At 40.7% G+C, this 59,599-nt stretch overlaps 1 protein-coding gene across 1 annotated transcript; it reads left to right on the top strand.

Moving 5' to 3' along the window:
• The first annotated feature begins 7,862 nt into the window (after window positions 1-7,862).
• Window positions 7,863-53,638, top strand: LOC116314230. The gene is made up of 12 exons (XM_039607039.1): window positions 7,863-7,883; window positions 8,763-9,212; window positions 9,766-10,170; window positions 16,742-16,987; window positions 17,085-17,267; window positions 20,334-20,466; window positions 26,122-26,259; window positions 26,393-28,190; window positions 28,541-28,714; window positions 49,714-49,869; window positions 52,028-52,074; window positions 52,246-53,638. The coding sequence occupies exons 1-12, from the start codon at window positions 7,863-7,865 to the stop codon at window positions 52,848-52,850; spliced, it is 4,356 nt and encodes a 1,451-aa protein (XP_039462973.1). The 3' UTR covers window positions 52,851-53,638.
• Window positions 53,639-59,599: the final 5,961 nt, after the last annotated feature.

Below are 59,599 nucleotides of genomic sequence, written 5' to 3'. Positions count from 1 at the left end.
GGTGTCTGTATTTGAGATAATAAGCTGTGAACAGAACAGAGGAAGGAAAACAAACAAACAAACAAACAAACAAACAAACAAACAAACAAACAAACAAACAAAACAAGAAAAACAGAAAAAAAAACCCCAAAACCCCCCACAAAGAGAAGAAAAAAACAAAACAAAACACAGAAACCCCCCCCCCAAAAAAAACAACAAAAAAAAACAAAAAAAACAAAATGCAGCTCAGACAACATAAACTGGACCTGAAAATCCCCCAAAACAAAACTTGCAAATGCAACATCTCTATCAAAGGGCTTTCCTGTAGTGGCAAGGTCTCACTAAGAAAATATACCTATTCAATATTCCGCTAGGAAAAAAAATTAAAAAAAATAAAAATAAAAATAAAAAAACTGAGGAACTAGGATGTATCTTACTATACAAAAACGGACAAAAGAAAAGCACAGAAAAAGGCAGGCTGAGGTATTGTTGTCCGCCATTTGTGCATGGCAGGAATCAGACTGTAGGAGAAGTAATAATGATGAAAGAATGTGTGTTTATATAAAGTAAAACAGTATACACATATATGAGCGTAGCAGACTAGCATACCAACAGCGGCATTAGAACAAGGTATAAACAGGGGTATTGTAAAGGCAAATATGGAAAAGAAAGAAAACAAACAAAAAAACCCCCAGAAAAACAATGAGGTTAGAATTACTTGTACCATACTGTCCTCTAGGTAGCAAACCTCAAACTAAAATGTCATGAGGCCTTCTATTGGAGTGGCAGGATCCAGCCATGACTCTCGAATCAGGTACCCGGAATGTTAGAACTCAGGGGACGGTGTGAGGCGATGTAGCTCCGAGCGTCGCCTGGCGACGCCAATCGTCTCCGGCTCCCCTCGTCAGACACAACAAACAGCCTGGCCGGGTAGCGGAGCTGAGGCTTGAATCCAAGATCATACAACTCCTTCATAACTTCGCGGTAAGCGGACCGTTGTTCCAGCACCTCAGGGCAATAGTCCTCGACAATATGGATGGGGGTGTCCCTATATTTCAGTTTACCCCGCATTTCCCGAGCTTTGCGCACAATGAGCTCGCGGGTCTGGTAGCTATGGAAACAGACAACAACCGCTCGGGGTTTCGCGTTGGGGCCTGGTCTTGCCACCAGCGCCCGGTGGGCTCGGTCCAACTCCGGGGCCGTTTTCAAAACGTCCACTCCAAATATGTCCACAAGCATCTGAGAGAAGAACACAGTTGGCCTAGGCCATTCAATATTTTCAGGGATCCCCAGTAGGCGAATATTGTTGCGGCGGCTTCTGCTTTCAACGTCGATTAGCCTAGCTCTCAGCCTATCGTTATCCTCCACCACTACCGCTAACTTGGCCACCACGTCCTGGAGCTCCGTATTTGTAGTTGTTGCCATAATTTCCAAAGCTGTAATCCGTTGGTCGTGACTGTTGAGAGTCATTTGGATGCTGTCCAACTTGTTTTCAAGTCGCTGAACGGATGTCTTAAATTCTGCCGAAAGCGAGGCTTTGTGCTCCTCCAGCGTGGTCTTTAGCATAGCCATGATAGCCTCATTAGCCGCACCGAGCTCATCTCTTTTTTGCTCCTGGTTCCTGGTGTTTCTACTGGTCATCTTGGCAGATTACACCAGACAACCAATACTGCCAATACAAGTCCCCAAAGTCAACACTTTATAGCGGGTAGTGAGAAATTATCATTTAGTTGTGATAAAAGTAGGAGCCCTGCGAAGAGCGACTATTCCGACATGCCGTCTCCAGCTGATTGCCCAGATATTTGAGCATCAACCGGACCTCGACACTGATATGTTGCATCTCCCCTTTAGAAATTCTTTTGCTCTTTTTTGCTATATAAAATAGTTGTTTTCTTTAAGAATCACTCATCTTAGCAGTAGGATTTACATTAAAAGAGAAACAAATTAAGTTTGAGTGAAAATGTACATTTTTTGCACTCTCTGGTCAACTGACTCAGTGACTCAAATGACTCAAAAAACCCAATTCACTTTGGTGAGTGACTCATTAAAACTCGATTCAGTAAAAAGAATCAAATTTACCATCACTATTAAATAACAATAAAATAAATACACAAATGGAAAAAAAAAGATAAAAATGAATCAGTAAATATTAAATATCAAAACATGAGTAAAATGGACAATAAATATACAATAAATAAAATTAACACAGTAAAAAAGATTAAGAGAGACCAAAAGCTGATTAAACTGACTACAAGTTGACTCTGGTACTACTCCTAAAAAACCTTGGAAAAAATTACGTGTTTTTAAAAGTGATTTGAAGATTTCAAGTGTTGGGGCCAGCCTAATATGGAGGGGCAGCTTATTCCATAATTTGGGGGCCACAACAGCGAAAACTCGGTCCCCCCGGTGTTTCAGTCTCAATATGGGGACAGCAAGGAGTGACTGGCAGTTGATCTGAGAGACCTTTGTGGAGTGCATAGGTTTAGATGGTCTGACAAGTAAATAGGAGCAAGGCTGTCAGTGGCAAGACATTTTTAAAACACATTGAAAGAATACAAAGACAGTCAGAGTTAGTTCGCAGAGCTACGTGCACGGGTGAGTGATCGGCTGATACTCACACCCTGCAGCAGTTGTCAGCCTTTATTATACTCAAGCATGTTTGCGTCACAAACACATGTAGGAAGAACATACAACTCCTTACAAGGTGATAAGCATAAACATATACGTTCAACTGTCACAACAGCAACTGGTCCAGCCTATCTTAAGGGAAACAGAAGCCAGTTGGTTCCTGTTTCCAACGGCAGAATAGGGTTACGTGTTTTTCTTAGAAGTCAGCATGTGTAGTGACAAGATACATGTAGTATAAAATATGTGAACATCATTGTACATTCGCAAACCTGTTTGGGGAAAGCATGTAACTTGACAAAACATTAAACGGTTGACTAAAATAAAATCTCTTAACATTCCCTGCTGTTGTTCAAATATTTTCTACCTACTTCAACTTCCAGTCACTTGTGTATACATTTTCAACCAGAGTATCATTTAGCAAAATTAATATGATCAACATTTAGGTTTGTTTTCACTTTGTTGACAATAATTAAAAATTGTCTTCTTCTTCAAAATCTGTGTTTCGGTCCTGATGTGTAAGCAACATCATCGTCTCTTGGTGAAACGTAACATGTGGTGTGATGGCAGTGGCTATGAGTCTGTTGATTAATGCTCTAATGCAGGGAATACAACAACATCCACATAGAGTGAGTATTGCTGCAAATACAGCCATGGACACTAGAATTGATGACACCAGAGTACGGTACTTCCCGAACATATCCATCCAGCTGTCCCACATCGAAGTGTCGACTCCCGAATGTTCTTTCATTTTTTCATTTAGGGTCTTTAAACCCTCCAGGGCTCTGGTGAGGCTTCCGTCCGCCGCTGTATTATTGGGTATGAATGTGCAGCATTGTTCTCCAAACATTGAACATACCCCATTCTTTTCACTCAGGAGCATGTCCAGTGCGACCCTATTCTGGAACGACATTAGGGATGTGGCTCTCAGTTGCTCAGCTACTGCGTGGAGTCCGGACATGGTCAGATTGCCTAATCGCTGCACGTTATAGTGAACATAGTTTATTCTGTCCACGTTTTTGTTGATAGTGCACCACCAGCATATTGATGACTCGAAACCAGCAGCCACCTGGTCCACTAGTTTGTATTCATCTGGTACTCCTCTGGGGACTCCTATGGCATCTATTTACGTTGGATCGGGCTCAGGTTGCGCTGGGGCTGGAGCCGATCTTTTCTTCCGGCTTGCAAACCATTGTCGTTCAGCATTCATGGTGATGTCAATCACTGAAAGCTTTATAACCTGAACTGGTAGTAGGAGAGATATCAGGCCACACATTCCGGTCTTATTCCTGGGCAGTCGATCGTAGATTTGTGGATCTCCACACCACCACCAGACGTCAGCTCTGCTGTTTAGACAAATTTCTAGCAGATCCTTGTGTTGGCGTTGGTGTCCAGTCATTTCCAGTATAGGTGAAGACTGTGTCCCAGCCTGGGTTGGTGGCATCTGAGCTTGACAGGTACCAGTCATATCCAGGCCACTGGCTCCCTAAGTATCCTCCGATATGGAATGAGTTCAGGGGAATCCATACTGGCTCTTGATGGCCACCAACCACAAGAGTGTACATAGTACTGTGATGACAGGTGTCATTGCAGCACTTTTGGTGTCTTTAGATCTTCTTTGTTTTGTGAGTGAGTTTCTTCTCGACCCCTTGTCACTCCCAGGGCCCCTGGTGAGTAGACCTCAGCCAGAGGAGTGGGATCCCAAGTGTTGCCACTGATCACCCTACTCCCCACCGAGCGAACACCAGAGGTTAGGGAGGACTGGAATCTAGGCTGTTGCTCACTTTAGGCTGACGTCGATGAATCCTGGAGTAGTTCGACCTTCTTCGTGTGGCTTTGGTGGATCCAGGAGGGGCGTTCAGCAATTTTGCAGGCTGTTGGTGTGGCCAGGAGGACTTGGTAGGGTCCTTCCCACCTCGGGGAGGACCAGTTTTTCCTCTGGAGCACTTTTATCAGGATCCAATCCCCTGGTTTCAACCTGGAAGAGACTGAAAAAGAATCACTCGGCAGTTGATTGTTCAAAACTATTTCCTTGTTTTCCAACAGTTTTGTCATCCATTCTGCCAGCGTTGTTTCTCTTATGGATTTGTCTATCGGTTCACTTGTAATGGGTAGAGGAAAGGGTTGCCCATGTACTATTTCGAAGGGTGTTAATTTCTGTGATCCTTGTGTTAGTCTCATCCACATTTTGACCAGCCCTACGCATTCGGGCCATGGGCGACCAGTTTCTTCCATACATTTCCTTAGCCTTTGTTTTATAGTGCCATTGGTTCTTTCTACCAGCCCTGCACTCTGTGGGTGGTATGAGCAGTGATGTTTTATGCTGAAACCTAGCACTTTGGAGACTTTTGATATTACTTCATTTACAAAGTGTGTGCCATTGTCAGATCTTATTAGATTTGGTATTCCATATGTTGGGATAAAATGATTACACAAACATTTTGCCACCGAGATTGCATCATTTTTCTTCACTGGGTAGATTTCTGGCCACTTTGAGAATACGTCTATGATTACTAGTGCATATTCTACTTGTTGGTGTTTATGTAATTGGATCAAATCCATGTGTATCGTGTGAAAAGGATGTGGCGGTGTTGGGAAATGGCCTCTCTTTGGCCTTAAATTTCCCTGTGCATTATGTTTTTGGCATATCATGCATGTTCTTATATATGCTTTAGCTGAGTTTTCAAAATTTTTGAGTAGAATTGTTTAGAAAGAATATCTACCATCCCTGCTGTTGACACGTGGGTATTCCCATGTGTCACTAATGCTGCTGTTTTATGTAGGGATTTAGGTAGAATAGGTTTCCCATTACATGTCATGATATCATCTTTCAAAATTGCGCCATCTTTTAACCACGAGGATTTTTCATTTTGCGGTGCCGCCTTTTGTTTGTCTTTGAGGACTTCTATCGGTATCAGGGAGCACGAGGTTAATGTGAGAACATTTGTTTTTTGCTGTGCAGCTTCTTTTGCTGCTTTATCTGCAAAGTTATTTCCTTTAGTGATGTAAGAGTCATCTTTTTGATGTGCAGCACATTTGCATAGTGCTAATTTTCTGGGTAATGTGATTACTTCTAGTAATTTTTTCAGATGACTGCCATGTTGTACTGGTGCCCCTGTGGAGGTGATCATACCCCTATTTTGCCATATTTTTGCGAAATGGTGTACTGCTGAAAAAACATACTAACTGTCCGTGTGTCTCTCTGTCTGTCTGCGTCCTTGACACAGTCAGCTCCTTTTATGGGCATGTAGTTCCTGTTTCTCCAGACTAACCAAACTCTTTGTTGAACTTTCCATATAGCGACAATAAGTGTCCAACATTTGAGAGTTGTCTCACATGTGTCAGGTAAGACAAATTGGCTTAGATTTAAAATTGAAGTCACTGCATGGGGGCACTTTGATGATTAAAGTGTGTCCTAAAACAATGTCAGCTGACCTTTTACTGCCTCTGCTGCAGCTACACCGGCCTGCACACAACAGAGTCTAATTTGCAGAAGTAAAATGCAAGCAGACGTTGTTTTTCTCCAAATGCCTGTGTTAAAACAGCTTTCATGTAACCTGCACTTCCATCTACATGCAAGTAGAAAGGCTATTTCCAAGTTACTGAATGCTTCTTCTTCCTTTTTTTTCTCTGTAGATACAGCACTACATATTTTCTTAAGGCATTTTGGACAATTTCTATTTCGTTTTAAAATAATTCATATATCTCATACATGTTACATATGTCAAACTTCTAAGTTGGGAAAAACTTTGCATTGCTTACAGCTCGTAGCTCACAGCTCTAAAACTAGGCATCAGTAAATCATGTGCCTAATCATTTCGTGTCACTGTGATCCTCAAGTATGATCACAGATTTGTTTTTCAAACCAACAAAACAAACAAACAAAAACAAGTTGCTGATGGCATGAAGGCCTTACACACGAGTTGGGACACAAAAAGAAAAAGAACTGCTGTCAGAAACAAAGCAGAAGTGTGAGAGAAAAAACTGAGATCACAGACTGCTGCATGTGTGAGCTTTTAATATCATGCAGCTTCTGCTCTGAAAAACAAAAAAATTAATACAAAATAAAAAGTGTGTATCTTGCTCATTAGCTTGGTAGTATAGGTTTGCTCTTCATCTTAACAAAATCTCATCTAGGATGACAGGTTTACAAGCGGGTCAAGTGTCTCTATGCACTTAATTAGTTTACATATTTTCTTTATTTTCTTCATCTTGTCACGGTTCTGGGTCCGTTGGACCCAGTATTTTGAGTTTATTATGTTTTGGTTTATTTTTGAGTAATGGATTGTTTTTTATCTTGTTGTGCTGATTATTGTGGTGGTGGTGATTACTAGCTTCATGTATCTGTTTATTGGTGATTAGGATTTGTGTTCTCATGTGTGGGTTTAGGTGTCATTTTCTGTCTGTCTCTCAGTGTCGAGTTTGCGTCTTTGTGTAGTGTTCTTGTTTCCTGTTTTATTGTGAAGGTCTGCGTCTCATGTGAGTGTGTTCAGTTTTACCTCTGTCTCGTCTTGTTAATGACTCCCAGCTGTGTCCACCACCTGTGTGTAATCTCCTTGTGTTTCTCTGTGTGTATTTAAGTCACGTCTTTAGTCATTGTTGTTGCTGGTCCGTCTGCGTATCCTCCATGTCCCATTCGTGTGTTCTCCCTGCTGTCACCATCTTGTACCGTCGTCCACCTTGCTTTATGTTCAGGTTCGTGTTCTTGTTCATGCTCTGTAGTTTAGCTGTCCCAGTATAGTTTAGTGTGATCTCTGTTTGCCGTTTTTCCTCTTGTGCTTTGCGTTCAATAAATCACCTTCACACCTTCACGACTGCCTGCGCTTGGATCCTCTTTTCCCTTTTTTCACACGGCTCTCCTCACTCGCCGTGACAGTACGGACCAGCCAGATATGGATCCAGCGGCATTCACCCCACCCACGGAGCTTTGAGAGCTTATAACGGACTCCGCTACCAAAATAATCAACCTGTGGCTTGAGCATGAGGGTGAAGCGTTTCTTTACGTTCTGGAAGTCAGGCTACGACAGCTTTTGTCCGATTATCCCTGGCTATTGGACTCACTCCATCCGCTCATACAAAACTTCATTCTCCATGAACTACACCTTCACCCCCCCGCCGCCACTGCTCACCCGCTCGCTTCAACGGAGGACGTGCCGTCCGTACCGCCGGATGAGGAGTTACCCGGCCTGTCGGAGCCATCTCCACGGAGGAAGCGACGTTCACGCCGCCGGCGCGGCACCCCACAGCCGGAGTTTAGAATGACAGAGCAGCCGGCTGTGGTGAGTGAAAGGGACACCTTTTCTGCTGCGTCAGATTCAGAGACTGTGTTTTCTGGAGCTATTTTTTGTGTGCCTTCTGAAGTTAACAGTGATTTTTCTGTCTCACCCATGGCCAGTGCGCCACAGACTGCTTTTGTTGAGCCCACATTCAGGGTTAATGACTGTGTTCACACTGTTTCTGAGCCTGGAGTTACTCAGTTTAGCATTATGAGTTTAGAGAATGAAAATGTTTGGGACTCTTTTTCATCTGCACTGGTCAATTCAGGGGAAGCTGTAGACCTCACTGAAACAGTGCTTCCTGACCATATTCCCCCATCCACACCTTCACCACAATTCAATGTGGGGTCTGTAACACAGTTAGCAGTACAGTTAGCAGTTCAGTCAGCAGGCCAGCTGCCCTCAGTTCAGTCAGCAGGCCAGCTGCCCTCAGTTCAGTCAGCAGGCCAGCTGCCCTCAGTTCAATCAGCAGGCCAGCTGCCCTCAGTTCAGTCAGCCACTCCACCACCTGTTACAACTTCGCTACTTGTAGCCCAGTTACCACCAGTTCAGCAGCCTACCCACCCGCTCATTCAGTCACCATCCTCACCGTCCGATTCTAAGCAGTGTAAAGTGTAAAGTGTAAAGTGTGTTGTGTTAGTCCCCGAAGGGAAATTACTCCTCTGCATTTAACCCATTCACCCAGTGAAGCAGTGGGCAGCCACCAGTGCAGCGCCCGGGGAGCAGTGTGTAGGGGCGGTACCTTGCTCAGGGGTACCTCAGGGTAGCCGTTCAGTGGGGTCGAACCCCCGACCTTCCGATCATGGGGCAGACACTCTACCTACTGAGCTATCCCTGCCCTATAGAACACACTTCACCATTACATCTGCTGGTTCTCTTAAGCTGGCCACCTCAGAGACGGTTACTCCCTCTAGGGCCTCCCCAGAGGCTGGGTGTCGCTCACCAGCTGACTCTGGACCCCTAGAGGTCAAGACGCCAGCTCCAGCAGTTTCACTGGGGAACTCACCAGAGCAGTCTCGGCTCTCAGCGCCCCCTGAGAGCTCAAGTGAGTTCACCCGTCCGCCTCCGTCCTCTGCTGAGTGTGTTGGGGAACACATTCAGCCCTCTGAGGTCTGCATCCCACTGTTGCTGCCTGAGTCTAGCCATGGTGCTGCTCAGTTCCAACCAGTGTCCACACCGGCAGAGGTCTGCGTGCCTGCTGCCTCAGTGTCTGTTTCCACTGGAGGCCCGAGGCCCGTCCAGTCTCAAGCCACGTTAGCTGGGGGTTTGGAGGAGCCCAACCAGCTTCAAGTGTCGTCAGCTGGGGGTTCGGAGGAGCCCAGCCAGCTTCAAGTGTCGTCAGCTGGGGGTTCGGAGGAGCCCGTCCAGCCTCAGGTTTCGTCTGCTGGAGGGCCCGAGGAGCCCGTCCAGCCTCAGGTTTCGTCTGCTGGAGGGCCCGAGGAGCCCGTCCAGCCTCAGGTTTCGTCTGCTGGAGGGCCCGAGGAGCCCGTCCAGCCTCATGTCTTGTCAGCTGGGGGTTCGGGAGAACCCAGCCAGCCTCTAGTGTCGTCAGCTGGAGGGCCGGAGTCGCCCATCCAGCCTTATGCCACGTCTGCTGGTGGGTCCGAGGAGCCCACCCAGCACCACACCTCTTTAGCTGAGGGTCCTGGAAGACCCAGACAGCACATCCTTCCGTCGGCTGGCGGTCCGGGGAGGGCTGTTCAGCCGTCACCCACATCGTCATCATCGCCGCCTGCCGCATCATCATCCACGCCTGCAGCCGCATCATCATCCACGCCTGCAGCCGCAGCTTCATCCACGCCTGCAGCCGCATCATCATCCACGCCTGCAGCCGTCCCGCTGCCGTCAGGTTCCGCAGCCGTCCCGCTGCCGTCAGGTTCCGCAGCCGTCCCGCTGCCGTCAGGTCCAGCTTCTGCTGCTCCGCCGCCGCCTGGTCCTGCCTCGTCGGACTCGTCCCACGCCTGGTCCTGCCTCGTCCGGACTCGCCCACGCCTGGTCCTGCCTCGTCGGACTCGTCCACGCCTGGTCCTGCCTCGGCCTCTGTGTCTTCGTCAACGCCTGGCCCGGCTTTTGCTCCGCCATCGGCTGGCCCAGCTCGTCCTGTTCCGCCTCGCCTCTGCCGGCCGCTTTCCAGGCTTCTAAGTTTGCATCATGGCGTCGAGGAGGCGACCTCCGGACAGGGTTCGTCGCCGCCGCTGGCATCGCGGCCGACCTCCGGATCTGCTCAGTGGCCGCCACTGCCTTCCACGTGGCCGGCCCCCAGAACTGTTTGCCCGTCGCCGCCGTTGCCGTGTGCACGGTCGGCCACCAGAACTGTTTGCCCGTCGCCGCCGTTGCTGTGTGCACGGTCGGCCCCCTGAACTGTTTGCCCGTTGCCGTGTGCATGGCCGGCCCCCTGACCTGTTTTGGCTCCTGTATGGCCGACCTCCGGGTCGACCCCCTGAACTGTTTGTGGACTCTTGTTGAGCTCTTGTTTGGTTTTTGGTTTTGATGTGTTTTCCTGTGTTGTTTGGACGGTTTGGACGCTTGTGCTCCTTGTTTTTTGTTTGGTTTCTGTCCCTCCTTCCTGGACCCCCTCCGCCCGCCCTGGTTTGGTGCTCATGTTTCGTTCTGTTTTTTTGTTTGTGGCTGTCGGGAGCCAGCCCTTAGAGGGGGGGTACTGTCACGGTTCTGGGTCCGTTGGACCCAGTATTTTGAGTTTATTATGTTTTGGTTTATTTTTGAGTAATGGATTGTTTTTTATCTTGTTGTGCTGATTATTGTGGTGGTGGTGATTACTAGCTTCATGTATCTGTTTATTGGTGATTAGGATTTGTGTTCTCATGTGTGGGTTTAGGTGTCATTTTCTGTCTGTCTCTCAGTGTCGAGTCTGCGTCTTTGTGTAGTGTTCTTGTTTCCTGTTTTATTGTGAAGGTCTGCGTCTCATGTGAGTGTGTTCAGTTTTACCTCTGTCTCGTCTTGTTAATGACTCCCAGCTGTGTCCACCACCTGTGTGTAATCTCCTTGTGTTTCTCTGTGTGTATTTAAGTCACGTCTTTAGTCATTGTTGTTGCTGGTCCGTCTGCGTATCCTCCATGTCCCATTCGTGTGTTCTCCCTGCTGTCACCATCTTGTACCGTCGTCCACCTTGCTTTATGTTCAGGTTCGTGTTCTTGTTCATGCTCTGTAGTTTAGCTGTCCCAGTATAGTTTAGTGTGATCTCTGTTTGCCGTTTTTCCTCTTGTGCTTTGCGTTCAATAAATCACCTTCACACCTTCACGACTGCCTGCGCTTGGATCCTCTTTTCCCTTTTTTCACACGGCTCTCCTCACTCGCCGTGACACATCTCATATGTCATTATACTGAATTTGAGCAAACCTTAAGCTTGATACAGATTACTTTTAACAATTATCCACCTCACATCACAACTGACTGAGGTGCCTCTTCATATTTAATATTATTTCATTATTAATGTTATTATCTTTTTATATAACAGCAATAGTATATTACAATATTTTATTTGTGTCCACCAAGGGCTGAGGGTGAGCTGCAGTCTCACCCTTTCCCAAGCTGGAGACATTTTCCTTTTCACACACTTTCTTTGGCTGAACAATGACACAACCTTAATATACCTTATGCATCTCTCTATTTCATTTAATATGTGTTTGTGTGAGTTATCTGGTTTCATGCATTCTATCCATTCTAGGCACGGTCGTCCTGCCAACTATATTTCATTATTAATACCAGTTTACCGGTTGTTATCCTTCTATTATCAATTTGAATACATTAAATAAGCTCTAATTTAATTTAACCTTTTGTTTATTCCACTTCATTCCTCTTTCCATGCTTTAAAACATTACACCTTGTTTTGCTTTTATTTATTAATACTGCCAGCACACACTGTGAGACGTTCTGGTACTAGAGTCAGAGGAGGTTATTAAGTCAGCCTTCTACCCTGAACTAAATTCAGGGCGGACTTAATTTTATGCGTTGATGCGCAACCTTTCTCTTCCTCACCATTCAGTACTCACAGGAAAACAATAGGAGTAGTGCAGGAGCCTAGAGTTCCTATTCAATGAAGCACTTACTCCTCAGCAAACATTCAGCGCGCTTAAAAAAAAAACCTATTTTTATTTGACACTCTCGTTATTTTCACTCCCAGAGTGAAATAAACCACTAGCTACCAACCTTTACTTTTGTTGCGGAATGGGCCCACACAGGGCAAATTATCCCGTCTTACACAGGCGAGCGTTTACGTGCGGGTCCACACAGGACGTTTTTTATTGAGACCTTTTGCCCACACAGGACACGTCTATTCTGAGCAGTGTCAAACTAAAATCGATTATTCAATCGCGAAGTATTTCTGGCTGTTTTATATTCACCTTCAATGTTGCGCTGTGTTCTTTTTTCCGGCGTCACCGAGTCCTGTCGTCGTGGACCTGTACACTGTAAAATCTAATTAGTTCCCAGAACTCAAAAAAATTATGGAAACTCGTTGCCTCAAAAAAATTGAGTAAAGCTTAGCTAAAAATGACTAAGTTAGGACAACTTGTTTATTTTGAGTACTCTGTACAAGCTCATTTGTTCCCAGAACTCAAAAAAATTGGATCAAGTTTACGTAAGATGACCAAGTTAGGGCAACTTACTCATTTTGAGTACACTGTACAGCCTTGTTAGTTCCCAGAACTCAAAAAAATTATGGAAACTCGTTGCCTCAAAAAAACTAAGTAAAGCTTACTTGAGATGACTGTTAGGACAACTTATACATTGCAAGTCTGCAGTATTAACAATAACTTGATATTTCTGACTGTACAATACTAATTGTTTACCTACTGACAAACATGTTAAGTTCAACTAAATGAAAAAACAATTTGTGGTAACCTGAATATGATTAAAAATAATTAACAACACTTTTTGTAATGATGTTAAAATCAGCCCAACTTTTATTTTCAAACACAACAAAGTATAACAGCCAACCTACTGGACACTGTTCTGCTGAACAACAAACAATTATATTGCCATCACTGTTATAATCTTACAATGAAACAAAGTCTCAGATGTAATTATTCTGAAAATAAGTTTAGGCCTACCACAAGTTTGTTTTGTACTTACATCACTTATATAATCAAAATAAAATATTTGTTGTTCTGTCACAAGTGCAGTCTCTGATTTAAACAACACATTTGTTTTCCATTCCAACACATGAACTGGAATGTTGTAATATTTTAAGGATGCTTGTTTCCAGTCCAGGCATTACTGCCTGAATGACTGTCATGGATCGAGGTGATCCAAATGTAGGTGCAGAAGAAAGTCTTTAACTTCCCTTAAGTACAGTGGCAGTGGATGTGGGTTGGAGATGCAATGAGCTTGAACCTGCAGGCGAGCGACCATCTTCACTGACCACACCATCTGTGACGGAGGACTCGTCTCTCCTGGTGTCCTGCAAGCAAACAATCATATTTTTGGAACATGAACTTAATTGCTTTCTTAAAACATTTTTTTCTGCATTTGGTATAGAACAGACTCCAATTTAGACAATCTCAGGCCCCCCCCCCCCCCCCCACCGGAGAGGTGACATTCAATGTCCCAATTGTCAGTCTGGATAGCCCTGACCACCACCCAACACACAATAATGTCATGAAAGCATCATTTTAAAAAGGGCTATGCAAACATGGCAAATAACTTTCATTCTAATGATGTGCAAAATGATTTTGGGCACAAAACAGATTTTGCTGTTAGAAAACTTGCAGACTTCACTATATACAGTGTAGACCCTCTAAACTAAGTTTGGGGATGTGATCTTTCAAGAAATGCAGACCAAACTGTTGTTGTTTGTTTACTTACACAGCATGTCTTGTAGAATTAACTGTGGTCACCAGCAACAGCATAGTGCAGTCATATCTCAAGTCTAATAACAGAAGACAGGAAAAGATCAGTAAAGAAACAACTTCCCCAAAGCAAAGCACAAATAAAACAATAAGCAAAACAGGCTGATCTAAAGTATGATTAAAGTTCAGCCTGATTAATATAAATGTCACTGACAGTTGCTAATATATTGGAAAACCAAAATACTTACTGATGTCTTTCTGTCCAACAGCAGGAGTGCTGGTCCCGAGCCTCAAAGACAGTAAGAAGCAAGCAGAGGGAGAAAAAACAGAACATCTTTCAGAAACTGATTTGATCCTTAATGGCTGTGCAATCATTGTAACATAGCGTTTGCTTATGTTGTTAAATAAAGGCTAGATTTGACATAAATAGATGCCACAGATGTTCTAAAGCTGCCACAAAGCATGAAAAAAATGGACGTCTCAGAAAACGTCGGCGCATTTTTGCAAATATGTGATGTCTTGATAAATCGAGCAGATATTTGAAATTTACACAGCTACATTCTCGCCTGAAAATATCTTAAAAGTTTATTTTGTGACCCAGAAAAAGTAAGAAGTTTTTTCAGCGGCTCCTCCGCCATTGCCGCTTACAAGTAAGCACAGGCTCCGACAACCGTGTGGCCGACAAATGCGATCCTCCTTTTCCCCAGTTTACCCTTTCTGGGTCACAAAATAACCTTTTAAGATATTTTCAGGCGACAATGTAGCTATGTAATGCTCAAATATCTACTTAATTTATCAAAATATCACATATTTGCAAAAGTGCTTCCACGTTTTCGGAGAGCTCTGTTATCCACCCCCCACATCCCACACCTACCCCATCCCTAACGGCTGCACCTCCCGAAGAATTTTGTCTGGGCTCTTATCTCACTTATTTATTTCAAACAATCAACAGAAAATTTCACCACATAGTTTTATGTAAGGTTTTTAAGGCTGTGGTGTTAATTTTTAAGTAACATGAACCCAGCGGCAGCAGCAACGCTAGGCTAACACTAACTAGCTAGCAAGATTTTAAACCTGGTGCTAAACTAAGAGAAGCCACAAATCAGTTTGAATAAGAGTAAACATTTACTCACCAAGTCAGTGTATCAGGTAAAGATCCACGCTTCTCCAGGTTTGCTCAACATATTCCATAAAAAATGCACCGTGAACATGCGGACTGATCAGAGAGGGAGGAGGACGGTAGTCACGTGGCATTTTCATCCTTCCGCACAGAGAAGCAAAACTTCCAGCTTACTTAGTTTTTCTAAGTTAAGACAACTCAAATAAATGGAGTTTATCAGCGTTTTTGCATAAAAAGTACTGGTAACTTATTTAAATTGAGTTCTAATAACAAATTGATAAAAATTGAGTTCAGCCTATTTAATATTTTTAATTAAACACAATATTACATTTTACAGTGTATAAGACACTGGCCAATAGGCGAATTTACGACTCTGGGCTTTTCCTCGCTTCGCTAGAAGCGGTGGTTGCAGTGCAGGTAGTCACGACGTCAGGATCCGGTGGCTCCGTCTGTGAATAGTTAGATGATATAATAATATCAATCAATAATCCAGCTCGAAGGACCAATTAAGTGTCAGTGGCAAGACATTTTTAAAACACACTGAAAGAATACAAAGACAGTCAGAGTTAGTTCGCAGAGCTACGTGCACGGGTGAGTGATCGGCTGATACTCACACCCTGCAGCAGTTGTCAGCCTTTATTATACTCAAGCATGTTTGCGTCACAAACACATGTAGGAAGAACATACAACTCCTTACAAGGTGATAAGCATAAACATATACGTTCAACTGTCACAACAGTAACTGGTCCAGCCTATCTTAAGGGAAACAGAAGCCAGTTGGTTCCTGTTTCCAATGGCAGAATAGGGTTATGTGTTTTTCTTAGAAGTCAGCAAGAGCTCATGTGCATGTGTAGTGACAAGATACATGTAGTATAAAATATGTGAACATCATTGTACATTCGCAAACCTGTTTGGGGAAAGCATGTAACTTGACAAAACATTAAACGGTTGACTAAAATAAAATCTCTTAACAAAGGCCATTTAAAACTTTAAAAGCAAACAATAAAATTTTAAAATGAATTCTATAATGGACAGGCAGTGTAAAGAGGCAAGAACAGGGGTAATGTGCTCATTTTTGCGCATCCCTGTCAGCAGGCGAGCTACACCATTCTGGACCATTTGCAAGCGTGACAGTGAGGTCTGATCAATACCAATATAAAGTGCATTACAATAATCAGGGCGAGTGGTCACAAATGCATGTAAAACTTTCTCTAAGTCACAAAAAGAAATAAAAGGTTTGTCTTAAGAGAGCTGCCTCAGCTGAAAAAAGCTATTTCTCACCACTGTATTTATTTGTCTATTTTAAAAGCTGTGTAAATTTTTACTCCAATTTTGGTGACAATTGGTTTGACACAGCATGTGAGAGGACCCAAGTCAGATGGTGGAACTCCAGGGCCACTTGGCCCAAATACAATGACCTTAGTCTCCAGTCTCCAAAGCGTTTGATCATGTAAATCATGAAAAGCTATTTTATAAGTTGTACAACAGAGGGTTCCTAAATCTTTGGTAAGAATTCTGTCATTCTGGTATGCCCACCAGTCCATGCACATAAAATGAGGTAACTGTGTGTCTGCCCCCTTTTATGTGGGGAATGGGGTTAGTATGGGAGTATTTTGGGGAGTATTTTGTGTGATGTCCATCTGAAGGTTATGGAAGCATAACCTTTTTTTAAGTTAACATCAGCTGTGTGAGGCTTACTTCCAGTACAAACAGCCCAAACCTGCTGCTGCATAGTTCACGGTAACAGACAAACGAGGCGACTGGTAACCATGCCATATGCCATTTTCTGTTAGTCTATGTGATCAGAGTCCGGGACTGAGAGCAGCAGCTGAGTTAGTTGATGGTCAGCAGCTGAACTCAGAATCATCACAGATATCCTCACTGACATGTTCAACCTGTCCCTGAGCACTGCTGTATTCCCAACGTGCCTCAAGGCCACCACCATCGTTCCCATCCCAAAGAAGTCCCCAGCATCCTGCCTCAATGACTACCACACCGTCGCACTCACACCCATCATGATGAAGTGCTTCGAGAGGCTTGTCATGAGGCACATTAAGACCCTGCCGCCATCCACACTGGACCCACTTCAGTTCGCCTATCGCCCCAACCGGTCAGCAGATGACGCCACAGATACCACCCTACATCTCGCCCTCACCCACCTGGACAATAAGGACACATATGTACAAATGCTGTTCATAGACTTCAGTTCAGCATTCAACACAAGCATTCCTCAGCACCTGGAAAACTGAGCCTACTGGGTCAGAACAGAGACCTTAGAAAGTCCAGATTGGTAGCAGCATCGCCAACACCACCAACAACACCAACACCACCCCACTGAGCACCGGAGCCCCTCAGTTCACTGCTGTTCACTCTACTGACTCTCAACTGTGCAGCAACCACATCATCAAGTTCTCCGATGACACGACTGTGGTGGGTCTCATCAGCAAGAACGACGAGGAGGTGCAACAGCTAACGCACTGGTGTAGAGTCAACCAGTCTCTGAATGTGGATAAAACAAAAGAGATGATTGTTGACTTCAGGAGAGCATAGAGAGATCACTGCCCACTTAACATCAATAAATCCTCGGTGGAGGAGCACCAAATTCCTCTCCTCTCCTGATCCCTCAACACCAGGTCCATAACTAAGAAGGCCCAACAGTGTCTGTACTTCCTGCGGAAGCTGAGAAAAGCCCATCTTCCTCTATCCATTCTCACCACGTTCTACAGAGGGACTATGGAGAGTGTCCTGAGCAGCTGCATCACTGTCTGGTATCGTAACTCCACTATATCGGATTGCATACCCTCCAACGGATAGTGAGAGCAGCTGAAAAGATCATTGGAGCTTCTCACACACACTCTTCACCCTGCTGCCTTCTGGAAAGAGGTACCGGAGCATCCGGGCCCTCACTACCAGACTATGGAAGAATTTCTTCCCCCAAACCGTGAGACTCCTGAACACTCAGTGACTGGAATGACACACACATCACTATGTCTGTGAAGGTTCTCAGTCATCCAGGTCATCGTAGTCAAAGGAATTTGCAAAGAAAAGCGTCTGGACTTCTTTAAGTTGCTTGAAGACGTTTCACCTCTCATCCGAGAAGCTTCTTCAGTTCTAAGGTCAAATGGCCGAGAGTCCCAGATTTAAACCCAGTGGGAGTATCCCCCCAAAGAGGGACAAAGGACCCCCTGGTGATCCTGTAATCACATGAGCCAAGGTGTGAAAGCGGGTGTGGGACCTAATCAGCCAGGGTTTCGGGTGAGCTCATTGTGAAACCTGGCCCCACCTTGTCATGTGAATTCCTGAGGTCAGATGGCCCAGGATGTGAGTGGGCGTTAAGGCGTCTGGGGAGGGAACTCAAAACTGGATTATAGATGGCAGACAGTTGGTGTCGTAAACCACCGCCTCTGTTCAAAGATGGTCGCTCACAGTGGACATAGATGGCCTCTTTCACTCCTCTTTCAAACCATCTGTCCTCTCTGTCCAAAATGTGAACATTGGCATCCTCGAAAGAGTGACCTTTATCCTTAAGATGCAGATGAACTGCTGAGTCTTGTCCTGTGGAGGTGGCTCTTCTATGTTGTGCTATGCGCTTGTGAAGTGGCTGTTTGGTCTCGCCAATGTAGAGGTCTGGGCATTCCTCGCTGTACTGTACAGCATACACCATGTTGTTAAGTCTGTGTTTTGGAGTTTTGTCTTTCGGGTGAACCAGTTTCTGTCTGAGTGTGTTGCTGGGCCATTGACCTTAGAACTGAAGAAGCTTCTCGGATGAGAGGTGAAACGTCTTCAAGCAACTTAAAGAAGTCCAGACGCTTTTCTTTGCAAATTCCTTTGACACACATCACTACCAAACACTTATCTGCAGTATCTCTCTCTCTCTCTCTCTCTCTCTCACTCACACACACACACACACACACACACACACACCTTCAGACACCAAGTTACGTTTTGTACAGTAATCAGTATTTTGCATATATTCATTGCAATCTTGTCTAGTTCTTTTTTGCAATTTTTGCGCATTAAACTTTACGTAGTCCTGTGTTTGTCTGTTATATGTCATATGTAGCACCAGGGTCTCGGAGGAACGTTGTCTCATTTCACTCTGTACTGTACCACTGTACATGGTTGGAATGACTTGACTTGCTACCGTAGATCCACTTCCTGATGACCGAAGGCAGCTTTTCCTGTTTCCTTTAGTTTAAAGTGGAGAGGCTCTGATCTCTGGGTCTTTATAATCAGTCTGCCGAACTCACGGGGGGATTGTAGAGTGAGGACAGGAGGTCAGAGCAGACTGTGTGAATTATTTAATATAGATATAGCACAAATTCGACATAAACCTGCACTATAAAAATACTGCATCATGAACTTTTGTGTCTATTACAACAGAAAGCAGGCTATTGTTCACTCTTTACACCCACAGTGTAAAGAGTCAACTCAGACTGGCTGGATTAAACAGACAAGTTTGTATTAACTTTTATTATTAAACTTTATTAAATTTAAACATAATCATTTAAAGCCGATTACATATCAGTGACAATCGTTACTAACTTTCTCACTGACCACTTTAAAAAGTAATTCAGAGGCTTAGTAAATATCACTATAACTATAAGTTAGATGAGCCTGATAAAATCTATGAATATCCTTTCAGTAATTATTTGAGTTTGATAAATTGAAATAAATGTCTAAAATTTTAACTTATGTGTTTGTGTTAAATTAAGGTATTTATTTACATTCATAAAAATCAGTATGCGTTTCAAAGAATACCTTCTTTGCATGTACTTAATATTTTTGTTTAAAATTGAATCAAAAATTTGAGAAATCGGTATCTGTACTCATCAGAATCTTGTACAAAAATCATTAATTGTTCAAATCAATATTATTTAATGTCAGCAACTACAACTTAAATTTGTAAGTAAAGCACGATAACGTAGAGTAATTGAGTATTAGTGCGCAGCAAGAATGCATAGCCTCACGGGAAATTTTCCATGTCATCACAACGGCGGTCAACAGACACAAACTCACGGGGGAGCCACCTGGAAAATTTGCCGGTAAGTGGCCTGGGCACAAACTGTTAATGTAACGTGTTACGGGTTATGTAAAATAATCCCTATAATTCTTCAAACGTTAAGGCTGTTTTACTGTAAACTTCTCAAGAACTAATGTTAGTAGTTCTTAAGCTGTCTTCCCATTGTCAGTATCTCTCAGATTGCCTTTTTTCTGTTGTTGTTGAGACTATTAAAAGAAATATAACTCGCGGTTAATACTTTGTCCTATCTGATTTGTAATGAGCATATTTTTCCTCAGTGGTGTGTATGTTGAGCCTTTTTTTCTATTTATATCTTTTGTCACCACGGAAAAACCTGTCTGGTGGAGACAATGGTGCTTTTACCTATCAGTACAAATAATAAAAAGGTTGTTCCATGTTATTTTGCATTAGTGAAATCCGTTAATACATGTCACTGGTACGTGAGCTGATTATTTATTAAAATATGTGGAATAAATGCTTACTCTAGTTCCTTATGTCTACAGGAGGATGCTGATGATGTCTGTGTTGAAGAGGCTTTGGCTGAGAAGCTGATGAAGATTTACGTCCTGGAGAACCAAGATGGGTCACTCAAACCGCGTGATGTAGAGATTGTTATTGAGGACATAACTGTCCTCAGTAATCTTGGGGATCTCAGCAGAGCCTGTTGCTGTCTGTTGGGACTAGCCTGTGGATCTGAAATTCCCCAAGAATCTCAAATATTGCTTTGAGGTATTTCAAAAAGTGTTCCTGGAGCTGGATCCTGCAAACCTTTCAGCCAAGGTTCAGAGACTGAAGAATCACCTCTGTGCATTGTAAATGACTACATTTCACAAAATGGGACTTTTTGAATGGATATCCATCAAAAGGTTAATGCATTGCCTTGATGTGATGTCATTTCCACTGTAGAGAAAGCATTTTTGGACTAACAAAAAATCTCATATATGTCGGAAAAGCAAAGGGAATTGTTCGAAAAAATAACCATGACCTGAAAGATAGTTTTCATACAGGCCAGTAGCCTGAGGCTTGTTCTTGTGTTATTACAGTTCTTGTGTAATTTACTAGGGGATGGAACATAAACCATCAGCCTTTTTCATTGTTTTGTTCATTTTGTTTTTTAAACAATCTGAGCTCTTGTGTTTGCTCTCCTGGTTTGCCATTTATCCTTCAAGTATGTAAGGCTTTGAGCTAAAAGGGAAAAGGCTCTTGTCTTTTTAGTGCTTGTTTATTTCGAGTTATTGCCATGTTTATGAAAATAAATTTTTCATTTGGAAAAATGTTAACATGAGGTCATTTTTCATACATGTATTATGAAACACACAACTACATATTCGTTTGTTTGGTTTTTTTAGACTTAGACTACCAGTGAAATACAATAACATTCATATTTGAATTTTAGGGGGTGATCATGGCTTAAGAGTTCGTCTTGCAATCGGAAGGTTGCCGGTTCGAGCCCTGGCTCCGACAGTCTCGGTCATTGTGTCTTTGGGCAGGACACTTCACCCGTTGCCTATTAGTGGTGTTCAGAGGGCCCGGTGGCTCCAGTGTCCGGCAGCCTCGCCTCTGTCATTGCGCTACAATGTAGCTTGCCATCTCCAGTGTGTGAATGGGTGGATGACTGAATGTAGTGTAAAGCGCTTTGGGGTCCATAGGGACTAAGTAAAGTGCTATACAAATACAGGCCATTTACCATATTTAATTTTAAGTACAATTTTGATTAAGTTCAGTTTACAAAATTAAGTAAATGGAACAAAATTTTGGATTAACTGACCATCTATATTTCAGTTACACTGACCAAGCATGTCAATGTTATTTACTCAATTTTTTGTGTGGTTTTCACTTAACCTTACATTTGTTTTTAACTCGTGATTTCTGTTATATTTATTCAATTCTTTCATGTTTGTGTAACAACTACAATTATTCATTTCAACTTAATTTAGTTATTTAATTGATGAAGTATATTGAACAGATTTGACTGGTTTCCAATCTACTCAATATTTTTAAGTGTAAAAGTGTTGCCTCAAAAATTTTAAGTAAATGTCAGTTTTAGTTTTTAGAGTGCATGCCCCACTGAGCCTGAAGCAGCGGTCTGCCACTCTTTTCCATAATCTGCACAAGTTTGTGTAACATCTACAGGCAAACAGGGCAAATGATCACATAAAGAATGTTTCCAGTGATAATTTACAAATCTGTGAATATTTCTTGGCTAGAAATGAAAACCATTAATTTAGAGTCCTTTTCATGGATCTTTGCTGATCTTTCTCAGAAATGTACTAAATCAAAGTGTGATTTTGAAAATGATGTTAGATTTCTCTGTAATAACAACAGTTTGAATGTTGTAATTTTAAACTGGAGCTGAAATATTGTGTGTGAAATAATCAGTTGTAATTTGTTTCATTGGTTCATTTTCCGCAGGCACACTGCAGACTGGGAAACACCAGTCCATCTTTGTCCTCCTCACAACATATAAGAGTCCAACTGGAATGCATTCTCTTACTGAGGCCTGGACTAGAAAGCAGGATTTGGTCTTATCCAGGTAATGTCAGGGTTATACAAATCTCTGAAAAATAAACAAGAAAAAATAGTGTGAAGCTTTTCATGGACCAGATGAAAAGTTTGTAAATGACATGTGTTCAGACATGTTAAATTGACTGTTACATTTAAATAAAAGCAGTTAAATTGAACTAAAGTTTCCAGAGTGATGATGTGCACATGAATGATTTGTGTTTCCTCCAGTGTTGCCAACTCCTCAGTAATGAAAATCGCTATTGGCTGTCCTAAAAGTCGCTAAAAGTCGCCAAATGACGTCATCGCCTAATTTGCATAATTGGTCATGCTAATGTAATTGTAACCTACGTTGTTGGAGAGAGAAATAACATCGTGGAAGAGACATAAAGTGAGTAAAAAACGTCCTAAATGCATTTAGAATTTATTTAGAGCTACAAATTAAATTTCTTTTAGCAATTATTGTTTTTTTTAATGTCCTTTATCCGGGCTTGGACCGGCAAAAGTGACCCGAAGTAGGCACTCTGGTGGAGTTACTTTGTGTGTGTGTGTGTGTTTATAAGTAGTTTTAAACGTTGTGATCCACAAAACAGCATAACAGTAAAAGAAGAACTGACTGCGTTACAGTCAGTGCGGGAGCAGCGGCTTCACTCATGCGCGATTCATTTGCAGTTTGGACGCATAGGTTTGAACGTCTCCTGCCCTGATAGAAGCTGGTGAGGACTATCCTCCGCCTGTGAGCCCTTTGGCACGGGTGAGGTGCCCATGGCAGCACCCACTGCTTGTTGAGAGTAGGAGCGATACACGCTTTCACGTCAAAAAGTCATCATAAATAAGTCTCCAGTAACACCAGAAAAAGTCGCCAGATTTGTCGCTAGTCGCTTTTTAGAAAAAAAGTCGCTAAAGGGGTCTGAAAACTCGCTAAATATAGCGACAAAGTCGCTAAGTTGGCAACACTGGTTTCCTCTGCAGATGAAGGTAGAAAGTGTGTGTGAGCTGATGTGGATGTGAATTCAGCAGCATGGATCAGTGTGAGGACAGAGAGGAGAGAGTCCCTCCCCCTAAAAGAGCCAAAGAAAGCCAGACCAAAGCTCAGAGGTGAGATGACCATCTCTAACTGTCCATGACTCTTCTCCATGTCACAGCTCAGCACTCAAATCACTGCATCATCATTATTCACAGGACTAAACGAGGAACAAAGCGTAAACATGAATCTGGACCCAGCTGTGTGTCCTTAAAGAGCGACCAGTCAAAACATTTTAATATTGATTTGAAACAAAGACATTTATCTGGCACAGAGTAAGTATGTCTCAACATTAAAATGGGGCTGAAAAATATTTCAGAGGACAACTTGTTGAATAGAAAAATTTGAGTTGGGATGATCTATTGTATCTGCAAGTTTGCTCCATCATATTCATCATGTTTGTAATTTGTTTTCTTCTAGTTTATACAAAATTATTTTAGTTTCCCCATTATTTATAGAAATTAAAACTTTAACCTGAAATGTGCTTTGGGTTTTTTTCTTTATCAGAATGTATCAGAAACCTGAACCCAGGTGTGTGTCCTTAAAAAGTGACGAGTCAAAACATTTTGTTGATTTTAAAGACAATTCTTCTGCTGCAGAGAGGTAATGTGTTACTAAATGCTGTTACTGACTAAGTTTGAACATTTTTTTCTGAACAAATTTTCCAACATATTAATGTCACAACTGAGCTCTTTTTCCTACACATTTCTATCTTCATATGTAAAGCTGTGTGTTATGGAGTTTTGTTTTGGGGTTTTTTTCATAAATACGGCAGTCAAAGATTGAAGAATGAATCTTTGTAGGATTTGTTTCTATAGTGACAAAGTAGAGTGTCATTTTTGCATATTGCATTAACGCAGCTGACTTAAAGTCATGCAAAAAATACATAAGTGCAGCCAATGCCTCAGGAGTTAATTGTACAACTGTTAAAAATTCATTACAAAAAATACCAGAGGCATGTTCATGTTTTTCTTTTTTTTGTTTACTTTGTGTGCTTTCTTTCAAAAAACATGCGTTTACTGTTTCTTCCTGCATTAAACGTGACAACAGTATTTGTGAAAAAGCATCGCAAAAAAGATTTTGCTTAACTCTGGTTTTAATTGGCCAATCAACACAATTTTAAAACTGACATATAGTTTGGAATCGAGTCTTTAGAAGTGCAGTCAAAAAAGAGAAAATTGGGCAGTTATGGTCTGTTGGGGGTTTTGATGAATTATGTACACTGGAAGGACATAAAGCTGGAGTGGGAAATATTATGTAGGTGTTCTTACCTATGCACCAGATTTCTGTTGACCTTAATATACTATTTTATGTACTTTTATATCATATGTTATGCTACTCATATATGAACACCTGTTGATGTGCAGATTTGATTCTGCAAGCTAATAATTGGTACTAATGGGTAGTTGTGATTTTTAAAAAAATATTTTTTAATTTATGAGAGGTTCATCTGGTGATTATTATGAGTTATGGATCTTTTTGATAGTGAAAACTGTTTGAAGTTTAATACAGCTCTAATTAGAAATGTAGTTTATTATGGCAAGATAACCCATTTTTAGTAAAAAGTCAAGTAGATTAATTATTTCTTACTTTAAGACAAGCATAACAGCCATTATCTCTGGCTCTGAGTTGACTTCAGGCAAAAGGAACAGTATTGAAGATGGATGATAAGATCTGGGAAGAACTTTCACAAAGTTATGTGTCTCGTGTGTTGTACTATATAGAAAGGGGTGCACATAAGTTGTCCGCAGGTGCGCATTCGCTGTCAAAATAAAAGACACGCACCAGATAAGAAGTTGCAACGCGCGTTTGCGTACATATAAAAGGCACTGTTTTTGTCCACTAGAGTGGGATTTTCACGGCATATTCTGCACCACATCTCTGTGCGTTCATCATTTCTTAGAAGCCATTCACCTCCTGCAACCACTTTTCCGAGAATACGCGCTTCTTTTGCGGTTCGGACTCTTTCTGACATTTCTTTGGAGGTGGAGGAACACCAAAGTAATTGCTTACAGGAGCTTGCTTCTTCGAAATCTTTAAGAGTTGTAAACAAATGTCTGTCCTCCTCCAGAAAATCATATGTACCCAAGCGCGTGTTACAACTTCTTATCTGGTGCGCGTCTTTTATTTTGACAGCGAATGCGCACCTGTGGACCACTTTTGTGCATCTCTGTATATAGAGGAGTAGTGGTTAATATAAAGTTTATCATTTTGGCTTTAAAATTTAAGACCTGAAAGGTCTGAAATGTAAAAATAAAAATGAACAAAATCCAAAACAAAACTCTTTATACTTTTCATCTGATCTGATTTTCTCAAATGTCAGAGAAGATTCTCAGTTTGACACCAAAACACACAGCAAAGCATCTGTTGTGTCCTTTAGCTTGTATTTATCTCTGTGTGGAAAGTCACAATGTGAGCTAATTCATCATCATTCTTCATAGAGTGGACCAGGAGAGTTCAAAGGTTCCCAGTGGTCAACCTGCCAAGCAGCATCAAACACATTTGGACTCTGTATTTATGGTCTGTACATTTGAATAACTGCTCTTACATCGGTTCTGTTCACTGTGATCTCCATTTAGCACTTAATAGACCACTGAATTGTTAATGTGTCCATAATCTGAGGTTTTGTTCAGTCATTTCAGTCTGGTTGGATTATTCATATTATCTTCTGTTCCAGCTGCTGGAGGACAACATCATCACTTTTGTGAAGAATGAGCTGAAGAAGATACAGGAGATTCTGAGTTCAGATTACCCAGAATCCTTAGGGAGCCAGAAAGAGGATGAGGGAGTCTTGGAGGGTGAAGATAAAGAGGAGATGAGGAACAGAGAAGCATTTGTGAAAATCACACTGTACATCCTGAGGAAACTGAAGGAGGAGGAACTGGCTGACTGTCTGCAGATCAGTAAGATGGGAAATTGATGTATCAAGAGATGGACCAACGTACATTAAAAAATCTATTTTTTAGGGAAGGGAGATGTAGGGGTACTTTCTAATTAAGGGTTCCAACATTAAATGTATTTATTGTGTGTTTTCAGAAATATTTGCACCACATTTTCAGCACGAATTCAAATCTTCTCTGAAGAAGAAGTACCAGTTTCTGTTTGAGGGGGTTGCCAAAGCAGGAAACCCAACCCTCCTGAATCAGATCTACACAGAGCTTTACATCACAAAGGGAGGGACTGCAGAGGTCAATGATGAACATGAGGTCAGACAGATTGAAACAGCATCCAGGAAACCATACAGACCAGAAACAACAATCAGACATGAAGAAACAACAATCAGACCAGAAGACATCTTTAAAGCCTCAATTGGAAGAGAACAACCAATCAGAACAGTGCTGACAAAGGGAGTGGCTGGGATTGGGAAAACTGTCCTAACACAGAAGTTCACTCTGGACTGGGCTGAAGACAAAGCCAACCAGGACATCCAGCTGATATTTCCATTCACTTTCAGAGAGCTGAACATGCTGAAAGAGAAAAAGTTCAGTTTGGTGGAACTTGTTCATCACTTCTTTATTGAAACCCAAAAAGCAGGAATCTGCAGGTTTGAAGACTTCCAGGTTGTGTTAATCTTTGATGGTCTGGATGAGTGTCGACTTCCTCTGGACTTCCACAAATCTGAAATGCTTACTGACCCTACACTGTCACACTCAGTGGACGTGCTGTTGATAAACCTCATTAGGGGGAATCTTCTTCCCTCTGCTCGCCTCTGGATAACCACACGACCTGCAGCAACCACTCAGATCCCTCCCAGTTGTTTTGACTTGGTGACAGAGATCAGGGGGTTCAATGACCCACAGAAAGAGGAGTACTTCAGGAAAAGATCTAGAGATGAACAGCAGGCCAGCAGGATATTCTCCCACATCAAGACATCACGAAGCCTCCACATCATGTGCCACATCCTAGTCTTCTGCTGGATCACTGCTACAGTTCTGGGGGATGTCCTGAAAACCAGAGAGGGAGAGAAGCTGCCCAAGACCCTGACTGAATTGTACATCCACTTCCTGGTGGTTCAGGCCAAAGTGAAAAATGTAAAATATGATGGAGGATCTGAGACAGATCCACCCTGGAGTCCAGAGAGCAGGAAGATGATTGAGTCTCTGGGAAAACTGGCTTTTGAGCAGCTGCAGAAAAGAAACCTGATCTTCTATGAATCAGACCTGACAGAGTGTGGCATCGATATCAGAGCAGCCTCAGTGTACTCAGGAGTGTTCACACAGATCTTTATAGAGGAGAGAGGACTGTACCAGGACAAGGTGTTCTGCTTCATCCATCTAAGTGTTCAGGAGTTTCTGGCTGCTCTTCATGTCCATCTGATCTTCATCAACTCTGGAGTCAATCTGCTGGAAGAGCAACAAAAAACATCCCATCAATCTGAACACATCTACAAGAGTGCTGTGGATAAGGCCTTACAGAGTCCAAATGGACACCTGGACTTGTTCCTTCGTTTCCTCCTGGGTCTTTCACTTCAGACCAATCAGACTCTCCTGCAAGGCCTGCTGACACAAACAGGAAGTAGCTCACAGACAAATCAGGAAACAGTTCAGTACATCAAGAAGAAGATCAATGAGAATCTGTCTGCAGAGAAAAGCATTAACCTTTTTCACTGTCTTAATGAACTCAATGACCATTCTCTTGTGGAGGAGATTCAACAGTCCCTGAGATCAGGACATCTCTCTGCAGATAAACTGTCTCCTGCTCAGTGGTCAGCTCTGGTCTTCATCTTACTCTCATCAGAAAAAGATCTGGATGTGTTTGACCTGAAGAAATACTCTGCTTCAGAGGAGGCTCTTCTGAGACTGCTGCCTGTGGTCAAAGCCTCCAACAAAGCTCTGTAAGTAAATATGGAATCATCTGTGTCTCTTTAATGTTTATTCTACTTACCTGAACAAAACAGAACAAAAAAAAAGAAAACAACCAAACAAAACACAGATTGTGCCCAGTGTGTCTGTGTCAATGGATACTAAACGAGTATGACTAAATCTACCAGCTCTTCACTCGTTTAGATTTAATTATATTGGCATAGTTGTGTTTTTACTGGGCAAATTGGAAGTATTTTATATATGACAAATTTCAGACATGTTTTAATTTATTTTAGTTAACCATGAACTGCAAACATTGTTTTTCTTTCCTAGGTTCAACATTAAGTGATTCCATTTGATCACAAATATCATTGTTTTTCAGACTGAGTGGCTGTAACCTCTCAGAGAGAAGCTGTGAAGCTCTGTGCTCACTTCTCAGGTTCCCATCCTCTAGTCTGAGAGAGCTGGACCTGAGTAACAACAACCTGCAGGATTCAGGAGTGAAGCTTTTGTCTGTTGGCCTCAAGAGTCCACACTGGAAACTGGAAACTCTCAGGTCAGGTTTCAGACTTACACTGATTACCACTTAAAATCTGAATCATATTAGTGCATAAGCCGTTAACCTGTATAGAATTCTCAAGTCACTTTTGAATTAAGTTTGGTTGGATTATTAGTGTCTGAGTTACTGTCTGAAAAGGCTTTTCATATTCAAATTCTTTTTTTTTCTAACTGATAAAAATTACTGATATGCATTATATTTTGAACATACATCAGTTATCAGGCTATTTAAATCCATAGAATTACATGTCCAGGTGTCTTTCTGTTTTTTTACTCTTTTTCACTCTTTGCAATAAGGAGTCTGGACTTTTATAATATATATATTTAAAGGTTGATTTCTCAAAGTGACAGTATTGGCAAATTAATGTCACAGCAATTAAATCACATAAAATCAACTTAGTTCAATAAAAAAAAATACAGTGTCACAAAACAAAATTGCCAAGGAGGGTGGCAAAAAGTGAGTGTGTATGATTATCTTATCCCTCTATATTAGCCCTGTGGTAGACTGGTGGCCTATCCATGTATACACTTAATGTCAACTGTGATACACTTCACCCCCTGCAACCCTGAGTTTAGATGGACGTGATTTTACTTTGTTTTTCTTCAATGCCATGTGTCACCACAATTTACCTGTGTGAAAAGCTTTGATTTCACACAGGTAGATTGTCTTCTTAATAGCTTTGAAACCTCATAGATGGATAACACAGGAGGATTAGACGGAGTTAAACACCGAGCAGAACCCATGTTATTAAAAGAAGATAAATTACTTTCAAAGTTTCCTTCCTTTAGTCCTATAAGTATGTTTATTCTTGGCTTCCACAATCCATTGTATCCAGTACATCCTTTTGTCAGCAAAAACCCCCACTAATTTTAATACTGATTTGTTCCCTACAATTGCAACCCTTATACTTTAAATATGAAATAAACATCACAAACATATCAAATATTACTGTTCTGCAGGCCTGATTATTTTTGTCACAAGTTTGTCACAGTCTCCAAATTAAAGTAATATATCCAGTCAGCACTTTTATGATAATGCAAGGTCTGTTCTGATATCATTTGAAATCGAATAATCATAAATTGTTTTCTTAGCTCAAAAGGGTTTAACATGTTGCCTTTGTAATAGTTTGAAATCGTTCCTGAAGTTACAACCGAAAAATAAAAATCTGAAATTGAATGAGTATTTCGTATGAGGGTGACTACCTTTAACTTGATGTTTAAGAATGTATTTTTAAAAAAAATTAATTTATGCTTATTCTAGATGGCATTACCTCAGCTTCTGGTAACACTGTCATGAAACTTGAATACACTTTTTTAAGGATATGTTCTTTGATGTGCACATTTAACAAATAACTGGGAATGCTCTATTTAATATTTCTAGAATTAGAAACAAAGTCTCAGAGTAGTGTTGATGGGTAGCATTTATTGCTTTGAGGTTAAACTGCTTTAAAGGCTCCCTGAAGAGTCTTTAGTTCAAGCAAAACCTTCCAGTGGGAGTACTAAGAGTGACTAGAAAGAGAGAGATCATATTTCATCCATATTGACTTTTCATCACTGGCTTCCTGTTATATCCAGAGCAACTTCTTCTCATTTACAGCAGCAAAAATAACCAACTTTCTGAGTAGATATATTTCTTTTTAGTGCTGTTGACATGAAATTATCACCAGATGTCAGTAACAAAAAAAGAAATCAAATCATAGATGGTCATTAATTATGTGTGCCAATGAGAAATGATACAGGGAAAAAGTACTGAATACATCAAGCAAATGAGGTGTAAAAAGGCATGGAACATCATGGTAATTAGAAAGCAATCTTTCCACTCAGTGCAAATTAATATGATTTGTCTTAGTCCCAACTGAAGGCCTATAAAAATGTGTCTCATGACCAAGGACTCGCACAAGAAAATTCTCATCATGTGTATAAATGATGAGCAATGTTCCCTTTAATTTTTCATTGTCTGAGCCAACACACAAACTCCCTGAGAGGTCCCTTGGACCACTGTAAGCAACATTAGACACTGTAAGCAACATTTTTCTACCAATAGGAAAGGGAGTGGGGGTTTTTTGGTTTTGTTTTTGCTCAGAGGCGGAGAGTGCTTTCGAGCGCTTTCCTTATAAAGCGCTGTTTTTACCATTTCTTCCCGCAGTAAATATAAACAACAATAGTATTCAGGAAAAAATCAAACATTGCATATATTTTTTATCATAACTCTGGTTTTACGTGGCCTATCAATACAATTTAAAAACTGGTATAAAGTCCACACTTTTTCCGCTTATTGTTTCATCTGTCCTGCTCTCTATTGTTGTACACGTTGTCATTAACATGGCTTCACTCCACATCAGCCACGCCGCTTTGCTAGCTAAAACACCTGTGTCTGCACAAAAGGATGCTGTCATAGCCTGTCGACGATGTTGATTAGCTGCGAATATACGAATGTGAAACGCATCACTGGCTGGAGCGGCTAGTCACCGGTCACTTACTGACTCACGCTGCAAAACAGAATGAATTGTTAATGTATGTTTTTTAATTGCAATTCAGGTTAGCTTTTTTTTTTTTTTTTTTTTTTTTTTTTTGTGCACAGTGCAGATTTTCTGTGCGCAGAGACCATGCCAGTAGTGTGTGATTGCGCACAGCTTAGAGGGAACATTGCTCATGAGGTCTCTCAAGACCTTCACAATGTTATTGCTGCAAAGCATACTGATGGTATAGGCTACAGAAGAATTTCTAAACCACTGAAGATTCCAGTGAGCTCTGTTGGCATCATAATCCAGAAGTAGAAAGAACATAATTTCACCATAAACTGACAATGATCAAGTGCTCCCTACAAAAGTCAGACAGACAAGTGAAAAGAATTATCCAAGATCCAAGAACCACTTGTGAGGAACTACTGAAAGACCTGGAAACAGCAGGTATAATTGTTGCAAAGAAAAGTATAAGTAATGCACTCAACCACCATGGCCTATTTCCACTCTGACCATACAAGACTCCATTACTGAAGAAACACCATAATTTAAAGTTTGCTGAAAAATATTTAAACAAGCCTGTAAAATACCAGGAGAATATACTCTGTTCAGATGGGACCAAAATTAAAATCTTTGGATGCCATAGTATAAACCAAGTCAAAAGGAACTGCATATCACCCCAAAAACACCAGCAGTGACGTTTGGATGTGGGAATATCACAGTATATTGGTATTTTTCAGCACAGGGCACTTGCATGCTTCATATAATTGAAGGAAGGATGATTGGAAAAATGCAACGGGACATTCTTGATGAAAATCTGTTGCCATCTACCAGGATGATGAAGATGACATGAGGGGGGAATTTTCAGTTAAGGAAACTCTCAAATGGTTTCAGAGAAAGAAAGTAAAGCTGCTATAATGGCCCAGCCAATCACCCACACTGAATCCAACTGAAAATCTATAGCAAGATCTAAAGGTCAGAGTTCATCGAATGGAGCATTTCAGATTTGAAGATTAGTGATGCATGTGACTAATTTCGCCATACAGGAGGCATCTTGAAGTTGTCACTGCCAAAAAAAAGCTTTTAGACAAAAATAAATTTTAGTAAGAACGCTTACTATAATTTTCAACATTACAAACATTTTCCCTGTGTCACTTCTAATTATTACACAAAACTTAATTTAAGGACATCTATGGTTCGAATTCTTTGCATGTGTGGATGGGTTGCTACGCATATCTAGTGAGAATTTCATGCCAATAGCACCTTTAGAAGTAAATTTACTTAGAAAATTGGTGCTTTGTTCAGTACTTACTTTATCCATTCAAACAGAGCACATGACACAAAGACTGCAGACTTACTTATGGCTGTTAGAGTTTGTATAACTAGGATAGAGGTCTCTCTTCTATGGAACCAGCTCCCAGTTTGGGTTCAGAAAAAAGACGCCCTTTATACTTATAGCTTACAGTTGGGACTGGATCAGGTGACTCAGAACCACATTTTAGTCATGCTGGAATAAACTCTTACACAGCTGCATGTGGTCACTATAAATAAAGATACATTGATTTAACGGATGGACATGAATATGAATATGATTTAAAAAAAAAGTAATTCAGAAAATAATGACAGAAAATCAAAGTGTTAACTTCACGAGAGTGTTCCTCCCAGTACTGCAAAATTACAAACCAAGCATAAGGCAAATACCTTTTGTCTCAATTAATCTGTCAGTCCTCTCAGCTTCTGGCATAGCTCCCCTTCGGTCTGCTGTTGAACAAGGGCTCAATCTTGCAGCATCTCCATGCCTAAGACCATCCCAACTTCACTCACACTGAACAAACATTTCACTGCAGTCCAAACAGTCTATTTTGCGTACTGTGTTTATACACAGATCAGGCATAACATTATGACCACTAACAGCTAAAGTGAACAGAGGTGGGACCAAGTCATTGTTTTGCAAGTCTCAAGTAAGTCCCAAGTCTTTATCCTCAAGTCACAAGTCAAGTCTCAAGTAAAGTCAAGCAAGTCAGAGTCAAGTCGCAAGTCAAGACAGACAACTTTCAAGTCAAGTCCCAAGTCCGAAACTTTGAATTTCAAGTCCTTTCAAGTCTTTTTTTTTAACCCTCTGGGGTCCCGGGTATAATTGGCCGTTCTTGACTACTTTTGATTTTACTTCTATATTTCACTTTTAAAATATGTTTTTCTTGCCTTGTTTGTTATCATTATTTACAGCACAACCTCAAATATCTGAAATTTGAGTTATTTTTTTCATTTTGGTATACTATATTAGCACAGTTGATCTAAATTCAGACAAAAATTCAGAATCCGAGTAGAAAAAAGTTATATTTTTTACATGTTTAAAGAATCATTTTCATAACTTGAAATGCAAATAGAAATTGTACATTTCTAAAAATTATGCACAAGTTTTGCAAACAACAAAGTTATATGGTACTATTTACCTAAAAATGCAGCCAAGGCCTCAGGCGTTTTTATATAACCATTTAAATCTATTTACAGAACAATCAGGTGTGCTGCATCAAATAAGAAGGCACACAAATTATTTGTGCCAGTCCAAAAAATGTAGTTTGTGTTCAGTATAAGACAGAGGAGAACACCACAGGCCTAAACCCTGCAGGTCTGACAACTGGAGGTGCAACAGTCCAGTTTTCTATGTGGAGACAGCGTTTACACTGGAATCTGCCTTTGACAGCTTTTTAGATCAAATATGAAATTCAGCAGTCTAACCGACACACAATACAAAACAATAACTACACAACAAACTAACTATAGCCTCCAAACACGCTAAACGTCACTAATGTCTCACATATGAAAACTCTCTCTCTCTTTTCTTTCGCTCGCCTCGCTGTCACTCCTAAAACTTCCCTTCTCCCTAAACAACCAAATGTCACATGTTGCCTTATCATTTTTTGATTGGCTGACATGGTAAACTCTAACACCAATAGGGAAGGGGTGTTTTTTCTTTTTCTTTTTTCACTCGCAAGTGGAGAGCGTATGCTAGGCTGTCTGTAGAAAACGCCGTTTTTGTCTAGCATCCCTGTTGAGAATAACCTTTGCAAATAAACAACAGCTAATAACATAAGATCAAAGTATTTTATTTGATGTATTGACATAAATGACAGAAGAAAAAGGCCATGTATAGCAGGACTACTCAATTACACACTAAGGTGGGCCAGATTTTCTAACCAAAAAAATTTTTTCCCTGGCTCAGACATGCAAAGTTTAAACACGACCATACACTAATTGCAAATTAAACAGTGATTTTGAATTGTGATGTGATGGTAAAATAAATATTTGTCAGTCTAAACTGGGTTAAATCTACGGGGTTAATGATGGGGAGGAGACGGAGAGAGAGACTGAGTACAGCTACAGAACCCACTTTCTGAAACGGACCCTGCTCACCATTCACCGACAATTCTGAGCTAACAAGTTGCATGTTATTCTTGGATGCGCTTGCAGGACCGGATTTAAAATAGCATGACAAACATATCATACCTGTTAAAGCCAAACAGTATCATCTACGTAGCCGAAGAACATTTGCTAATAAGATGAAGTTAGCTAAGTCAGCTGTCTCATCGTAGCAAAAAAAAAAAAAAAAAAAAAAAAAAGCACCACCTACCGTTCTTTATGCAACTTCAAATGTCGGACAAAGTTGGAAGTTGTTCCATCTCCGTCTGTGATTCTCTTCTTGCATGTTTTGCATATTGCATTTCGTTTTTGTTGACTACTTCGTAGTTTATGTACCGAAAGAAATTACTCTTGGAAGCATTTTTTGGCTCGAGCGTTTTTGTTCTTGTTTTTTTCAAATCTGGTTAATTTGATTGGCTGTGCTACAGCCCACGCTCACATACATACGGAGTGTGGTAAGAATGAATGAATGAATAAAGTGAATTAATGGTCCGCACTTTTTATATAATATGTATGTTAAATTTTAGATTTGGGTAAAATATCAAGTCTTTTCAAGTAAACAGGTTCAAGTCCAATTCAAGTCCCAAGTCACTGGTGTAAAAGTCCAAGTCAAGTCACAAGTCTTACAACCTTTTTTCAAGTCAAGTCTAAAGTCATAAAATTAATGACTCGAGTCTGACTCGAGTCCAAGTCATGTGACTCGAGTCCACACCTCTGAAAGTGAATAATCTGTTAGTTGGTGGGATGCATTAGGAAGCAAGTGAATACCTTGTCTTCAGCACTAATTTAGAAGCAGGAAAGATGGGCAAATATAAAGATTTGACTGAGTTTGACAACGGCCAAATTGTTATGTCTGGACGACTGGACTCTTATTAGGTGTTCCCAGTCTGCAGTGGTCAGTATCTATAAAAAGTGGTCCAGGGTACAGTGGTGGACCAGGGACAGGGTCATGAGCGACCAAGGTTCACTGCTGGAAATGGGGAGCAAAGGCTGGCTCCTGTGGTCCCATTCAACAGACAAGCCACTGTAACTTCAACTGTTAAAAACCTTAAATCTGGTATATATAACCATTTATAGTTATATATGGTTCTTATGTGTCAGAACAGTGCATCATAACTGTTGCTGTTTTGGCAGCAGAAGGGGGGACCAACACAGTATTAGGCAGGTGGTCATAATGTCCTGCCTGATCAGTGTATACCAGGTATTACGTTAAGAGAAACTGATTTCAAAATTGATCTTGTGGTGCACATCCATCCATCCATCCATCCATCCATCCATTCCCTTTCCCTTTCGTGACTCAAGAGTTGGGCGTTCGCCTTGTAATCGGAAGGTTGCCAGTTCGAGCCCCGGCTTGGACAGTCTCGGTCGTTGTGTCCTTGGGCAAGACACTTCACCCGTTGCCTACTGGTGGTGGTCAGAGGGCCCGGTGGCGCCAGTGTCCGGCAGCCTCACCTCTGTCAGTGCGCCCCAGGGTGGCTGTGGCTACAGTGTAGCTTGCCATCACCTGTGTGTGAATGGGTTGATGATTGGATGTGTAAAGCGCTTTGGGGTCCTTAGGGACTAGTAAAGCGCTATACAAATACAGGCCATTTACCATTTACCATATCCTTTTCCAGGGTTGACACACTTCACCCTGCCAGCAACCCTGATTTCTGCATTAGACAATTAATTTGATCTGTAATCAGTGATTTAATAAGTGTTGGGAAAGTTACTTTTAAAATGTATTCCACTACAGATTACAGAATACATGCCCCAAAATTCATTTTGTAACGTATTCCGTAACGTTACTTAATGAGAGTAACATATTCTGAATACTTTGGATTACTTAATATATTGTCATGCTTTTTACAACTGTGTGATTTATTACTATTACTAAAGGTTACTTGCCAATACCAATACCAACTAAATTTTTTAATCTTAATATAAAATGAGTAACACTTGGGTGGACATAAGGTCAGTCTGCACTTTTTGCAGCGATCTTGTGTAGAAAACTATTCCGCGTGTATATAAAACACGTCCACAGCTCCCAATCGTAGTAAAGGGACCTCTGGCTAATAAGTCGGGTTCCATGTCGGGCTCATTGCCGAAAACTAGCTTTACTTTGTTGTCTGGGTCAACTGCTAGTGAGAGACAGAGAGTATGGGCTCAAAATGTGGTCATAAATATTTTGTACTTGTAAATCAGTTTTGTACTTGTAAATCAGGATTTGTATGTGTAAAAAGAATTTGTGCGTGCGTAAAAAAGATTTGTATGTGTAAAAAAGATTTGTGTGTGTGTAAAAAAGATTTGTATGTGTAAAAAGAATTTGTGCGTGCGTAAAAAAAGATTTGTATGTGTAAAAAGAATTTGTGCGTGCGTAAAAAAGATTTGTATGTGTAAAAAGAATTTGTGCGTGCGTAAAAAAGATTTGTATGCGTAAAAGAGATTTGTGTGGACTTAGCCAAAACCCCCTGCAAGTTACAAGTACGAATTTTGACCCTATTTTTCTTCCTGTCATCTGATTGGTCAATGTCATGTCAATCACAAATGTAACAATCCAATCAGAGAACAGATGGGTTTGGCTGTCAGAGGGCACTTTTTGAACTGCAGGTCCTTGAAGGGTAATACAGTTTGAAGCTGGAGGATCTCTATATAAATATCCGATAGCAGCTAGGTCCCCTTACTTTCAGCAGCTGTTGAAAGGATAAAGTTGTGGTATGTCAGTGGTTAGAAATACCATTATTACTTTAGGATTAGTTTAACACAAAGTCAGGGCTGACCCGGGACCATTGCTGTGAGTCACAGTGCGCAGCATAAAGGTCCTTTCACATCGGACGCAGGATGTGCTGCTAATGCTAACTGCTAACTAAAAGCAAAGGATCCAGAATTTGTTGCGCTGGCTGCTGAGCTCTGTGGGTTTTTGCAGCAGCTCTACCTGTACTAGATGCACCTGCTCCTTGTCGTTTCTATCTCTGACTTTATGTCCTCTACAACAGTTTCTGTTTTTTTTGCTAGTTCTTCAAATGTTCAATAAAAACATGTATGCTAATTCATAACGAAGAAAGCTTTGTAATGAAGACTGTCATTTCCAAAACACTGCCCCCCCGCGGTCCGCAGCGCTGTTGAAAAGCCTGTGGAAGTCCCTGTATAAAGCACGTAGACCTGTGACACAAAAATCACCAAACTCGGACGACCACAGACTGTTTTCCTTCGTGGTGATGAAGGAAAACGCTGGGTTGGCATGTAAAGGGCATTTATTCCTTCAAGGACCTGCAGTTCAAAAAGTGCCCCTCCGACAGCCAAACCCATCTGTTCTCTGATTGGATTGTTACATTTGTGATTGACATGACATTGACCAATCAGATGACAGGAAGAAAAATGGGGTCAAAATTCGTACTTGTAACTTGCAGGGGGGTTTTTGGCTAAGTCCACACACAAATCTTTTTTACACATACAAATCTTTTTTACGCACGCACAAATTCTTTTTACACATACAAATCTTTTTTACGCACGCACAAATTCTTTTTACAAATACAAATCTTTTTTACACACACACAAATCTTTTTTACACATACAAATCTTTTTTACGCATGCACAAATTCTTTTTACACATACAAAACTGATTTACAAGTACAAAATATTTATGACCACATTTTGAGCCCATATTTTTTGAATAGTAATTTTAAAAATATTTTTTCACGTCATTATGCGGGCCACAAGTAGAGGTGATATGTGCCGCGAGATTCAGACACAGGCATTAGAGGCTCTTAGTGCGTGTTTTGTTTGGGTTTCCACCGGTGTGGAATTAACAAAAACAGAGAGGGCATAGCCTAACAAATGAAACAGGAAAAGACCGCCGTGTAATCCATTTATTTTAACAAAGTAACTGTATTCTGAATATCACCTTTTTAAACAGTAACTGTAATGGAATACAGTTACTCTTATTTTGTATTTTAAATACGTAAGGCCCGTACATGTATTCCGTTACTCCCCAACACTGGATTTAATAGATCACCAAAAAAAAAAAAATACTGATATGCAACTACGTGGGTGAATCCCATGAATTTCAACTTAATATTAATGAATTATTAATTAATTACACCATTACAAAGAAGCCTTTCATTTCCACAGACTAATTTCACTTCAGATGAACAATCTGAACTCACTCACAGAGTTATTTAATCTAGGAATATCAATCAGCCTGACTTGATATATACGTAACTGTTTAATAAGCAACCACACACATCCATTGCCATGCAACCTTCCATCTGCACTCAGCCTTTCAGATCACTGCTTCTCACATTTGCTTCAGACTACATCCCCAAGTTGGATAAAACACCATCAGCAGTGAAGTCTGTAGATCTGGTCGGAGGAGGTGTGGTGGATTTCTAAAAGCCTGAATTCACACCTTTTCACCCTGAAGAAATTCAACAAAATTGTTAAAATATGTGACCTGACAGAACCCAATGAGACGCTGGGGGACTGTTTTGAAACCACAAACTGGTAGACTGGTAAAGAGTGCCAGCTTTGTCCTGCCCAGTATTGTCCCAGATTCTTTCATTCTTCAGACCGGACAGAGAAGACGCAGACTCAGAGTATTTATAATCATTTTATTCAATCATTAACTTCCGGAAGAGAGATGTGCACGGTGCTAAGCATCTGCAGATCTGAAGCATCACAGGCCGGATGTGTATAATATAGTCTGCTCCCTCCACCCCTACAAAACCGTCACTTTATCTATTTTAATTCTACATGTCTGCCACATAGCTGCAAAAACATCTGCACCCTAGCTACTCATGTCTAGTTTTTATGACCCAAAGGTCATTTCCTGTTGTCTTCTTTTAGCAGCACAAATGTAGGCGATGTTCTCTGCAACTCTGCACAAAGCTTCCTGTTCTGCACAGTTTTCAGTCTTGCTAAACAATCTAATGACCTATGACACAGTTTATAACTCAAAGGTGGCCTTTAATATACTGGCCTGTTATTAAATGTATAAAACAAAATACATAGCAAATAAGCGCTAGAAAATGTATTTTCCTAACACCAGTCACCTACAGTACATCCATAGAGCCCCAATATTTACCCTTTTCTATTTTTACTTTTCTAATATATCTCTGATTCACTTTTTTCTGTCCTGTATGCTGCTGTAACAAGTAATCTTTTTTCAGTGTGGCATTTAATCATTTCGATATCTATGTGTATTTCTATCCAGGATCAGTCGAAATCATCAGTAATTTCATCATTCTATTGATTAAAGTGTATGTGTCCAAATATTCCTTTATCAGTGTCTAACAGTATGTGTTTGAGGGCGATGTAATGTCCATGTGTGCATGCTGAAAGAGACTGTGCTGGTCTGACCCCCCTCCTCCTTTCAGGGTGGAGCCTGCTGGAGTCCGATGGTTGACACCAGGTCTGAGGAAGTGTAAGTGTGTTTTTAATGTGATTCATGAAAACAAAGCAGCACACATTCAACCATCTTCAAACTGTCACATCACTCATTCACATCTCTGATGTCAGGAGTCATCATCAAAGTGTCAATCAATGAACAGATGATGGATCAATAACTGCAGCTGGATTGTGTTTGTTCTCTCCATCAGATTCCTGTCAACTCACAATCGACACAAACACAGTGAACACAAACCTCAAACTGTCTGACAACAACAGGAAGGTGACACATGTGAAGGAGAATCAGTCATATCCTGATCATCCAGACAGATTTGATTACCAGTATCCTCAGCTGCTGTGTAGAGATGGGCTGACTGGTCGCTGTTACTGGGAGGTCGAGTGGAAAGTAGAGGTTCAAATATCACTGAGCTATGGAACAATCAGAAGAAAAGGAGACAGTAAAGATTGTGTGTTTGGAAGGAATGATCAGTCCTGGAGTCTGTTCTCCTCTGATGTTAAGGGTTACTCTGTCTGTCACAGTAACAGAGAAACATATTTGTATCCCCCATCCTCCTCCTCCTCCTCTGTCTCTAACAGAGTAGCAGTGTATGTGGACTGTCCTGCTGGCACTCTGTCCTTCTACAGAGTCTCCTCTGACACTCTGATCCACCTCCATACCTTCAACACCAGATTCACTGAACCTCTTTATCCTGGATTTACAGTCTGGTTTCCTGGTTCTTCAGTGTGTCTGTGCTGAGTTGAGTGTAAAGAGTGTCCTCCTGTTAGAGGACTGACTGTTGAACAGATAGTTCAGTCTGTACAAGTCTGTCTCTTTTACCCAGAAACACATTTTGAGATTCATGGATTCATCAGATGTTTTAAACTGTTCTTATAAACTGATTTGTAAGTGATAAAGATGGAAGCTACGATTATTCCAGGATCCACGTGTGTTTTTCTATCTTTTAAAGTTCATGGTGAATATCTGTGTGTTGTGTTTCTCTGAAGCTCAGTTCAGCTGAGACAGTTATCAGGTGCACTTAGTTTGCTGCAGAAGAGAAACTTTTTTCTGAGAGGATTCACTGAACAGCAGTTACCCAAAAGATGAATTTACAAACTGCTCAGAGACATTCACACATTATTGTCTAATTGATACAAGTTTAATGAGCAGCCAGGGCTCATTAAGATTTTTATTTTTGCTGTTAGAATGATGAAATGATGGCTAAACTTTATATATACCTTTTTATTATAAATGTATTAGTTCCCAGCTTTGTACATTGCTGAATCATTATTTTGTTCTCCTGGGTTGCAGTTTTCTACTTTTATTGTAAGCCTGTTTGGTTTGCAAACTAAAAATAAAACTGAGTCTGACTAGCCGTCACATTACAGCTAGACTCTTCAAAATATGACGAATTTTTAGGGAATCTCTAACTGTGAAATAATTTGACTCTAAGTTGATGATTTGTTCCTCTGCTAGTTAAAATAAACTACACTCTGACATTCTTGACTAGCTCTCATTAAATATCTAGAGCATTCCTTCATATACTACCTGTGAAGTAGAATTGATTTGATGGATGCTAAATATTCTGAAATTTGTGGAAAAAAATGAATAAAAGTATTACAAATGTTCACATGGTTTAAATGTTTCCTTGCTGGTTTGATTATTTCAATTCAATTCAATTTTATTTATATAGCGCCAAATCACAACAAAAGTTGCCTCAAGGCGCTTTATATTGTACAGTAGATACAGAGAAAAACCCAACAATCATATGACCCCCTATGAGCAAGCACTTTGGTGACAGTGGGAAGGAAAAACTCCCTTTTAACAGGAAGAAACCTCCAGCAGAACCAGAATCAATTATTTGATTGCTGATCATTCTTTTTAACTCTGATTTTGTGTGCTGAATAAATTCTTTTTTGTAATTTCTTGGGACAGATTGTTACAGAATCATGTCCACCAGTATTGAAGGAACTCTCCTTTTCTGTTTATAAACACCCATCTTTTGTTAAAAATAAATTAAATAAATTACATGACATCAGTTGTATATCAAAATGTATGAAAATATAAGAGAAAGAGATAAAGAAAAACAAATTCCCCACTGGCTGCAGTTTTGGTCCTTAAATCATGTGTCTGTGAGCTTGAGGATCCAACAGTATCTAGTATCCTAGCTGTTCCTAGAACTATGCTCTTCTGTGCAGATATCTCAGATGTTGTTCCTGGGATCTGCCTGAGTCACTCGCCCAGTTTGGGGGTAACTTGGAGTGGTAACTCCAAGTGTTCCAGTTACCACATGGACCTATGTTGCTTTCACCTTCAACATCTTCTCTTGCTCTTCTCTCATGCTTTGATAGTATTTCAAGCTTCTCATGTTCCTTCTTCTTGATGTTCACTCGGGGTGGCTGTAGCTCAGGTAATAGAGCAGGTCATCTACTGATTGGTAGGTTGGTGGTTTGAAATGTTTATTTAAAAAAATCACATTGGCTGCATTTTTAGATAAAAAACTACCAATAACTTTGTTATTGGTTGATTCTGTTCATCTGGACGTAGCGTTTTCAGTGGGAGAAACGTTTCGTCACTCATCCAAGTGACTTCTTCAGACTCAGCTGACTGCAGGTTTCCCCAATCTTATAAACAGCACATTTGCATAATGCCTGAAACCAGCTCGTTGAAGGAACAATGGGTTCCTTCATCATAATTATGCAAATTCTCATGACCATTGATCAACAACCACTGATCAATGGCCATGAGTACCATTCACAGAGAGTTGGGGAATGGCTGCAATCACAGCATTGTAAGATGGCAAAAGATGTACCCTTAGGCCCCCTCCTCGATTCAGAGATGGTCTTTCCCTTTTCAAGTAAATGGCCTCCTTGACTCCGCTTGACTCCTCCAAAGATTTTATTATCTAGCAATATTTTAGCTAAAGAATTGTGAAATGTTGAGAACTTGAAAGAATGAAACAGTCACAAGCCAGCTTGTTTCTGTGCTCATGACTTTTAATGTTTAAAAAGGTAACATGGGAAAGTTCATTCTACAGAACAAAGATTTGCTAAAAGCTAAATGATCAACACGTGCTGTGAAAAATATCTGTCCCCTTCCTGATTTCTTTGGGGGGAGGGCACTCACATATAAGACATAACCCAAATTAATATAAAACTCAGTATTTAAGTCAGGGGCGATTTTAGCCCATTTTGGGGGGTGCTTCAGCACCCCCAAAAATGAATCAAAGCACCCCCAAAGATTTCTTACTTTTTTTGGACAATATTTGCTGCTTGTGTGACACACTGCTAAAAATATAAAAACCATACAGTAAATGGTTGAGACATAACATTTTAACAAAAAAAGTATAGATACCCCCCCCCCCCCAAAAAAAATGGTTTGTTCCCCCACTCTAGCGCTGTTGCTGCCAGAGCGATGGTGGCTGAGACGCAGCGGAGCGGTGGTGTAAGTGCCTGGCTTAACCTTCAGTTACTCTTTATATAGTTAGGTAGGAGTCAGACCATGTTTCTTTTTAGCTGAAAAACATTACACCAGGTAACCTGCAGTGTTCAAAACATGTTTTCCAATGATGTTTGCTACCCTACAATCCGTCCTGCTCTGTAGTAAAATCAGCGACATTTGACCGTCCTGTTGCTCCCGTTGAAATGTATACAGCCTATTTAAAATCTAAAACTTAAAATTGTCCGTAGCCTGCTGTTGTTACCACTGTCCTGTTTGAAATGGATACTAACTAGCTAACTGACTGGATGCCCATTAACCTTATAACTCCTGGTGTGTGTGTGTGTGTGTGTGTGTGTGTGTGTGTGTGTACAGAGAGACAGCCAGGTTCATAATGGATATAAGGAAGTTTTTTCAAAAACAGGAGCCACATTCAGGTAAAAGTGTAAAATCAAATGATCCGTCAATCAAGAATAATGTTGGATCAGTGTTTCAATATTTATATCTTTTATTAGATGTTCATGTGGTTTGGTTATTTGCCTTTTGGCTGAAAGTACACTGAGAGAGGACTTTTTGTTAGTGATCTTAATAATATTTTTTTCATATTAATGTAATTTTTCATCTAATTGAATACAATCTATTTGTGTATGATTGTCATTCCAAAGAGGGAGAGAGGAAAGAGGGAACGTGAGGAGAAAGTACAAGGTCAGGAAGAACCAGGTAAGAAAACAAACAGGGAACAGTGACAGGCAAAACTGAAACTGTTAAACTGACAAAGAGAAAAAACCTGATTTTACTCATACAGTCTGGAAGTTGTGTTCTCCCTATATTAAAGCTGCTATACAGAATCTGCAAAACAAACTGGGTTGAAACATTTTTGACCCTCTTTAACAACATTCCAACATAACATTATAATGGATTGGGGAGATTAAAATTAATGATATATTTTTATGTGGTTCAGCCACAACTCTACTAAAACCTCAGCCAGTAATAGGTAGGCCAACTTTTGGACCGTCCAGTTGTCTGTATGACTGCCGCAGTACGTGCACCACATTTGCACACTATCAGAAAGTGCCAAACAGCCCTGGTGGAGTGAGGAGCTGTAAAGAAAAGCAGATGCTCTGTTTATATTCTAAAATGTTTTAAGCTTGTTTCAAAGATTCTGTACTGCAGCTTTAAATGTTTTCCAAAAGCACACATACACTTATCAGTGTTTCTCAAACTTTTTACAGTGTGTAGCACCTGAGAAAAATGTCAAGCTCTCCCAAGCACCACTATGAAAGCACGAACCCGATTAAATATTACAACACAAAATTTGTATTATTAAATTAGTAAAATTAGTATCTGCAGTAAAGATTTTTATTTGTAATAATTTATTCTGTTTTGGGAGTATTTTTTATGTATCTGTATAATATTATACATACACATTAAAAGTGAATCTCTGTCCAAAAAATGCACTCAGTTTACTTCTTACTCACTATGAGCATCATTCATTATTCTCCCCCAGTAATTAAGGTTAGGATATGTATTTTTTTTTTAAATTTCAGTCCATTCTTCTTTTGCAGCATTTAAATAACCTTTATCAGATTTGATGGTTTTGTTACAGACAAAGAAAGTGTTTTGCTTTTCTTTCACAAATGTGGGGATTAAATTGTGTTAAAATGTACAAAACAGTGATGTCATGTTTTGTGACGAGGACCCAGGCACAGAGAGACTTGGTGAATTTAAGAATCTTATGATTTAATAAAGAAATTTGCAGACTTGCACAGAGATGGTAAAATTATGATGACTGATAACGGAGATGAAGACAACAGATGATGACGACAGGGAGAAACACGGGACAACTGGAGACATTTAAGAATGCAGGGACTGACAGAGACAGGGAAGAAGTCTCATCGTGACGTGTAAAGTTTATCTTGCCTGGCTGGGCAGCTCTCTGGGTGCTCAGCACCCCCAAAGCTCTAATCCTAGAATCGCCCCTGGCTCAACTCCTTTAATGGTCCACCATATACAAGCACAGGTGAGCCCATAAATGGCAGGAAGTAAACATTCCTTACTAACTAAGCAAACCAGAACCTTACATAGAATGTGCCTGCAATTAAACACTATAGCTGTTGCCTCCCCCATCATCCTACATGTAGGGGAGGGACAGAAAAATATCTGAACATGCAGTTCAGGACAAGGTTTACAATTTCAAGTACAACAATGACAACTTTTATCAAAATCACACCAACAGGGGCCACAGTGGCAAAAGCTCTATCACCCTTAGTTCTCATCTTAGTTTGCTGTATAGCAAGTAGCCCCTGATCCGATGATCTCAGGGACCTGCTAGGGACACAGGGCTGTAGAAGATCAGAAATGTAAGCTGGTGCCAGTCCTTGCAAAGATCTGAAAGTCAAAACCAGCATCTTAAAATGGACTCTGAATTCAACAGCAAGCCAGTATAACTGATATAGCAACGGTGTCACATGTGAATATTTGGAGGATTTGGTCAGAAGCCTAGCTGCAGTGTTTTGCACAACCTGCTGACAATCCAGGGAAACTTTGTTTAGACACATAAACAGTGACTTACAGTAGTCCAAGCATGAAGAAATAAATGTATGTATAGCAATCTCCAGTTCAGATCGATCCAGAGATTTGACATGACCATCCAATGTGAGAGTCGAGTCAAAAGTTACACCTAAATTCCTGATAGAGGATTTAACATAGACCGAAAGAGGATGTCAGGGTTCAGAATATTGAGGAGGAATCCAAAAATAAGCACAGATCCGGGCGGGTGCAATTAGACGGCATTTTAATGAACACGTGTGTGAGTCCGACCGCTGTGCAGATTTCAGCGTCGAACTAAACTTACAATAATTAGACAAAGGTTTTATAGGGTTGGCAGTCTTTCTGTTACCAGGCAGACTCAAACAAAGCATACGTCACTCCAAAACCACAATGACTTTTAACATAGTCTAAAACAGAACATCATCTTCGCCTCGAAGGCAGATGCTTCCTGTCTCCATCCTCGCTGTCGCTCATCTCTGGGACATCTGGTGTACTTCCTGGAACCGACTACCACGTACGCACCCAAACTTTGCAGTTATAAACTCTTACCTACATGAGTCTATCTGTGTGTGTGTGTGCACGTACGGGGGCGCGTGCGTACTGTGTACTGCGTACGTGTCATGACCTCTCTCACTATATGTATCTGTATGTGTGTATGTCTGCACATACACGCTGCACCTTAATTGACCTCAGCTTAAGCAACCAGGCTAAGGCCATCCTGTGTGTAATGATCTTAACTTCTATATAAAATGTATAAAACAAATGTTTCAATCTAATACAACTACTTAAAGCTTAAATCAAAGATAAATGCATAATAAAACACCCTGCTCTTAACTTGCACTCACTCTGCTTTCAGTTTCACTTCTGCAAGCCTTGCAGAAGTGTTTCCTGTCTCATTTTGGCACAGAGTGTATTTTCCTGTCTCTGCCCCCTACACAGAAACACTGAAATCATAGAAGCATTAAAAACATCTAAAATTATAGATTCAACTCCACAGTTTAAAGTGGTTCTTCTTGGACCTATAATAAAGACTAATATAATACCAATATATTTGAACATCTGAATGCATCTGAATGCAACATCACTCTCAATCATGAAATGGTAATGATGATTATAAAAATAGCAGCCAATAATAGCAGTAAAATATTTCTCCTCTCGATAAGGACCAAGGGCTTACACTATCTGGGGTAAAAATCTGTCAGGAGCGCATACAAGGACTTAAGTTTTCCCCTCATTAAGTTTGAGGAAGTTAAGAGCCATCCAACGTTTGATCGAATCTAAGCAGTCATTCATAAGCTGGAGCTTAGATAAATCTTGGGGCTTAAAAGAAATGTATAACTGAATGTCATCAGCATAACAGTGATAGGAAATGTCCTCAGAGGGGCTCATTATACATTGAAGGGGAAGAAAATATATTTAAAAACAATAAAGGCCCCAAAACAAATCCTTGAGGGACACCGTAAGTAAGCGAGGTAGAGGATGATCTGAAATTAGAGACCGCCACAGAAAAACATTACTGATGTAACTATGAGGAGACCCACTCCAAGGCAGTTCCAGATATACCAACCCAATATTTTAGCCTTTCAAGCAAAGTGTTGTGGTTAACTGTGTCAAAATCTGACATGAGGTCCAACATAAGCAGGACAGAACATTTTCCTGCATCATTACTCATCAAAATGTCACTAGAGACTTTAAGAAGTGCTGTTTCTGTAGAGTGAACTCTACGAAAGCCGGACTGAAACTTGTCAAAAAGGCTGTGTTTGTCTAGAACTGCTGTAAGTTGCTTAGCCACAACCTTTTCTATAAGGTTAGCAATTAATGGTAATTGGTAACTGTATGATCTATACTGCACATAAAACATGATATAATTGCTATAATAAATGCGAATTGAGAGACAAACAGGAGAGACATTTTCATCGATGCAGAAGACAATCAATGAACTCACTTCACAGCTGACTGTGATGAATGACTGTTTTTTAGTTTCAAAGAGACATGAAGGGTACTCCCCAAAGTCTGGTCTGGATCAGTGTCTGTGGTTACCATACTTACTGGAAAAGCTACTGTGAATTAAACAGCTGGCATCGCGTTAACTTACCGGCGATATGAGTGTTTACATTTTTCATTACAAAAGAAATGTACGAATTAGTTTATTTATAGTTATCATATTTATAGTTATCAGTGTCATCGAATTCCAGTCTAACACATATGAACATCAGCTCAAATCACAGGGCTGCTGTACATCGAATGACCAGCAGGTGTCAGTACTTCCAAATAAGCGGTTAAACAAGGCTTCGTGTGATCTGCCTTTTGGTGAAGCAATTGGCCGGAATGATTCGACACATTCATGGGGCTTCATCACACCATCACTATTTACAGTTTATAGCAGCACCATTGCCACTTGTGATTTAAAATGCATTCTGAGATAAGTCAATACTACAGTCAATCCATAGCAGTTGGTTATCTAAGATCAAACTGTCTTCATTTACTGTGTGCGGTAAGCAATCAGATGTTACACAAGCTGGAGTGGCAGTGCTAACCCCACCCCCTGACTTTGATGAGTGACAAATGAAATTAATTAATGAACAAAGCCGCAGGGCCAGGAGTGCTAAATGAATTAAGTAAATACATCATTAAATAATTAATTAAATGTTTCAATAATTGATTAATTAAATATATAATTAATTAAATGTGTCATTGATTAATTTGGAAATAAATCATTGAATAAATGTTTTAAATTAAATTAATGACATTTAATAAATTATTTAATAACATGTTTAATTAATAAAGATGATATTTTATCAAGATCATATTTTTTTCAAAGGTTCAGACCAGAAAGTTTAACATGTTATTATTTTTCTCATTATTGTCTCTTCAGATTGAGTGTCTGTAATCTCTCAGAGAGAAGCTGTGAAACTCTGTCTTCACTTCTCAGCTCCCAGCCCTCCAGTTTGAGAGAGCTTGACCTGAGTAACAATGACCTGAAGGACTCTGGAGTGAAAGTTTTGTCTTATGGACTAGAAAGTCTGTATTGTAAACTGGAAATACTCAGGTCAGCATTCTTAAAATGGTCTATAGATGACTATTTAAAATCTTTAAGCAATGCAGGGCTTTCTGTTGTGATTTGTCAAATTATCTATTATATTGTTCATCCTAATCTGCGTGATGTATCTGATCCAAAATGAAAAACGTATAAAAAAGTGTTGGAAGTTGTCCAACATATTGAAGTCATATTTTCTGCATACAATACGTTAGTATTCCCTCTCTCGTTTTGTCTTTTTCTCTTCCTTTTTCCAATGAAATCTTTACATGATGTTAGCCTCCCCGATAGCACAGCTCAGTGGAGGTAACCGTTAATTAGCCACTTTGGTTTGGTTCTGAAAAGATTTGATGAGCTGTGAAAAAATTTATTTCAGATGTTTTTGTTGTCCTCACAAGGTAATATAAGATATAAAGACTTTTATAATATAGACTTAATTTACTGTCATAATCTGGTCAGACGTCTCGCTTGCCCAATATTTTCATTAAAACCAAAAAGCAACAAAGCTGATGACACCCAAAACAGCCTCAGCCCTACTTTATGTATTTTTTGTCTTAATTTTAATTTCATTAATTTTTATCATTTGTAGATTTTAAGGTTTAGATTGACTAATGGCTATTTTTAACTCCTGTTTTAGTCATGTCATTTTTTAATGATTTTTGGCTGCAATTTTTCTGTTTGCATTTAGCTATGTTGCTATTCTCTAAGAGTATTTGTCATGTCTGCAGGCTGTCAGGCTGCCTGATCACAGAAGAAGGTTGCAAGTCTCTGGTCTCAGCTTTTAGCCTCAACTCTTCCCATCTGAAAGAGCTGGACCTGAGCTACAATAATCCAGGAGAGGCAGGAGTGAAGATGCTTGAGCAGCTAAGACTGGACACTCTGAGGTATGTAGATGGCCGTTACAACCACAAACAGTGTCTGATCGATGAGGAAACTGACCCTGTCTGATTACTTAATGCTTGAAACTAGTGTTATTTGAACAATCACACATGTAGGAACATTTTTCCCATTCTGGTCTGACATAAACAGTAGATGTCTGTATGGGGTCTCAAAGGACAAATTCTCTGTCAACAACAATGGTGCAACCTGTTCAAACTTATCTCTGGAAAGGAACTTACATTTTTACTCTCTGACCTTTATTTAGATTAAGTTTTATCTGTGTGTAGAGACCATGCCCAGGACATGTTTAGCCCCTAATTCTGACATTGTTTGCCTAGCTTAGAAAAAAAGAATTATAAAAATAAATGGATTACTAGGTCACTCAACCTAACTGGCCACCTACTAAAATGGGCTTTGCATTGCTAGTTTGCTGCTTCTGACCGTTTACTGCTGAGACTTGTTTGTGCTAAAATATCAAATTGATCCTCTGGACTTTGTGATGACACAGTCACAGTTACATATAGTCAAAGTTAATCAACTTTGTTCAATCAACCTTGAAATTCAAATTCAAATTATAATAAGAAATAATCATTACAGCAGAAAGCAAATACTAAGGAACAATGGAATGGAGTTGGTGGAGCAGACTAGTGGGTGTTTTTGACTGTAAAGCCGGTCTAGCATTAACAACAACTGGTCCTATTACCCTGCAGCCTGCACTGCAGGATATGTACTGTGCCACTGAGAGCTCCAGAGAGCCTGCATGGTGGCCCTGCAGCTAACCAGCACTTCAGTCAAATGTTATTGATATAATTTTTGCGTAAATAAATGAAGATGATGAGCCTTTAAACACACTTACAAAAGGAACATGTAAACATATGCTATAATTATTTTAGTGTGATGCTGTGATACATCATATTGTGAAATATCACTGAAATTACATACTGTGGTCAACTGAACTCTCAAATGTACAAATACTTGTTAGGATATATACTGTTATGTACTGTTAGGAGAATATGAAATAAATCTATACATCATAAAGGTCAGCCAGAAAAATTAAAGTTCAGAAGAAAGACAGAAGCAATCCGAAAATGACAAGTATGAGAATGAGAATGAGAGTGAGTGAAACAGAGCAAGAGAATACGAAAACAGAAACAAATGAAAAGTGAAGTGACAATTGCTTCCTTTTGATTTAACTGCAACTGCTTCTGTTTGCACATTGATCTGATTATTTATGCATTCTTACCGTTCACATTCAGGTCAAGTAGCAGCACATCACAGATGGGAAAATACAAAGTAAGCAGGTCCCTCAGTGATCATTCACATGCAGAAAAATACAACATACCTGTTAATTAACAGGTCACAGAGTCACTGATGTTGTCAATTTAGAACAAACAGAGAGAAGTCTGAGCAAAACAATAATAGATGATTTTACATGAACTACAAAATGAACCAGCTGATTTTATAGGGTGATGAAAGAGGAACTCTTTCTCAGAATGAGTGGCAGGAAGCAGGAATGTTGACTTAATTTTAGGTAAATTAAGCTCATTGGCTATTCCTGCTGTTTGTGTCATATTACAGTGGGATGTTGTATCATGTCTCATTTATTACAGTTATAATTGTTTACAGACTAAAGCAGGAAATTGCAGATTTGTGTTCTAATACGTGGAGCTAGTAAATAAAATCTATAAATTATTCCATCCTGACTGAAGCATAACCTTTGTAAAAGCAATAGCAAAGAGTTAGGGTACACTAAATGATCATGAGGATCACATCATATTCTATGACCGCTACATTAGCTCAAAATATGTGATGCACTGGCTGCTGCACTCTACCTGTACTAAATCATTTTTTGTACCCAGTCCCAGTCTTTATGTTTAATATGCACCCACTCCCTGACAGTGTGAATGAATGTCACAGTGTGCTGAACTTTGACTGTGGCACGTGTTGAGTGCTCTCTGGACATCGTGCTTAATGAAGATTATGATGTAATGTGATAATCATTTTTGCTCTTTTGAAATTTAGACATTTTCTTCAAGTGTATGTGTCCAATTGTTGGATTGTTCCTTTATCAGTGTCTAACAGTATGTGTATGAGAGCGATGTAATGCCCATGTGTGCATGCTGAAAGAGACTGTGCTGTTTTGACCCCCCCTCCTCCTTTCAGGGTGGAGCCTGCTGGAGTCCGATGGTTGACACCAGGTCTGAGGAAGTGTAAGTGTGTTTTTAATGTGATTCATGAAAACAAAGCAGCTCACATTCAACCACCTTCAAACTGTCACATCACTCATTCACATCTCTGATGTCAGGAGTCATCATCAAATCAATCAATGAACAGATGATGGATCAATAACTGCAGCTGGATTGTGTTTTTCTCTCCATCAGATTCCTGTCAACTCACAATCGACACAAACACAGTGAACAGAAACCTCAAACTGTCTGACAACAACAGGAAGGTGATACGTGTTTTATCGATTCCATTATATCCTGATCATCCAGACAGATTTGACTGGTATCCTCAGCTGCTGTGTAAAGATGAGCTTGAAGGTCGCTGTCATTGGGAGGTTGAGTGGAGAAGAACGGCTTGGATATCAGTGAGTTACAGAGGAATCAAAAGGAAAGGAAGGAGTGATGAGTGTGTGTTTGGAAGGAATGATCAGTCCTGGAGTCTCAGATGCTCTAATGATGCTCATTCTGTCTGGCACAGAAGCATAAAAACGTCCATCTCCTCCTCCTCCTCCTCCTCCTCTGTCTCTAACAGAGTAGCAGTGTATGTGGATTGTCCTGCTGGCACTCTGTCCTTCTACAAAGTCTCCTCTGACACTCTGATCCACCTCCACACCTTCAACACCACATTCACTGAACCTCTTTATCCTGGACTTGGGTTCTGGGCTCCATCGGACGGTTTGGCAAAGGGTATTATCGACATTTATGGCCCTCCTTTGAATAAACTATTATTTGACTTTGAGTCAGTGACTCTGTGTAGTTAGTGTTCCCCTGTTAGAGAAACAGTTCAGTCTGTACATATTTATCTCTTTCACTCAGAAACACATCATGAGATGTATGAAAGATCCTGATATTTATTTTCAGTACATTTAGAATGATGAAAGAACTCAACTTTGGCATGTCAGTGGTGGCATTTGGAGAATTAAATCATCCTTTAGAAACTAGATATAAATATTATATTTTCCAACATGATTTTTTCCTGTGGTACAGATGACAATGAAAAGATATAAAACAGTCTGCAAATCATAAGTTATTAATTCAAATGATTATTAACACCACAAGAGAAGATTTCCTGTTATTTGTACCACTCACTTGGTCATGTGATCTGGTTGTGCACTCCATCATAACTGACATCGCTTTCTACTTTGATATTTTCATGGTAAATAGACTGATTCTTGTTTAGAACTTTTGTGCACACATTCATACTCTGATGGATGATGGAGAGGGTTAGTATCTTGCTCAAGTATATTTTGCATGCCAACTGGAGCAGCCAGGGATTGAACCACCAACATCCTGATCATTAGATGCATTGCTCTGTCTCCTGAGCTATAACCAGCCATCATCAACGCTCTTTCTTAAACCCTCTCTGAGAGAATCTCAAACATGAGGAAGACAGGGAAGAGAGTGGACTCATTAGTAAAATGAAAAACAGCCAATATTGACGTTTAAGACAAGTGAGGTAACAGAAATACTATATATATGGCAGTGGTCACCATGGCAACATCAATGTCGTTTGCTGCGTATTGTATTGATTCTAATCCTGTCAGCCACATATCAGGATATGCTGTTGTTTGTATTTCTTTTCATTGTTACCATTTTTGTCTTTTTTAACAAACTATTTTTTATCTCTTGCCATTGTTTGCCAGTGAGTGAAACAAAATTTTGTTCCATCTTTCTACAATAAAAAATATCTTCATCTTAGTGATTGTATGTGCAGAGTTGTAGTTACTTACAGTGACCACTAGAGGCCAGTGATCCTAATAGTTTCCCAGGAACCGTCCAGTTCATCCACATTAATGAAGCTGTTGGTGATCAACGCTTATCAGTACAACTATAAAAACAATATTAAACATTTAAGTGCTCTACAAATAGTTTGTCTGATGTATATAACTAAGCTGTGTTTTAAAAGGGTAAATATAAATGTCAAATTGAAAGCAGATTTCACCGTAATGTACTCTATTTTTAAAATATGCCAAATGTAATCTGTCTTGGTAATGTTTTACTCATATTTTGTTTACACAGACTCAAGCAGTAGGACATGAGATGAAACACAAGGTCTGCGTCCAGGGTGGACACAGACCTGCTCCCCTCAAGCAGGAGGCTCCAGTCCATTCGGACCAGAACCTCTCACCATAAGAACAGCTTCTTCCCCTCTGCTGTTGGACTCATGAACAATAACCATAAGACTGTTCCCACCACTTGCTCTGATTCAAACACATGACCCTATATTGTGGTCTCTGCATCTGTTCCATTTTTGCACTGATCATCACCTGCATTCATGTATATATCAATCTGCTTAGCACTTTTTTTATTTTTATTTTTATGTTTAAGTGTTTTTGTTATAGTATGTTTTGCACAAAGTACCGCAGCAATTTTCTAATGTTGTAAATCTGCTCAACATTTGGCAATAGACCCTTTTCTGATTCTGATTTGAAATAACAAAGCAGCATGGTGGCACGGTGGTTAGCACTGTTGCCGCACAGCAAGAAGGTCCTGAGTTCCATTCCCCCATCAGGCCAGCAGGGTCTTTCTGTGTGGAGTTTGCATGTTTTCCCCGGGTTCTCGAGCTTCCTCCCACAGTCCAAAAACATGCACTTTGTGGGGAAAGGTTAATTGAAAAATCCAAATTGCCCATAGGTGTGAATGGTTGTCTGTCCCTATGTGTTAGCCCTGCAACAGACTGGCGACCTGTCCAGGGTGTACCCCGCCTCTCGCCCTATGGCAGCTGGGATAGGCTCCAGCACCCCTGCAACCCTGAAAAAGGGTAAGTGGATGGATGGATTTGAAATAACATTTGTTACTTCAATTTTGAAAGTTAAACAGCCAGAAAGTATCAACGTGGAATCAATGCAGTGCAATGTGTTTGTGTCAGGTCAACTGTTGCATGCAGATGTCCTGGATTTACACTGTTCCCTGGTTCCCTAGTGTTTCTGCATGTAGTTTAGTCTAACGGTGCGTTCACACTGAACGCGATAGACACGACCAAAAAGCGCCACACACCCCTAGCTGGTCGCGTGCACATTCGCACCGCGAAGCGCGTCGAAAGCGAACTGGTCGCGCTTTAAAATATTCAATTTTCACGTGCGTGAAGCGGAAATGTGGGAGGAAGTAGTGCCAGACGGTATGTTTGCAAGATGGCAGCTGTCGATCTAGCGTTTGAAGAGAGAGTCTCCCTTCTCTATTCACTGTGGAGGGTAGAGCAGTGGCGTAAAGCACGCTTGACACGTTAGTCATTACAAAAATTTATTTGAAATATTATTAAGATGCTCAAACAGAAAAACATTAAACATAAATATATAAAATATAACTATTTACAGAGAGACAGGAATAAAAAGGACCCAGCTTAAAGTGGAAGAGCCTCAGGGAGAAGGAGGAGAAAAATAAGAACATTGTTTCTGCCCTGGAGAGCCTGCTACCTCATCAGAAAACTACTGATTGCTAGAATGAATGGCTTTGGCTGGACCTGCCCCTTTGGGCAGGGCCTTTGTCAGAGCATCACGTCACCAGGCTCCTGATTGGTTGTCGCGGCGCGGAGTTCAGATTTTTCCAACTCGAGCGGTAGACACGATAGGCGCAAATGCACAAAATACACCACACAAACTGCAGCGCGTATTTTACTTTGCGCTTCAAACGTGTCAGATTCGCGCAACCAAGTACCGCAAATCAGGCAGAAAAGCGTTTTCGCGGCGCAAATCTGCTTCTGAAGTTTCGCGCGACCCCCAGTCACGCTTCATCGCGCTCTTCCATAGACTTTACATGTAAACCTGAAGCTCTGGTCGCGTCTATCATGTTCGGTGTGAACGCACCCTAAGGTGTCTCCTCCTCATGTACAGACTGAATTATCTGTTCAACAATCAGCATTTCTGATTCATGGATTTAATTAGTTTTTGTTTGCTAGTTTTGACCGAGATTTCAACATATCTGTTGTGGCATCTGTTCAGTGTTTTGGAAGTTTTACAGCACTGATCTCACTTAACTCTGTAACATAACAGTGTACAATATTACTATTAGAAAGATTATTACAGATGCAACAATCAGATGATCACCTATGAGGTGTCCATGGTTACAGTGTCAAGGAACAAGTCATCTGAGGGGACAGAAAAGAAAGAAATACTTCGGTCAGTGTTGATTAAAAATTAATCTTTTTTCTGTCTGTCAGAACCAAGTGGAGTCCCGCTTCCCCCCACATCAACCAGAACTTCTCTGAAACTGATTCTAGCTGCATGTCAATAAGAAGTCATCAGTCCATGAGTCCAGACATAGACTAGACTAGACTAGAATAGAATAGAATAGAATAATCCTTTAATTGTCCCACAAGGGGAAATTTGGTTGTTACAGCAGCAAAAAAACACATATATAAACAGAACATGACACACAATTTTTTTTACATATTTACATCATGGACAATAGTTACCAAAACAGAGTACTGTACAGTTATTAAAAATTAGAGTACAGAGAAGTGGCAAACCCAGGTTGTAGTGTGCAAACAGAGCAGGATACTGAAAGATGTTTAAATAGTTAAGAATATTTAGAATAATTAGAAAAGTGCAGATTGTGTATTGTACCTGTGCATTAAAAAGTAGACATGTAACTTCCAATAAGTTACATGTGAGAAAAGTAATGTTCAAGTTATAACAGTAGAAGTTGTCCGGTTGATTAGTGCAAGTTACAGCACTGATGTAAACATCTATGTTTGTTGGGAGCAACTTTGATTGTACAGTCTGACAGCTGCAGGGAGGAAGGACCTGCGGAAAGACTGCTGCATCTAGGATGAAGGAGCTCTGCAGTTCAGCAGCATTTACATGCATACATTTACATACATTTACATCTTGAACACCCAGGTACCTATAAGAGTCCACTATCTCAATGTCCACTCCCTGGATGTTCACTGGTGTCAGTGTGGTGGGTCTGCGTCTCCGAAGTCCACCACCAACTCCTTGGTTTTCCCGGCATTGATCAGCAGGTGGTTCTGCTGGCACCAGTCCACAAAGTCCAGAGTCCACTGTCTGTACTCTGGGTCGTCCTCACCTGTGATGAGGCCGACTATGGCAGAGTCGTCAGAGAACTTCTGTCGGTGGCAGCGTGGGGAGTTAATCGAGAAGTCAGCAGTGTAGAGGGTGAAGAGGAACGGTGCCAGCACAGTTCCCTGTGGGGCCCCCGTACTGCAGACCAGCGTATCAGAGACACAGCCCTGTGTCCTCACATACTGTGGGCGTCCTGTGAGGTAGTCAAGTACCCACTGGGACATGTGGTGGTCCACTCCTGATAGCTCCAGCTTGTCCCTGAGAAGTCGTGGCTGGATGGTGTTGAAAGCACTGGATAAATCAAAGAACATGATCCTCACAGTGCTTCCAGGCTTCTCCAGGTGAGTCAGAGCTCGCTGCAGGAGGTAGATGATGGCGTCCTCCACCCCGATGCCAGGCTGGTAAGCAAACTGCAGCGGATCCAATGAAGACCTCACCATGGGGCGCTGATGGTTTAGAACCAACCTCTTGAGTGTCTTCATCAGATGTGATGTCAGGGCTACCGGCCTGGAGCTGCTGAAGTCCTTGGGATGGGAGGTCTTTGGTACCGGTACCACACAGGAGGTCTTCCACAGCTGTGGTACTTTCCCCTGTGACAGGTTAAACAGATATCCCAGGATGCCACACAGTTCATCTGCGCAGCACCTCAGGAGCCTGGACATGATGCCGCCTTCCCCACCTTGATCTTGCGAAGCTTGTTTCTCACTTGAAGCACTGAGATAGAAAGAATGGATTTTGGGGGAGGGGGGTGTATGTTGGAGTCCACAGAAGCCGGGGGGTGGGTGTGATGGCTGGGAGCTGGGAGGTGTGAAGTCCTGAGATGAAAGACAGGCAGTCCCTGAAGATGAGGGAGATTGCAGCAGGGGGGGCAATGCCGGGGGAGGGGTGGGTGGTTGATCAAACCTATTAAAATATTTATTTAGTTCATTCATCCACCCCAAGTCTCCTGCAGCCTGGCGGGTTGGTTTTTGTCCTGAGATTGTCTTCAGGCTGTTCCAAACCCCTCTGATGTTGTCCTGTTGCAGCTGCTCTTCTATCTTCCTCCTGTAGTTTTCCTTTGCTTGCCTTATCTTCCATTTCAGCTTCTTCTGGACAACTCTTAGCTCCTGTTTGTCTCCAGATCTAAAGACTCTCTTCATCTCCTTGAGGAGAGCCTTTATTTCAGGATTTATCCATGGCTTGTTGTTAGAAAAACACCGTACCTTTCTGATGGGTACGGTGTTGTCCACACAGAAGTTCATGTAATCCGTAATGTAGTCTGTGATGCTGTTGAGGTCATCCTCCAGGGGGCTGCAGAGGTTGTCCCACACAGTAGAACGGAAACAGTCCCTCAGGGCCTCTTCAGTCTCTGCCGACCATTTCCTAACTGTGCGTTTCACAACTGGTTCTCTGTGTACTATCAATCTCTTAGCATAGTCATTAGCTTCAAGCTGACCTTATAATCAAGACTAACAGATAATCCACAGGAAACATGAGATTCTCACTACAGTCCTCCTTGATGCTGACTGTTGTTCATCCCTGGAGCATAAAACTTTCTTCAGCAATCTGACTGACATTTGAAATTCACTGAAAAAAGAGTTTAAAGTGAGCTGCATAAGCATTATAAAGTCTGAAAAGCATTCATAAAATAACATTCATACAATCTAAAAGCAGCACATGGTGACAATGTGGAGGAAGAACAGGAAGAGACCTCCAATAGATCAAGACAGGTAACCATCTGTGGGGAAACTGAAGAGAAAAAAACCTGTTTCTGATGACTAAAATTGATTTTCTATTTCTGTCTGTTAGAATTTACAGACTGACGTCCCGCTCAAATCTACCAGAGCTTTTCTGAAACTGATTCTGGATGTGTGTCCATGAGACATAATCACTCCATGGGTCTAATATTTTGACATGTAAGCAGCAACTAAGTTATCAATGTGATATTCAAGTGTTCAGTGTTATTTTATTGAGGTTTGTGTTAGTTTTCATTATTTTTGGAACACATACAGCATGTTAGTTTTAGAGTTCTTCACATAAACAGAACCAAACAGATTATGTGCTCTCCTCCTGCTCCCATCCACTGGAGTTATTCTAAACCAAAACACATCTGTATGTACATGAGAAGTAATCAGTCCATATGTCGTGGTCCTGGGTCTTTGAGTTTATTTTGGTTCAATCTTTTGGATTTGGGAGATGTTTGTATTCAAGTTCTGTTTTGGTTCTTTGTATTGGTTGGTCTTTTATTTCATGCTTTCTAGTGCTTCTGAGTCTGGTTATTTGCAGTCCCTGTGTCACGCTATTGTGTCTCATTCTGGGTCTCTGCATGTCCCATTTTATTTTTTATAGTCTCCTGCTCCGTGTGGAACAAATTCAGTTTTGCTTCCTTTGTCTCATTAGCCTGGATTAGTGTCAGCTGTGTTTCCACCTGTGGCCTTGTTTTCCCTTGTGTGCATATATTGTCTGCATCTCCCTTTGTTCTGTGTCGTGATCTCTCAATGCTGTGTGTG

This window comes from Oreochromis aureus, linkage group 23 (assembly GCF_013358895.1).
Source record: "Oreochromis aureus strain Israel breed Guangdong linkage group 23, ZZ_aureus, whole genome shotgun sequence".
NCBI lineage: Eukaryota > Metazoa > Chordata > Actinopteri > Cichliformes > Cichlidae > Oreochromis > Oreochromis aureus.
Note: the sequence above shows the minus strand (reverse complement) of the source record. Positions and strands in the feature narration are given on the sequence as shown.

Excerpts from the sequence above, each read along its gene's own strand:
- LOC116314230 (XM_039607039.1), top strand. The coding sequence starts at position 7,863 with ATGACAGAGCAGCCGGCTGTG. Across the intron at positions 17,268-20,333 it reads TCAGCAAGAACGACGAGGAG|GAGGATGCTGATGATGTCTG; the intron begins GTGCAACAGCTA and ends TTATGTCTACAG. Across the intron at positions 49,870-52,027 it reads CTAAGACTGGACACTCTGAG|GGTGGAGCCTGCTGGAGTCC; the intron begins GTATGTAGATGG and ends TCCTCCTTTCAG.